At 41.1% G+C, this 72,089-nt stretch overlaps 1 protein-coding gene across 1 annotated transcript; it reads right to left on the bottom strand.

Annotated features, from left to right (window-relative positions):
* Window positions 1–42,817: 42,817 nt before the first annotated feature.
* On the bottom strand, window positions 42,818–68,749 carry IFT57 (intraflagellar transport 57). The gene is made up of 11 exons (XM_060234538.1): window positions 68,422–68,749; window positions 62,536–62,698; window positions 61,095–61,213; window positions 59,173–59,263; window positions 57,143–57,211; window positions 54,874–54,993; window positions 49,871–49,942; window positions 48,709–48,840; window positions 48,139–48,201; window positions 44,012–44,078; window positions 42,818–43,207 (listed from the first exon to the last, which is right to left on the bottom strand). The coding sequence occupies exons 1-11, from the start codon at window positions 68,586–68,588 to the stop codon at window positions 43,026–43,028; spliced, it is 1,245 nt and encodes a 414-aa protein (XP_060090521.1). The 5' UTR covers window positions 68,589–68,749; the 3' UTR covers window positions 42,818–43,025.
* Window positions 68,750–72,089: the final 3,340 nt, after the last annotated feature.

Here is a 72,089-nt window from a genome sequence, read left to right as displayed (position 1 = left end):
TTTTCGCATATTTTCAGTTAAGGGCTCTATTTTTATCTTTTGTAAATACTCATCCATCTTCTCTTTCTTTATTTTAATACCTTTAAACAATTTGGCATAGTACTTAAAATATTCTCTTTTTATTCCCTCTTGAGTAACCACTTCTCTTCCATCTACCACAATTCTGTTAATAATTCTATTTTCTCTCTTTTTCTTCAATTGCCAAGCCAAATACTTTCCCGGTTTATTTGCTCCCTCAAAAGATTTCTGCTGAAGTCTTTTCAAACTCCATTCCACTTCTTTATTTAACAAATGTCTCAATTGAATTTGTAATATTGTAGTCTCCCTTAAAATTTTCTTTTTCTCAACTCCCCTTCCTTTTTTTAATTTTATTTTGAATGTCCAACAACTGTTTTTCTTTTACTCTCTTATCTTTATTATTCAAAGTAATCAATATTCCTCTCATTACTGCTTTATAGGCATCCCAGACTGTCTGAAAGTCAATATCCTCTTTGTCATTCACTTGGAAAAAAGCTTTAGTTTCATTTTCTAGGTATGTCACTGTTTCTTTATTCTGTAGCAAATCTTCATTCAATCTCCATCTTCTCACCTTCTTTGACAATTTTGTAATCCACATTATTGGGTTATGATCAGCACCAATTTTAGGTAAGATATCTATTTTCCTTGTTATAAGACCTAAATATTTAGTTCCCCACAACATATCAATTCTAGAAAAAGTTTTGTGTCTTGCAGAAAAAAAAGTATAGTCCCGAACTTCAGGGTTAAATTTCCTCCAAATATCTTCCAGATTTTCTTGTTTAACCAGTTCAAAAAAAGACTTTGGCAATGTTCCTTCTTTACTATTTTTTTTCCCTCCCAACCTGTCCAATGAGTTCTTAATTTTTCCATTAAAATCTCCCATTATCAAAACTTGGTCATAGGTCAATTCATCAAGCTGTTGTATAATGTCTTTAAAAAAAACATCCTTTGCACCATTAAGCGCATAAAGTCCCAATAACGTTTTTTTTCCCCATCTAATATTGTCTCTACTGCTACAAATCTTCCATCTTTATCTTTAAATACTAATTTTGCCTCCAATTCTAGTTTAATATAAAAAAACCAGTCCCCTTTTCTTCTGTTCAGCCAATGAAAAAAATTCCACTCCCATTTGTTTATTCCATAAAAAAATTATAATCCTTTTGTTTGATATGCACTTCTTGCAAACAAATTATATTACAGTTTTGTTTCTTAATCCAATGAAATGTTGCCCTTCTTTTATGTGGAGAATTTAGTCCATTTACATTCCAAGACAATAATTTGTAATCCATCATGGTGCAAATTCTTTATTTTCTTCAAAAAAATCTACGCATATCCTGTACATTTGTAATTGTGATTCTTTTCCCCTGGAGTTCAAAGCTCAAGCCTTCAGGTATTATCCATCTAAACCTCATTCCATTATCTCTCAATTTTTCTGTCAACTTTTTATATGTTCTTCTATCATTTATCACTTGCCTTGGCAGCTCCTTCATGATTCTCACTCTACTGCCTCCCACTATCAATGTCTTTTCAAAAATTTTACTCATGATCCTTCCCACCATTTCCTTTGTCATATATCTTACGACAACATCTCTTGGTAAGTTATTTTTCTTGGCATAAAGTGAGTTCACTCTATACATATAGTCATACATGTTTTTAGACTCTTCAGGGTCTTCCTCTAAAAATTCTGCAATTATTTTTATTATATATTCTTTTAAATCACCATCCTCCTTCTCAGGTACTCCTCTCAGACGTATCTGAGTCTCCATCAATTTGCAGTCATGGATTGTCACTTTTTCTTGCATTTTCGACAAGGTGGAATCATATACTTTCATTCTGCCTTCTACTTCCTGCACTTTCTTAGATGTTTCCTCAGTTTCCTTTCTGAGATCTTCCATATCTTTTTAAATCTCTGCAATAATTTTTTTTCCCCAATTCATTTATCATCTCTCTTACCCCTTTCATCATTCTGGCCTCCATTGCCTCTAATTGGTCCTGCATTTTTTCCAATGAAGTAGCCCTTGTACGGGGCTGCTTGTGTTCAGACATTTAAAAAACAACGGAAATTTGGACCTCACCAATTTCCAATTCGACTATCAGATTCAAAAGAGTAGGACTTGCCTTTTATAACAAGCCCAATTTCGCTGTCCTCAGAGCTCCCAAAGTCAAGATATTTATTTTTAAAGTTTTTAAATCTTCCAAAATGGCGGTCGAAACTTTTTACTGCTCCTTACATTTTTCCCCCTTTTAAAAACATCCGAGGTCCACACAAATAATATGACCAATAGTATTTAACTTCTTATCCTCTTCTCAGTTAACTCCAATAATTTTTAATGTCCCAAATTATTTAAAAATATTGTTTTTATTCTGACCTCCCAGCAATGGCCACCGATGTTTCTCAATGGTAGTAAATTCCTAGAGTAGGTTTTCCTTCTGCTACTTCCTGCTTTTGTTGCTATGAAGTCTCATTCACACTGGTAAGGAGATCTCACAATACATGACGTACTTCCTGTCTTGCTTGAATGTGCTGCAGGTCTGTGATGATGGTGCTCTTTTTTCAAAACCGCAAGTAGACTAAACAATAAATTCCTTTCCACTTTTTAGCACTGTCTTTTATATTTATAAAGTCCAAATTTCACCTCTTCCTCCCCTCTTCTTCCAGACCTAGAGTAGGTTTTCCTTCTGCTACTTCCTGCTTTTGTTGCTACGAAGTCTCATTCTCACTGGTAAGGAGATCTCACAATACATGACATACTTCCTGTCTTGCTTGAATGTGCTGCAGGTCTGTGATGATGGTGCTCTTTTTTCAAAATCGCAAGTAGACTAAACAATAAATTCCTTTCCACTTTTTAGCAATTTTTAACACTGTCTTTTATATTTATAAAGTCCAAATTTCACCTCTTCTTTCAGACTTTCTAGATTTTCCCTTCCCACCTTTTAAATTTATTCCATTAAGATGAAAGATAGTAATTTGTATCTTCTCTTCCAATTATCCAAGTTCCCACCGGTCTTGCAAAGCTTTAGATGTTTAGCAATGTCCAAGAAGGTTAGGATCCTGTCGAGCTTATATCAAATAAATGACTCTGAAAACTTCTGCAGATGATGAAAATGCAACTCTTCCCGGAGACCCCTCAAAGCCTCAAAGGAGCCCCCCCCCTCCCAGGACTCCCTGGGAATCTCCTCAAAGTTTCCTGTGCATATCTTGGACTAATCTCTGACTGAGAAAAGTAGGCAGTAAGCATTAAATTGCCTTCCACTACCCCGAACAGAAGTTCCAGCCTGCTCCCATTATGAGAAGCAACTCAGCTCGACATTTTCCTCCCCCGGAAGCCACTAAAGGTTATTCTGGAATAAACATTGTTAATCTTTAAGGTGCCACTGAACTTCTGTTTTAGTGTAGCTGTGCCTCTGATAGCAATTTGATGTGCAAACATTTGCAGGTTTCATGCTTTAGGTGGGTTCACTTGTTGATTTCTGCACATCAGCTACTGTTAACTGTCTTAAACAGTGGAGCAACTGAGGCAGCTGCTCCATTCGGGGTGGTTGACCACCTTACAGCTGCTGCCCTGCCCCAGTACAGGGCAAGGAGCAGAGGGAGAAAGGGTACTGCATAATACCCACTTGATTGTCCACCAATCCTGCCGCTTTGACTGCTGAGACAAGGTAGAAGGTAGACTGGAACACAGGGAGATGGGGTGCTGTGCTATGGTGGTTCTTGTTCATCTGTCAAGCCAGCCATCCCTAGCCAGGCAGTTGGGAGAAGCTTGGCAGGAGCTGAGTGGCTGGTGGGCAAGTGCATGAGCAGGCAACTCACAGCATGTCATCTCCTAATCCAGCATGGAGGACCCACCATGCTTGCCCAGTCAGCTACTCTCCACTGTCAGGCCAGCTGACACAGGCTGCAGCAACTGCATGGGACAAAGACAGCAAGTGTTACATGCTCCTTCTTCACCCTGATGGTCTGTGCAAGATGCATGCTGCCACCATCACGGCAAATGCAAACGAAACAGCTCACTGGTAGCTTCTGCAGTTGCTAACAGTGTTGACTAATAAATATATATTCTCCTTAATTTTCTACTCAGTGGGAATCCACTGAAAGATTGGCAGGGGAAGATTAAATTATAATTATATTCTGTGTGGTATGGATATCCAAAACTAATTCCCCCCCCCTCACTTAAGTATCTGGATTTTACTCAGTAAAATACGCAAAGCACAAGCCTGTTTAGGGGTGCCAGCTCCAATTCAAGAAATATCTGGGGACTTTGGGGGTGGAGCCAGCAGACTTTGGGGGTGGAGCCAGAAGCAAGGTTGTGACAAGCATAATTGAACTCCAAAGGAAGTTCTGGCCGTCACATTTAAAGAGACTGCACACCTTTTAAATGCCTTCCCTCTGTTGAAAATAATGAAAGATAGCGGCACCTTCTTTTGAGTTTCAAGCACTAAAAATAGCAACATGCTGGTACTGTACCCCTGTTGTGTATTGCATTTGCATTGACTTCTAGGTACAGTCCTGTCCATGTCAGGTGACTCGCGGTTTCCCATGGTTCCTCCAAGCGTACGAAGCCACACAGAGCTGTAAATACAACACATCAAATGCATTACAAAACAGGGGTATAGTACCAGCATGTTGCCATTTTTAGTGCTAGAAACCTGACATTGAAAACTTTAGAGGTGAAACAAGCGGTATCCCAAATCACATTTCGCAGAGATGCTTTATCATACAGCCTTTTGTAAATTGTAAGAAGTCTTAGCTTGAAGTCAATTGATTGATATTGTGGAATGGCTCTATGATAAAGCATCTCTGTGAAACGTGATCCATAAAGTCGACAGGCACGTAAATGAAAAGACTGGAGCCTTTGGAGCCTTTACCTTAGGGGAACTGGACTTGCCACAACAATGAGGAGGACTATGATTATAAGTTCCAAATGAAAGCTTCTATAAGAAATTTCTCTGCAAATACATTTGGAACTCTTCTGAAAGAATTGGACAGAAATTTGTGTTGTGGTACCCATCCCCTATAAGAAGTTTTTGTACTGTGTATCAGGTATCTTTGAGAAATAACAATAAGAGATTTTTGAATTTTGATTTATAAACTCTTTATTGTTTGTATACACAGTTGTGATTGCTTTTGCCCACCTGGCGATTGGCAACCTTCAGCATGCTAATTGTATATTGGGAGATTGTATATTGGATCTCTAGGTAAGGAGATAGGTGGGGATATAGGAAGCAAGTGGGGGGTATCCTTGATATTTGCCCAGAACACCAGAATCATGGCTTTCTCCAAGAGCAGGCCAGGCCCATTTTCCCTAGTCAACTTTCAGTGTTACTATACATTTGCCAATTGGATAGGGGAAAGTGTCCTGCCTCCAGAAGATTAATGAGTGGAAATGGGCAGTTGAACTTTTCATGGCCTAAAGGGTGTCAGATAACATTACGTGATAATTGCTTGCACATCAGATGAGTATTAAAGAAACCGAAGGGTTAGTTTAAAAGCTGACAGCCATATGTTACAGTGGAAAGCTACACCAATCGTATTTCAGTCATCACACGCTTGTCAAATTGAACAGGACAAAAGAAAAGTTACTGCAAGGATATACTCAGTCAGCTGAACAAACTTGCAGCAAGTCATAAAATAATCCCGTCTCCCCTTCTCTGGTTCCATTTTTGCTCCAAGTTATGTTGTCCCTTTCCAGATCAAGGCCAGTACATTGTGCCTCAGGTTGAAAACTGACTCTGAAGGACTGCAACAGGTGGAGACTGAGTGGAAAAATCATTACCTCTGGTGGCTAGCCACCTGGGCAGCTGAGATGCCTGGAGGAGTTTTAAGGATGAAAGGATCTGGTGAAATATAAATGTGTGTGTGTGTGTATCTGACTCATGAATGATTTGTGATTGTGCAATATCTTGGAATGCTGAGGGCTGATCCCACCCTAGTTTGCATGTGTGTATGTCAGTATGGTTAAGTGCTTCCTCTAATGTCTTCCATTAGCCCTAGGCTGTAATTCTAAGCCACTTACTTTGAGGTAAGTCCTATTAAAATCAATCACACATATTTCTAAGCCAGAGTGATTAGGATCAGGCTACTAAATAATGTATCCGTGTTTATTTTAGTTGTTCTCAAGATCAGAGGATTTTGTGTTCTCACCATGCTATTTGTTGAGTATTTTTAGAGCAATCAGCAAATAACAAAAAATAAATAAAAATACATAGCTAGCTGCACGTTTGATCAATCTGGTGAACCTACTGACATTCTGCAGCAACCTCTTGCCAGGAAATTAACTGAGCTGCTGTTGTAGATACAATTTCGGTAACTAAAATACTAGTGATGAGAGACATGCCTTTGGGAAATGTAACTTTGGGTGCAGGGCATTGACAGCATAATGCTTCACTGCTGCCAGTGCACAAGCATATCTGCTGACAATGGAACAGTAGCAGGGTGTATGATGCATGTTCTCTTTGTGGGGAGGGGAGGAGTACACATGCATGACTATGCAGTGAAGAGACAGTAAGCCTTTGACATTCTCAGAAAGTAAGGCAGCAGCCAGAATTTAAGCAAACAGCATCTTGCTTGCTTTTTTAAAAAAATATACCATTTGTGAAATCTGGCAAAGGAAACCATTAGCACAGATTTCAGCCTATTTGAGAAATAGAGACCCAAATATACCTTATATTCTAATGGTGAAGCTTGGATATCTTTGGATACTTAAGTCCAGTGATGAGAGCTCTGAACGGGCAAGACAAATCTTTCTACAAACCTGAAAAGGCTCCTAAGTTTCCAGAAAAAAAAGTGAAAACTTTTTTAAAAAATGCTAGGCGGGGGGGGGGTTAAATCCAAAAAATATAAAAGGGGTGCCTGTAGCTTTAAGCAACAGATGTCCTCAGTGGCTGTTGCTGGGCAACCACAGTATTCCAGGCTCAGATTTTGTGAGTAAAAAAGCAGAGGGTGGGGGCAGGGCCCTTTCTAGACCTATTTTGGCCTTTAAGGGGAGAATTCATCAGGCTAGGCCTAGATTTGGGGATAGAGTCTGAGGAGGGAAGGGTTTGGGGAGGGGAGAGGCCTCAGCCAAATATAATGCCATAGAGTCCACCAGCCAAAGCATTTTCTCCAGGGGCAGATCTCCGTTGTCTGGAGTTCAGTTGTAATTCTGGGATATTTCCAGGTCCCATTTGGAGGTAGGTAGGCTTCCCAACCCTCCCGCCCTGGCGGGGGACCCCCGAATTTTCAGCCTCCTCCCCCGCTCTTAAAAAATCTGGGGGCAGGGGGAGAGAGAACATACCTGTAGGCATCATGTTGTTTTACAGATTGGGATCCGTTTTTAAAATGTGTCCCTTTAAGGCTGCACAGGAAACAGGAACGGCCCCTCCCTTTCTTTTCCTGTGCAGCCTTGCTTTCGTTTTCACAGCAAGCAAATTCTGCTGGAAGAAGACCAAGTACAGTAAGTATTTGTGTGTGTGAGAGAGAGAGAGGGAAGGGGCAGGGAGGGGGGATTCCCTGGTATGGAGGTCCTCACCCCCCTTTAGAAAGCGTGGTGGGGAGGGAAATGTCTACTAGGCACTCTATTATTCCCTATGGAGAACGATTCCCATAGAGAATAATAGGGAATTGATCCATGGGTATTGGGGGCTCGGGGGGGGGCTATTTTTTGAGGTAGAGGCACCAGATTTTTAGTATAGCAGCTAGTGCCTCTCCCCAAAATACCCCCCAAGTTTCAAAAATATTGGACCAGAGGGTCCAATTCTATGAGCCCCAAAAGATGGTGCCCCTATCCTTAATTATTTCCTATGGAAGAAAGGCATTTAAAAAGGCGTGCTGTCCCTTTAAATATGATGGCCAGAACTCCCTTGGAGTTCAATTATGCTTGTCACATCCTTGTTCCTGGCTCCACCCCCAATGTCTCCTGGCTCCACCCCCCAAATCCCCAGATTTTTCTTTAATTGGACTTGGCAACCCTAGAGGTAGGCAACTCTAGGCCTGGCAGCAACCTGTGGGTGACTTGAGACTTCCTGACTTGCATGACTCAGCTAGGCCTGGCTGTCTGCTACTGCAACAGCAGCTACCTTATAATAGCCAGTGTGCTGTAGCAATTAGAGCTTCAGAATAGTATCTAGGAGACACAGGTTTCAATCCCCATCTTGCTTAGGGTTGCCAGGTCTGTTAGGAAATACCTGGAGACTTTGGGGGTGGATATGGGAGAGGGCGGGGCTTGGGGAGGGAAGGGGCCTCAGCATGATACAATGCTATAAAGTCCACCCTTCAAATCAGTCATTTACTCTAGGGAATCTGATCTCTGCCAGCTGGAGATAAGTTGTAAAAATGGAAGATCTCCAGGTCCTACTTGGGACTGGCAACCCTAATTACTGTGGAAGCTAACTTGGTGATTTTGAACCAGTCATATACTTTCAATCTAACCTACCTCAAGGGTTGTTGAGTGGATAAAAAGGGAAGATAAGAGAATAATGTAAATTACTTTGTTCCCCCCTGTAGAGAAAAGTGGGGTCTAAATGAGTAAATAAAGAATAAATATAGCTGAAGATGGGACACAAATAAAAGGTAGGTTGGTGAATAGCTGAACAGGAGAGAATGAGGCAGGGGAAAGGGAGAGGATGGGGGATTGAGCATGGGAAGGAAAGAAGAAATAGTGTGAGGAGAGGGATACAGGGGAAAGTGAGGTGCCATCCCAGACGTCTGTGAGGGTTCCTACAATGCAAATGACTTCCACCCCCCCTGCTGGTAGCTGGCAATGGAACTCATTAGCACCTTAGCCTGGCCTAGAATTGCCAGGTCCAATTCAAGAAATATCTGGGGGCTTTGGGGATGGAGACAGGAGACTTTGGGGGTGGAGTCAGGAGTCATTGGGAGTGGAACCAGGAGCAAGATTGTGATAAGCATAATTGAATGCCAAAGGGAGTTTTGGCCACCACATTTAAAGGGACAGCATACGGGATGTTTTTTGAGGTAGAGGCACCAAATTTGCAGTGCCTCTCCCCAAAGTATCAGGTTTCAAAAGGATTAGGCCAGAGGGTCCAATTCTTTGAGCCCCAAAAGAAGGTATCCCTATCCTTTATTATTTCCAGTGGAGGGAAGGCATTTAAAAGGTGTGTGGTCCCTTTAAATTTGCACACATCATGCTTTCAGGACTTTCCATGCCAGTTTGTTTCTATTTATTGTTGCTCCACAATTTACTAATCTTTTTTATGAGTCTTGAGAGCCAGTTTGGTGTAGTGGTTAAGTGTGTGGACTCTTACCTGGAAGAAGCGGGTTTGATTCCCCACTCCTCCACTTGCACCTGCTGGAATGGCCTTGGGTTAGCCATAGCTATTGCAGAGGTTGTCCTTGGAAGGGCAGCTGCTGTGAGAGCCCTCTCAGCCCCACCCACCTCACAAGATGTCTGTTGTGGGGGGAGAAGATAAAGGAGATTGTAAGCCTCTCTGATTCAGAGAGAAGGAAAAGGAAAGAAACGGTTCCCTGTGCAAGCACCAGTCATTTCCGACTCTGGGGTGACGCTGCTTTCACAACGTTTTCACAGCAGACCTTTTTATGGGGTGGTTTGCCATTGCCTTCCCCGGTCATTACACTTCCCCCCCCCAGCAAGCTGGGTACTCATTTTACCAACCTTGGAAGGATGGAAGGCTGAGTCAACCTCGAGCTGGCTACCTGAACCAGCTTCTGCTGGAATCGAACTCAGGTCGTGAGCAGAGGGCTCCAACTGCAGTACTGCAGCTTTACCACTCTGCGCCACGGGGCTCTTTTATGTAACAATCTTTGTGTTTAGTGCAACAATCTTCCAGGGGCACAGAGAGAAGGGCGAGGTATAAATCTGCTCTTCTTCTAAATGTGATGGCCAGAACTCCTTTTGGAGTTCAATTATGCTTGTCACAACTTGGCTCCTGGCTCCACCCCCAAAGTCTCCTGGCTCCACTCTCAAAGGCCCCAGATATTTCTTGAATTGGACTTGGCAACCCTATAATCATAACATTAAAATACAGAAAGAACCTGATACCCGCAAAGAGAACATTCACATCAGATCATGACTTTCATACCAAAGGTGAGTTTATAGGAGAGTAAACTGATTCCTGGGTTATGATCCCTTCAGAGAAAAGTAGCATTTAGACTGACACAGGTACAAGCTAAGTGAACCAGCAGGACTCATAAAAAAAGATTAGTAAATTGTGGAACAACAATAAATAGAAACAAACTGGCATGGAAAGTCCTGAAAGCATGATGTGTGCAAAGTCCATAAAACTTTATTTATTTATTTATTGAATTCTAAACTGCCCTTCCCTGGAGCAGGGCTCAGGGCAGTGTATAACAGAAAGAGAGATATAATAAATAACAGAAATCAAATTGACATCAAGGTCCTTAAAAATAACAGCAATAAATCTGTACAGTAGCCAAGATGGTGAATAAAATTTCCAGTGCCCACAGGGCACAGGGTGGAGGGGATGTGGAAGCGTGAGGGTGGGGTATGTGAGAGCGCCATACAGTCATTGTCATCAGCCAAATGCCTGGTGGAACATCTCTGCCTTGCATGCCCTGCAAGAGTTCCACCAGGTGGGGAACCTTTTTGGCCCTGACCCTAGTTGAGGACTCTTTCAGGCCAGGGACCACCAGGAGATTTCTGTTCCCAGAGTGCAACAATCTTCCAGGGGCACAGGCAGTCCCAAAGATATGTGGATCCCTGGCCAGATCAGAACCAGCACTTTGGACAGGAGCTGGTGGTCCACTGGAAGCCATTGCAGCTCATTCAGCACAGGATGGATATGTGCTATCCATGGGATCCCCATTAGGATCCAGGAGCTTCTGGATTAAATGCAAGTATAAGCCCACATAGAGTGAATTACAGTAGTCCAGGGGTGGCCAATGGTAGCAATCCAGATTTTTTTGCCTACAACTTCCATGGGTTGTAGGCAAAAACCCATACTGGCTGGGACTGATGGGAGTTGTAGGCAAAAAACATCTGGAGAGCTACCCGTTAGCCACCCCTGTATTGATACTGTTACAACAAACAAGTGTATTCGAACCTATCCAAATCAAAAGCCATGGATGACTGGCACTGTTAGGTTTCTCTTGCGTAGGAGATATAAGGCTTTTAAGTCTGGGGATGCCTCACTTTACAGTGTGGCCAGAGCAAATTTGAAGCGGGGTATTAAACAGGCCAAAGCTGCATATAAGGGCAGGATAGAAGAATGGCTTTCTCAGAATAATTTGAGACAAGCCTGGCAGGGGATTCAGCAGTTAACTAATTTCAAGGCGCTAAAGGCTAGTACGAATGGAAAGCAGGAGCTGGCAGAGGAGTTAAATACTTTTTATGCCCGGTTTGAAGTGGATCAAAAGGAAGCGGAATTACTAGTAACATCATCATTGGGGACCGAGCAAGGTGCTCCTTTCGTTGTGAGGGAGCACGATGTTAGGTGTATAATGAAGGCAGTAAATTCTAGAAAGGCTGCAGGTCCCGATAATATCCCTGGTTGTGTGGTAAAGGAATGTGCAGGGCAGTTAGCCGGGGTGTGGACTGAGATTTTCAATCGTTCTTTGTCACAATCCATTGTTCCCACTTGTTTGAAGGCTTCCCTTATTGTCCCAATACCAAAGAGGACGCCAGCAAAGGTTTTAAATGACTATAGGCCAGTGGCCTTGACTTCTGTGATAATGAAGTGTTTTGAACAATTAGTTCGAAAATATATTATTTCCTGCCTTCCTGTTATTTTTGATGAATATCAGTTTGCTTACAGGAAAAATAGATCTACTGAGGATGCTGTTAATACTGTTCTTTATACTGCTTTATCGCATTTGGATAAAAAGGGGACGTATGTTAGAATGTTGTTTGCAGATTTTAGTTCTGCTTTTAATACAATATCACCCCATAGATTGTTGTCTAAGCTTAAAGATTTGAAGCTGTCGGACTCTATATGTGAGTGGATTTTGAATTTTTTGTCAGGTCGTTCACAAAGGGTTAAAATGGATGGATATATTTCCTCCGTGAAGATCTTAAATACTGGCACCCCTCAGGGATGTGTCTTGAGTCCACTTCTTTTCACTATTTACACGTCTGATTGTGTTTCCAGCAGTCTGAGTAACAAAATCATTAAGTATGCAGATGATACAACGTTGGTAGGGCTCATCTCTGAGGATGATGAGTCTGCGTACAGGAGGGAAGTTCAACAGCTGTCCCTTTGGTGTAAAGTAAATAATCTTATTTTAAATATAAATAAGATGAAGGAAATTATAGTGGATTACAGGAAGAGTAGTTTGGACACCCAGCCGTTGTTTATTGATGGTGTTATGGTAGAACAGGTGACAGAATGGAAGTTTCTGGGAATTACCATGAAACAGGATCTAACATGGGGGGCAAATACTTTAGCTCTAGAGAAAAAGGCCCAGCAACGACTATACTACTTAAGACTCTTAAGATCACTACAACTGTCAGGGAGTCTGCTGGTTGCCTTTTATCGTAGTTCCATTGAGAGCATTTTATCTTATTGCCTCTGCGCGTGGTTTGGGAGCTGCACGGAAGCAGAGAGAAGGGTGCTCCAAAGAGTGACGAGAAGAGCACAAAAGATTTGTGGATGTTCTCTCCCCTCATTGGTGGATCTGTATAATATGGCATGTAAAAGGAAGATACAAATGATCCTAAGGGACCATACACATCTGGGCCATTTGCTTTTTGAGATCTTACCGTCAGGTAGACGATATAGAGTGTTGAAGGCTAGGACAAACAGATTTAAGGACAGTTTCTATCCAAGTGCTGTGGTTAGGTTAAATGCAGGGTTATGAAGGATTATCTGTTTTAGATGTATTTAATGGTTTTAATGGTTTTATGAATGTTTAATGGTTTTATGAATGTTTATTTAATGGTTTAAATGGTTTTAATGGTTTTATGAATGTTTATCCGTTTTAGATGTATTTAAATGGTTTTAATGGTTTAAATGGTTTAATGGTTTCAGATGTATTTAAATGGTTTATGAATATGTGTGTTTGATGTGTTGGTATGTTTGTGGAAGAGCACCTCATTTCGTTGCTCTCTTTTTGTTGAGAACAATGACAATAAATTCATCTATCTATCTATCTATCTATCTATCTATCTATCTATCTATCTATCTATCTATCTATCTATCTATCTATCTATCTATCTATCTATCTATCTATCTATCTAATCTGTCCTGGTGGTGATTGTAGCATGGAAGGAAAAGCACACCTGCAACAAAGCACATACTAGTGCATCAGCTCCTACAAGTTCTGGCTTCTAAGTTGTGCCTTGGTCCCTTAGGACAGTTTGAGTACTACTGCCATGAGAATCACATTGACTGGCTCTTGCCTCCTGTGCATGTTTCATGGGTACATTGTATGTTTTCAACATGCTCACCTTATGATTTTATCAGAACTATCACAGTACACAATATCTCAGTCCCATTTCCTGGGACTTTCTAATCTTTTGGAATCCAGGGAAGAAGAAAAACCTCTCTTCTGTGCTTGATCTAGCATTGCAGTGAAAGACTAAACCCCAGAAAACCTTCCAAACCCAGAAGAATCACTGAAAGTTTCCTTCCATTTGCTTGTGAGCAAATTGAGAAGCTACAGGTGGTAGCATTAATCTTGGATACCATATTGCAAGATTGCTCTGAAGGAAGTCATTAGAACCTTTTCCTTGCCTACCCTGCTGATTCTAATTCCATTTCAAAAATAATCAAATTTCAGCAAATGTATGAGGTCAGCATATGTTGTATACAGCTGTGTTCTTTAGGGAACTTGCAGACTGGGGAAATGAAGTGACATTGGTTGTGCTGGGTCCTAACCACAGCTATTTCTGATTCCCACCATAAAAATACTATCATTTAGAGACTGCAAGGTCTGCAGTTGGGCTGACTCCCAAAACAGCAGATTGGACAACTACATGGCTCTAATCCATGCAGCATCAGCAGCAGTGGGGCAAATCAGAAGCTGTCATTAGTAGGGCAAAGCAGATATGAAAGATGCATTTTTGCTATTTAATCCAGCAATAGAGTAGCTGCTACATAGAAGTAGCGTATTATCAGTAGAAAGATGCTAGAGCTCCAGCATGCCTGAAATCAGTGTTCTATTGGTTTAAAGTATTTTCCCTAAATTGAGTCGGGTGAGAGCAGGCTGGCTGCTCAGTAAGGTTAAAGGGACTCTCATGACAAGCAACTTTGTGTGTACACAAAGCCCAAGCTAATCAGAAATGGTGGATTCCAGTTCTAAAGTGGTGAGTATCTGCTACATAATCAGGATTGAGGAGAGCCAACATTTCCTCCAGAGCCCTCTTGGAGACAGAAGACTAGAGAGGGAAGGGGTTAACAGCAGCACCATAGGTCTTCCTCCTCTCTGTCTTCTCCCCTCCCCTGCAGCCAGGTAGCTAGCAGGAGGGCTAATTTCCTTCCAGGCCTGAGACCTTTGCCTTTATGAGGAAGACTCCCTTGGGAATGCCTACCGTCTCCTGCCTTCCTGGGGGTTGCCCCACTCCCCTGGTTTGACTGGCAAGTTCAATAGCCAATCGGGTGTTACTGGTCCAGGATGACCTCCACCCCCCCCCCCATCCCAGACAGCTGGTGCTGGTACAATAAGGCTCAGAGTGACCTCACTCAGCAGCTGTTTTCCCCTCCCCCCATTTTCTGACCTTTGAAGCATAGACAGCTTCAAGAGGGGATTGGATAAACATATGGAGCAGCAGTCCATCAGTGGCTATTAGCCACAGTGCATTGTTGGAAATCTCTGTCTGGGGCAGTGATGCTCTGTATTCTTGGTGCTTGGGAGGGACAACAGTGGGAGGGCTTCAATTTTTCTGGCCGCACTGATTGACCTCCTGATGGTGCCTGGTGTTTTTTTGGCCACTGTGTGACAGAGTGTTGGACTGGATGGGTCATTGGCCTGATCCAATATGGCTTCTCTTATGTTCTTATGACCCTACCGGCCTACCACCTGAACAGCAGCAGACTGTCCTGCTTTTTTGACCAATGGGGGTGGGGTCTGCTATATGCAGGTCATTGCCAGGCAGGCTGCTGTTCCAGCTGGGCTACTCCTCTTCATCTCTAGTAAGTATTGTGTTTGAGGCTACTTCTGAACAAAAGTTAACGCTGAATTCTGAATCAGACTGAAACCCAAGAACAATGAAATTCTGCTGAACTCAGATACTGAAACTGAGTTCTAGTCATGAAAATTAGTTGAACACATCTTTGTCTTGGATTATATACATAACCTTGAGGCTATACTATCATTCTATAGAATGTGTATGTAAAGTGTTGTCAAGTCAAAGCCAACTAATGGCAACCCCATAGCGTTTTCAAGGCAAGTGTGGAGGAAGAGAGATTGGATTTATACCCTGCCATTCACTCGGAGCCTCACAGTGCTTTACAATCTCCTTTCTCTTCCCCTCCCCACAACAGACACTCTGTGAGGTAAGGGGGCTTAGAGAACTCTGACAGAAACTGGAACAGCTCTGAAAGAAACTGCTCTTGAGAGGAACAGCTCTGAGAGAGTGGTGGTTGACCCAATGTCATACTGGCAGCTGCATGTGAAGGAGTGGGGAATCATACCTCGTTATTCCAGAGTAGAATCCACACACTTAACCGCTACACCAAACTGCCTTTCTTGGTTTGCCACTGCATTTTTCCTTGTCAGTCTCACTTCCGAGAACCAACCCTGCTTAGCTTCTGAGATCAGGCTATACCATGCTGCCTTCCCTCCCTCCATTCTATAGGATAGGCAGTTTCTAATTCTTATTCTGATAATATCTTGGTAGAATAGGAACAGCAGTAGAAAACATCTTCTCATGAGCTGAAAAATTGCCTTCTTTAGAAGGCATTAATATTCCTTCACAAAGACTTGAAGGCAAGCATTGAAATCTGCTTTTAGGACAGAATCTTGGTTTCAGTGAAACCTGACATTTAATGCCCTCACAATCCCTGAATATGGTAGCCATGGTGGAAAACTGGTCCAGCATGCTAAATAAAATACTTTTACATGCCACAGTTCAGCAAGTAATCCAGAGATTGCCTACTGTGATCTAGACACTACTGCACAACTTGAATGGAAAAAGAAATCAGATTTGAGATTGTGAATTGATTTTTGATATCTTCTATAGGGACTGCCTATCATAGGGATGGGAGTAAAAAACCTGTCTGTATTCACTGCAGTCCTGCTGGCCACCAGTGTGCACAAACAAAACTTTTGTCTCTTGCCACTGCTGGCTTCCCATCACAGAAGGACAGGAAAATAACTATTGCCTGAACCTTTGCCTTTATGCACCCCCTATCTTACATTACCATGTAAGCAAGAAATGTTTTTGCCCATGCATAGCAGGCAAGGTACTAGAGCAGGGGTGGCCAAACTGTGGCTCGGGAGCCACATGTGGCTCTTTCACACACATTGTGTGGCTCTTGAAACCCCCACTAACCTGTTGGCCAGCTTGGAGAAAGCATTTGACTCTTTAAATCACTTCCAAACCAAACCAGCTGGCAGATTGGAGAATACATTGAAAGTTAAAGTTGCTTTCTTTCTACTTTTCCTTCCCCTCCTTCCACTTCCATTTGCCTTTTTTTCTTCTTTCCATCCCGCTTTCACCCTCCCTCCCTTGCTTCATTGCGGCTTGCAAACATCTGATATTCATGTTTTGCGGCTCTCAGACATCTGATGTTTATTCTATGTGGCTCTTACATTGAGCAAGTTTGGCCAGCTCTGTACTAGAGCATGAGACCACTCATATAAGCAGTACTTGCAGGGGGGGTTTTGTAGAGAAAACCCAGCCGGAACTTATTTGCATATTAGGCAATACCCCCTGACATCATCATTTCAAACAGGGCTTATCTTTAGAAAAAGCCCAGCAGGAACTCATTTGCATATTAGGCCACACCCTCTGGTGTCACTATTGTCTCACACAGGGCTTTTCTGTAGAAAAAGCCCAGCAGGAACTCATTTGCATGTTAGGCCATATACCCCAACACCAAGCCAGCCAGAACTGCATTCCTGCTAAAAAAAAAAAAAAAAAAAGCCCCGAGTACTGATGGTATGATGATTGGTAGAAAGTTATGCACAGAAACACTAATGAAGTCTACTCTGTTTTGTGGGAAGAAGACCTAACTGTTTTGGCTGATGTATCGCCCTGTCATACACATCATCTGTCATGCCATTATCTCCCCTTTTCTGCCTTCTGCTGTCCTGGAAGAACAGCCCATCCTATTTATTTTTATTCAGAAGGAAATTCACTGAGTTCAGTGGGACCTTCTCCCAAGCAGTAGGTATTGAATTCCAATCTCACACCAACTATCCTATGCATATTAGAGGCCCCTCAGAAATAGCATGGAAAAGGAGTTGAACGGTTGCCACCACAATGGAGGGGGGAAACAGCCTTTCCATTTGTGCCGGCAGACCTTTCCCACAGAATCCAACCCCAATTATGCATAGGATTTTAACCTGATAATGCTAGTTTTGTTTGCTTGGGCAATCTGAGCTGACTGATCACCCTACAATGAAACACTGAGGCTCATAGAACATTTCATTATAGCAGAGTGACAAAAATAGTCCTTAATTGTATGGATTGAATCCCTTGCATGAGACACAACCACTGGTCCTGGACTTAATCTGAAGTGACTGATTTAGCTTTAATGCTGCTGTGGCTTCCTGCATTGATCCATCAGTAAAATAAATGACATGGATAACTGCTTTTGCAGATCAGGCTTTCACACTGCCGATGGCTGAGCCCATTGTTAAGCTTGTGTTTTTAAAGACGGGCACTATGGCTATTGGTTGGCTCTGTTTTTAAAAAGTACCTTCTGTGTGCCATTCTACTGTCTAATTTTTTTTTTCCTGCAAGTGTGGAAAGCAAATTCACAAATGTCAGATAATAATTTGGAGTCATATAGAGGCCTAGATGAAGCAGTAGTAAATTTTATATGTGGATCAAAAGCAAAACAAGTTCAGATGTTTTATGGGGCCTGGAAATTACAAGTCTTGATAACCGTAATAAGCACTGAGGGAATTCTTCACCACCAGCAAAAACTGGTGGTCCAAGCTGAAAATTTCTCCACTGGATGCTTGCAGAAACTCTAGACCACCCTCATTTGCTGTATACCAAACACCCCTCAGTTCTAATAAACAGGAGTTAAACCTTACTACAGTGGTGAAACTCTAAAGATGCCTTTTGGACTATTTTTTTCATTCATGGACTCATCTCAGCTGGACTTTACTATACCATGAAATCTATCCCAGATTGGTTTTACACAAGATATCTTGACTCACATTGATGTTCACAGCTGTGATTGGATGTGAGGCAGACAGTGAAGGGCTGCTTCTTCATTATCAAAAGTGTATAAGTCTCTGGCTGGAAAATGACACAAGACTCCTGTTGACAGCTAATGCATAGTTCAGAATCAGAACAAAAGGACCTCAGAACAAGAAAGCTCCTGTTTCAAATCTTACTTTGTCATGAACTTACTCAATTGTCTCAGAAAATCTTACCCACTCTTCACTCCTGACTCACTGTTTATCTAAGAGTAAACTGGTGGACAGTGTGGATAACAAAAGCCATATTGCTAGGTAGTTGTTTCCACATACTTGGGGGATTCCCTAGGGTTGAAGAAAAATATGACTTTATAAATTAACTAAAAGAAAACAATAGTCCAATGAAGTCTAAGAATGCTCCAGAAAGGGGGGCGGGGTGTCAGCCTGCTTAAGAGTTTATTTATTTTACCTATGCTCCCTTTGAATTGGATTAGAACTTGTATTGATTTCATTTTTTCATTGTGCTCCTGAACCCCTCTTATTTCTTTGGTTTTTCTCTGTAAAATCCTTTATGAATTCAATAAACAAAAGAAAAAATTCAATAAACAAAAGAATCCAGGAAGGAGATTTGTGGTGGGTAAGTGAGATTCCAAATAGATTATTCACACACAGACACACAGAGATACTGTGGTTCCACACACAGAGATACTGTGGGGTTGTCAAGTCTGTGTTGGAAAATACCTGGAGACTTTGGGGGTGGATCCAAGAGAGGGCAGAGTTTGTGGAGGGGAGGGGCCTCAGCATGGTACAATGCAATAGAGTCCACCCTTCAGAGCAGCCATTTTCTCCAGGGGAGCTAATCTCTGGAGATCAGTTGTAAAAGTGGAGATCTCCAGGCCCCACCTGGAGGCTGGCAATCTCACCCCAGGTCTATCATTATATCGTACAGTTAAATTACTAGCCTTCATTACTATAATGGAAGTAACAAAACTGGCCCACCCACAAATATGAATGAGGTCTCTGAGGACTCAGGGGACCTTCCATGTAGGCAGGGGGAAATTACTGCAATTACCAAAGACACATGGTCCCTTTGAAAATCTGATCAAAATGAAGTTTGAGCAGTTCAAGCTAAGTTAAAGGTAGGGTTGCCAAGTCCAATTCAAGAAATATCTGGAGACTTTGGGGATGGAGCCAGGAGACTTTGGGGGGTGGAGCCAGGAGACGTTGGGGTGGAGCCAGGAACAAGGGTGTGACGAGCATAATTGAACTCCAAGGAAGTTCTGGCCATCACATTTAAACGGAAGGACACCTTTTTAAATCCTACTCACCCCTGCTGGTCCCCACTTCCTTCCCCTTTGTCTTTTCTGTTCCCCACTAGGGGTGTGCATTCGGTTCGGCCGAATCAAAGAAACCCCCGAATCACCCCTGATTCGGAAGTATACGGCGCCATATACTTCCAAATTCATTTTGAAGCCATTATACGGCTCCCCATATACTTCCAAATAGATATTCGGAAGTATACGGAAGTCTATGGAAAAGGCGGGAAAGGAGCTTCTGCAGCCTCAGGGGGGCTGCTTGCCTCCTTTCCCACCTTTGGAAGCCTTTTCCCGCCTCTCCCATAGCCTCCCTGGGTTCAGGGAGGGAGAGGCAGAGGAGCCCCAGCAGCCAATCCAAAGCATGCATTTGCAAAATGCAGTGCGAATGCATGCTTTGTAGGGTTGTTGTGTAGCTGATGGCTGGGCTAATCCCCCAGCCATCAGTAACATTGTTGTTCTTTGCTTTACTTTCGTATCCAAGTAAACAGTGTTCTCTGGCCAATCACAGAGCAGTGGTATTTTTTGAAACTGCTCTGTGTAGGGCCAGAGAACCATTTTAAGGAGTCTGCCCAGCTGGATTCCATTCCATTGTTGCTGTGTTGGTGTGTGAGAGAGATTGTGCTGCGCTGGCCCTTGGCCTCAGCTGCTGCTGCTCTCTCGCAGACTTGCCTGACCTGGAGAAGAGAAGACGTCTAAGATAAGACAGTCTTGGGGTTCTTGTTTTTTATTTTAGTTAGTAAAAGGACTTTTTAAGACTCAGAGTCCCTTTACTTATCCAGATTTGGGTGGGTGAGTACTGGGTAGCTTATTTGGGGTCAGGGTTAGGGGGTTCTGCTGGGGGTGGGGGCCTGCGGTGGGGGGGTTGCCAATTTGCCCATATCTTACTTTAGTGAGAGGACTTTTAAAAGTGCAGTGTCCTTTTACTTTTCCTGATTTGGGTGGCTTGGATTTCTTGGGGTTAGGGTGAAGGGTTTTTTGGGGGGAGGGGTTGGTAAAGTTCCTGTATTGTTAAAAGGCAAGTTTTTTTCTGTTTTAAAAGGATTCTGTGTTTGATTGGTTGCTGCTGTGTTGTGCTGCTGTTGTTCCTTTTCTCTTCTGGTTCTTGGGGGTGGGGCTGTTTGGCCTAATTTTCATTGTTAAAAAGGTCACTTTTTTAACAGTTGAGTTTGTTGGCCTTTTCTCAGCGATTTGGATCTGTTGCTGTTTCTTGGATCTGTCCACCACTTCTCTTGTTTGAGAGTTGTGTTGTTTGGGGCAGGGCTGGAGAGCTGGCATCTGGGTTTACTGCAGCCAGGTCCTTGAGCAGATTGTGTTTTGTTGGCAGTGATGTTGGCAACTGGGTTTATATTGGTTCCAGGCCAGCAGGGTTCATAGAGTAGATAGATGGATGTAGTGCATTTGGGTCCTATAGAAATTCTGTGGTGTGAAGTTAGGTTTGGCTTTGGGTGCCCCAGGAATTGGACCCCCTGGCCCAATCCTTTTGGGACTTGAGGGTTTTGTAGGGGAGAGTCCCCTGCGGGTTCCCTGCAGTTTTGGGGGCTCCCCCGCAAACCCCCTGACCCCCAGTAGCCTCTAATTATGCCCTATGTTGCCATTGATTTCAATGGCCCATAGTGTATAATGGCGGGATAGGGGCACCCTCTTTGGGTGCCCCTGGAATGGGACCCCCTGGCTCAATCTTTTTGGGACTTGGGGGGTTTGTAGGGGAGAGTCTCCTGCAAGTTCCCTGAAAATTTGGGGGCTCTCCCTCAAACTCCCTCCCCTCCAGGCAGCTTCTAATATACCCTATTTTGCCATTGATTTCAATGGTCATAGGGTATAATGGGGCCGTATATTTGGAAATAGCCATGCATCTACTGTATATGTGGCTATTCCGAATACCCGTATTCAGAAATATACAGTATTCCAAATTTTTAGGCCCCTTATATTTCCGAATCCAATTAATTCCATTTTTTTTGCATACCCCTATTCCCCACTCCTGCCTCTGCTGCCACCACGTCCTCCTATTTCCTTGGTCGTTCATGTTCTAACCCCCACCATTGCCATTGCTTCTCTCCTCTTCCCCCTTTCTACTACTTCTCATTCACTGGGTCTCTTGCTTACTTACCATTTATTCTTCCCTCCCTCTTTTGGTTGTTCATCTGATTCCCACTTCTACTGTTTCTTTCTCATTCTGTCCCTCATTCACCTGCTCCTGCCCTTATGCTACTGCCTTAATCCCACTTCTCCCAGTAGCTGCAGCTATAGGCCTGATTCAGCATGGTTTAATGAGGTTGCTAAGCAACCCCCAAAATGATTGCTAAGGTCCCATGATGTAGTATCACAAGTCATCAGGTTTTTTTTACTTCAAATTATAATTTGGGATGTTGAAAAATATCCTTGCTTTCTTTATGGTTGTTGATTTCTTCAAACCTGAGGGTGCCTCCAGAATGTTTTAAAAATGTTGTAATAGTGTTTATTGTTTGAAGTTTGATTGTTTAATTGTATTTATTGTCTGAAATTTGGAACTGACTGTTAACCGCTCTGAGTCCACGTGCAGAGAGGGCGGAGTATAAATTAAAGGTAATAATAATAATAATAATATGAAAGGAAATGGGGTTATATGAACATATGAAGCTGCCTTATACTGAATCAGACCCTTGGTCCATCAAAGTCAGTATTGTCTACTCAGACTGGCAGCTGCTCTCCAGGGTCTCAAGCTGAGGTTTTTAACACCTTTTTGCCTGGACCCTTTTTTGGAGATGCCAGGGATTGAACCTGGGACCTTCTGCTTACCAAGCAGATGCTCTACCACTGAGCCACTGTCCCTCCCCTTTCTTAGAGCCCCTCGGGGCTCTTTTCAACAATGACCTATTCTGTGGATCTTTTGATCCAAACTCTGGGGCCATGTTCAGAATTGAAATAAGATGACTAAAATAAGCTATCTGAGAGTCTGAATGCTATATAGCACTATATATGTTTACTTCTTTTTACAGCAATTATAGACCACTTTTCTCCCCAAAGTGGCTCACAGAACAAAAGCAACATAAATCCATATATTTAAGCAAATAATACAATTAAATGAACAACACAAACATATTCTGAGCTGATCCCAATCAATGCCTAATACAAGTACCTAGGCCAAGAGCCCTCTGGCACCCACCCAAGTTTTTAATACCTGCAAGAAGAGGAGAAGGTTTTTAATACCTGGAAGAAGAGGAGAAGAAAACTTAGACCAGATGTAATGCAGCTCCTGCTAACTGTTTGCTGCCAGTAGTATTCTCTTCATGCCCACCAGATTAACATTAAAAAGGTCGGGGGGGCGTGGCGTCGCACGCATAGGGAATGGACGCCTGAAAACAGAGCTCCATACTTACCCCTGCCAAATCCACTTAAGCAAGCGCCCAGCGTTGTTGTTTGTTTTCTTTTTTTCCTTTAATTAGTATGGGAACAGTAGATGGTCAAAAGCCCAGATCAAAAAGAAATTCAAGGAACTCTGTTAAAGACTATTTTCCAAAAAAGCCCAAGGCTAAGGCCTCAGGAAAAGCAAGCAGCCCTGCAAGCAAGATGGCGTCGGGAGGAGGGGAAAACACAGCAGCAGACCTAGCTTCATTTCGTTCTGAGGTAATGGAGGCTTTTCAAAAACTGGAACAAAATATGACTGACAAAATATCTGCCATGATCCAGCCCCTTTCTGCCCAAATGGAGCATTTCAAAACGTCCTTAGAGAAGGTGGCAGAGGGCAGATTCTGCTTTTAACATGGCTAGTGCGGTGCAGGAGGACACTCAATATTTTTATAAAAGAGATGAATGGGCCACTGATAAAATTATTGCACTTGAGAACCAACTGAAAATGGGGAATGTTAAAATTCGCAGGCTCCCCGAGAATTCTGCCTCCCCCTCTGACCTAAAATCTCTTATAGCCTCCTGGCTATTGAGGACATTGGGTTTTTCTGAATCTGATCTTTATGCCCTGGAGGCAGTATATAGAATTGGCCCATTGCGCAGACAGAAAACTTCGTTGCCTAGGGACATTTTAGTCCGTTTTTCTTCTGCCTCAGTTAAATCCAAGCTGCTGCAAAAAGCCCGGGCTATAAATCCACTTCTGCTAGGAGATTACAACGTCCAAATTCTACAGGATTTGTCTTCTGAAACCTTGCAAAGGCGGAAAATTTTGAAGCCAATTATAGAAATCCTGAACAGGGAAAACATCAGGTATCGATGGGTTGCTTCGTACAAGCTGCAAGTTACAGTACCGGTCAGTCATTTGTGGCTGGAGACCTTGACTCAGGCCTAAGCTTGCTGCGCAATCTGAATCTTCCTGTTCCCAACGGCCTTATGGAAGCAGCCTCCCATGCTCACTCAATAACTTCGGACACTAGGTGGCGTTGTGTGCCTATGAACCGTCCTGATCGGCCTGTTTCTCCTAGAAGCTAAACGCTGGAACTGTTGCTATGCAGAAATCTTCCTTCTTTTTTTGTGGATTCTTGACGTTCTTTTTTTTCCTGACATATAAGCTTTGCCTACTGAACTGCTGACTTATAAGCTTTGCCTACGTGTAACTCTGTCACGGCTTAGAAATATGCTGATGATTGTTTCGTGCCTATGAAGCAGTGTTTATATACGAAATTGGCGGGTTCCCCCCCCTTTTTTTTGGTTATTTATATCTTTTGAACGCAATGTTATGAATGTGAGGGAGTTATTAATTCAAATCAACTCATTAAAGGAAATCTTCTTGGTTGATTGGGTATGTATGATTGGAAGAATGGGGTGACTTGGAATATATGGTTTAAAAAGTAGGTGGGAGTAGGAGCTGGAATGGGGAGGCTGGGTGACGAGAGAGGGAGTGGGAGAGAGTGAGTGAGAGAGAGAGATTGAGGGGGGGTAGATCAGAGTGAGAAACTTGAATAGTATGATTAGGGTTTTATATCAATATATTTCTTTCTACTGTGAGTTAATGAATTGTCAGGACCTTTTTCCTTCCTTTGTGAATTGTTGAATGGAAATGAGTGTGTGAGACAGAGGGTGGGTAGGGAATGTATGTGTGTGTCAGTTTGTGCCTTATGCTATTATGAAGGTTTGGAAACTTTTCCCTCACCATAATATCTCCCTACATAGGATTATAAGTGGCTGAAGGATAGTTGGTGGGGAGTGTTTGGGGAGATCAGTATTTAATAGTGTTCATAGTTCTGTTTAAAGTTTCATTGTATTTTTATCATAGTGTCTTATGTCTTATAATAACTTTGTGATCGAGATCTGATGCTGTTACACATGGTATATTAGTTTGCCTGTAATTATCTTTAATTCACTAATCTGAGTTGGTAAAAGGCACAGGTTTTATTATATGTGGCTTTCTAGGCATTTTAGCCTTGACTTGATCAGCTTGGTTTGGCCTTTCATTATAAAACTTTCTATACATTCGGCTCTGTTATTTTGTTTATAAATTTTAATTTTGCTGGGTTGATATTGTTAAATATAAGCATTTTTGGCAGTGAGGGAGAATGGAGAACTTCGGGTTTTTTTAAATAGCTCCATTTGGTAGTTGTTGCTTGTTGTGTGGTGTCTTCAGTAACGAAGACTTCCGCTTCAAATTTATCCTTTTAAGTAAATAGTTGTTGTTTTCCCAACTTTGGGTTAACAGAGTTGGAGGGTGAGTTAGTGGCTAGTGTCTGTTAATGCTAGACCACTGGTGTTGGTTATGGTTTTTTGTTTGTGTTATGGGCAGCATAACTGTATTGAATTATTATGGTTTTAGTTGGAAGTTTTTTAAAGCCTTTGATCTGAAATCTGTCCTCATACCTTTGAAATTTGATCTACAGGATTCACCTCTAGCTATCCTGGTGCCACTTGGGTTCAAAGCTATGAATTGAAATAATTTTGATAACCTTGGTTATTTCCTCTTTCAATTATGGCAGAGTGCCACTTGAAATTTCTATCTCTAAACTGTAATGGGCTAAATAATTTAATTAAGAAAAAACGGGTTGCCTCTGCCATCTCTCGTCAGAAACCAGATATAGTTTTTTTGCAAGAAACTCACCTTAAGGGTAACCAGCCCAGGGTCTTCCAGTCAAAATTTTTTGCTCATCAATTTCAAGCTTACGGGTCTTCCAAAGCAAGAGGTGTGGCCATCTTAATAGGTAAATCAGTCCAATTCACTTTTGAAAATTCCTCAATTGACCCTAGGGGTCGGTATATTTTTATCAATGGGGTCTTTAATGGTAGCCCTTATACTCTGGCATCGGTGTATGCTCCAAATGATGGGCAAATTGCATTTATTAAAGATACGTTGTCACAACTTCAAACTTTTCATACAGGGCCCATTATTTTGGGAGGAAATCTCAACTATGTTGTCAATCCTTCTTTAGATAAATCTCAAAAAAGCCTGCTACCTTTATCTGCCAATAAATGGTCTCAATCAAAAGATTTGAATGGCCAAAACGATTTGGCTCAAATTTTTCAATCCTATAATCTGTCAGACATTTGGAGAAGCAGGCATCCAAAAGAAAGAGACTATACCTTCTTTTCTTCTCGTCATCAAACTTATTCCAGAATAGATTTTCTTTTCGTTTCGGATTCTATTTCTAACCTTTTTTTTTAAAGTAGACATTGGCCCAATGATTTGGTCTGATCATGCATGGTTGGAAGGCTATATGTCAGGAATTACTGGCAGATCTTTATCTTTTAATTGAAGATTGGATAGTAAACTTCTGTCTATGAAATCGGTTACAGATTCCATTGAAAAAGACATTAAAGAATTTTTTCAATTCAATACTGAGTGTGGAGTACCTCAGCATATAGTTTGGGACTCTTTTAAAGCTGTAATTCGTGGCAGATTTTTGGCTATTGCCTCTTCGTATAAAAAAGAAAAAGACAAAATTAGATCTGACTTGGTTGCCAACATTACCAAATTGGAAGAGAAATTTAAAAAATTTGGTAGCAAAAAAACTTATTCAAAACTTCTTATAGAAAGGAAAAAATTAGAATCTTTTGACGTCTCCAAGATTCAAAAACAAATGGCTTTTATAAAGCAAAAATATTGGTTTCGAACTCCTCAATCCCTTAAACTCCTATCATGGAAGGTTAAAAAGAGAATATACTCAATGGCTATTTCTTCCATTTGTTCTAAATCTGGTACCTTGAAACATTCCACTAAGGATATTGTAGGAGTTTTTAAAAAGTACTATTCATCTCTATATTCCTCCCAGCATCCAGCATCAGACCTTATTTCATCTTTTTTAGACACTCACTCAGTTATTAAGCCTGTCTCTCCTGAGGTTAAATCCCTTTTGGACAAACCTTTTACTGCACTTGAAATACAGGAGACTATCAAGTCTATGAAATCCAATAAATCTCCAGGCCGAAATGGCTTTATTCCAGAATTTTATAAATTTTTTAATGTTTTGTTGGCTCCCATCTTGGCGGACGCTTGTAATCAGTTTGTACAGTCTGGTTCTTTTCCAGATACTTGGTCACAGGCAAAAATCATTCTTCTTCCAAAGAAAGACAAAGACTTGCTAGACCCTAGTTCCTACAGGCCGATATCGCTCCTTAATTGTGATTACAAGATTTTTACAGCAGCTCTGGTGGCTAGGCTTAATACTTTTATAGGGAACTACATCCATCCTGACCAATCGGGCTTTATCCCACACCGTGAGTTAACGGATAATACTAGAATGGTCCTTGATGTTATTCAATACTGCCGGAAATTTAATATTGAGTCTTCTTTTATCTTGTCTATTGATTTTGAAAAAGCCTTTGATTCCGTTGAAGTTCCTTATCTTACAACCTTACTGCAGAAAATGAATTTTGGCCCGAATTTTCTGAAGATAATCCATTCTTTATATAAGTCACCTTCTGCTATTCTTTCTATTAATAATTTGGATTCTGAAGAATTTAATCTTTTCAGAGGGACGAGGCAAGGTTGCCCCTTGTCTCCTCTGCTTTTTGCAATCGCAATTGAACCTCTTGCTAGCTATCCGTAATACCAATATTATTGCCAGTATCCCTATTAGAAAGAAACAAATTAAGGTGTCTTTGTTTGCAGATGACCTAGTGCTTTTTGTTACAAAACCTAAGTCTTCTTTACCGGCTGTCTTTGATTTATTATCTGTATTTTCTTCTATATCGGGTCTTCGAGTAAACCCATCCAAAACCATTCTTTATCCCATCACAATTTTAGATGCTCTCCAAGATTCCATCTACTCTAATTATCACTTCAAAAAAATGGATAGATATTGGACGTATTTGGGGATCAATATACCTTTAAAATTTGGAGATATTTTTAAAGTTAATCATCATTTATTGATTAAGGACATTCTTACTATGCAAAAGAATAAAAATTCTTCACTCATTCCCTGGAATGAAAAAATTCAGATTATTAAATCTTTTATTTTTCCCAAATTTCTGTTTTTATTTCGAGCCATTCCTATTCTTATTCCTGAGGATTTATTTGTGGGTTGGCGTTGTTCGTTCTTAAGATATATATGGAACAAGGGCTTACCTAGAATAGGGTATGCAACTCTTATTCGTTCTAAATCCTCAGGTGGTCTGGCTCTTCCGGATCTGCATAAATTTTATGAAGCTGCCATTTTAGGTGGCCTTATCAGATACCATGATGCTGATTTAAATTCAGGCTGGAAGGTCCTAGAAGATACCTATCTAAATAACAAATCGTTTCAATCTACAATATGGGAATTTCCGAAGAATAGACCTCCTAATATTTCCTCCAACCTTTTCCTTAAAGCTATTTTTCAGATTTGGGACAAACATCGCTTCTCTTAGCCCCTCCAATGGGACAAACATCGCTTAGCCCCTCCAATGTCTCCACTATCTCATTTTATGGATGTTTCTTGTTTTTTTACAAGTCTTTTCCAATTTGGAAAAAGTATAATCTTTATAGGTTTGTGGATATTTTGTCCAATGGAAAAATGCTCGACAAAAAATCTTTAGAAGAGAAAACTGGTGGGACAAAAATCCCATGGTTTGAATACTTGCAAACTAACAACTTAGTGACATCACTCTCAAAGAAATACAATTTCAATCGACCTCTTACTTTCTTTGAATACTTGCTATATTCTCCTTTTTTAAAGCGGAAGGGACTGATTTCATTTATCTATAAGGGTTTGCTAGACATTGATGCTGTTGATTTGTTATCCTATCAAGAAATTTGGCAAAGGAATAGTTCAATTAATTTTCAGGAGGATGTTTGGCAACAAATCTGGTCATCTCCTTCGTTTGTTTCAAAATCATTGAATATACAATTACAAACTCAAAAAAAATTGTTTCAGTGGTATTTAACACCTCAGAGATTAAGCCATATGGCGATAAATCAATCCTCCAAATGTTGGAAAAATTGTGGAGAGGTGGGCACATTTATACACTGCTGGTGGTCTTGCCCGAGGGTGCAGTCGTTTTGGGCAGTAATTGTGGCAAAAATCAAGGATATCACGGGCTATAGTTTACCCTTAAGATTGGAACTCATTTTGCTTGATTGTTGGAAAGGTATTTCTATTACCTCTCTCAATAAATCCCTGATATCCCTTTTACTAGCTGCTGCTAAAATAGTGTTAGCCCAATTTTGGAAATCTCCCAATATTCCTTCAGTTAAAGCCTGGTATGCTAAAATCTGGGAGGTCTATGCTATGGACAAGATAGCAGATAGTTTATACAATATAAACAATTCAGAAGGTAATGATTCTCTGATGTACAAGTGGCTTCCATTTCTTAAATTTTCTTTTGGTCCTGTAGATCAGATACGTACATGTATACCTGGTAGATATTATGACATTATTAATTTGATGTAATTAATATATAGACAGAGTACTTATTTTTTAATTCAATTATGTATGTGTGTGTATATATATAGTGTTTTTTTGTTTTGTTTGTATTTTGTGTATATATATATATTTTGTTTTCTGCTGGTATGCTATGCTTATACACAAAGAATGATTGCAGATACAGTCATTGATTGCTTTATTTGTATGTTTATTAAATTCAATAAAAAAGTTTTTGGACTAAAAAAAAAAAAAAAAAAGGTCAGACCAAAAGATCAGTTGGGAATGGCTGAGAAGCTTTGTTGGTGGTCTGTTGATGGAGCCAAACCAGAAATAATGCTGGGAGTTTTGTAAAAGAGCCACCAAGTGGATTTCTTTTTCTTTACAGACCTGATACAAATCAGGATTGCAGCATAACAACAAAAACTGGTTTAAACACTCCTCCTGGGTCATTTTACTATTTGAAATGACCCATGTGACTAATATTTGTTCTGTGGAGCAAACATACAAGTATTTCTGTCATTTCTATGAATAGCAAATAGCAGCTAAGGGGGCATCTCAACACAGGTGGGGGAGGCATACATCTTCCGTTTTCACTGCTGTTTTGATCAGGATTGGGGCTACATGCTTTTAAAAAAAAATGCTAGTTTATTTTACAGATTTCCCAGTGTTGTGTCTGGTTTGGTCCTTATACTGTTGTTTGACTCTTTCATCAGCCCTTTTGCTAGATAACTTTAAAACATGAGCTAAGTTCACATAACATTTGCAGTGGCTTTGCATCATCACCATCATCTTGCTGTTTGTTCCCTGCTTCTAGTGAATTGACTTTAAGTATCTAGCATGTTGAGCACACCTAAGAGATAGTGAAAGGACACATGTTCCAATGAGAATCTCACATATCAATCAGTTTTGAACCATAAACTTACAGAAACACTGAACTGCTGTCATGGAGTTGTGAAGAGCAGCTGCCAAGTACTACAATTCAACTGCTTGAGGCTTCCCAGATGTGACGTACAGCTGTATGCTAGAGAGCCAATTCAGCTGTTGGGCTGAATAGTTACACTTGTGACTATAATGTTAAGATAATTTAATCTTCTGAAAGCTTATTTGTAAAATTACTTGGACTTCATTTTCTCATCAACTACAGTAGTGTATTTCCTAAAACATTGAAAACAACATAATTGCAAATGGAAAATGCAGTTAGCAGAAGTGATACTGTCAGCTTGGAAATAAATCTCATTTGTTTTAAGACATTCAGTCATACAGTTGTGCAACACAAACTTAAGCGTGTTCATTCTGATAGCAAATTCCTCCTTCAATGGAACCTGCTCTCTAGAAGAAGTGCTTTGGGTTACAGTTGTCTACAGGGCTTTTTTTGGTAGAAAAAGCCCAGCAGGAACTCATTTGCACATTAGGCCACACCCCCTGATACCAAGCCAGCCAGAACTGCATTCCTGTGCATTCCTGCTCAAAAAAGCCCTGTGTATATTTACAGTCTGTGAGACTCTGGTGAAACATTAGGGTTGCCAAGTCTAATTCAGAAAATATCTGGGGACTTTGGGGGTGGAGCCAGGAGACTTTGGGGGCGAAGCCAGACTTTCCAATTTCCAAAATAGATACATAAAATACAGCAGTGCAGTTCATCTGAATAGAAGAAGAGAAGAAGACAACATTGGATTTATATTCTGCCCTCCTCTCAGAGCGGCTCACAATCTCCTTTAACTTCCTCCCCCACAACAAACACCCTGCGAGGTGGGTGGGACTGAGAGGACTCTCACAGCAGGTGCCCTTTCAAGGACAACCTCTGCCAGAGCTATGGCTGACCCAAGGCCATTGCAGCAGGTGCAAGTGGAGGAGTGGGGAATCAAACCCGGTTCTCCCAGATAAGGGTCCATGCACTTAACCACTACACCAAACTGGTTCTCATCATTTCCTCATCCCCTAATAGCTGCAGTTCTAGTAGATGGAAGTGTAAACACACAAAAAGCAGCCAAAATGCACAGAATTTGCAAGCTCATATTTTTGCAAGCTCACATTTTTGCAAGAGTTTGCAAGCTCACATCTCACTGGGGTTTTAGTCACAGGAACTGATGTTCTTCAGGCAAACACTAGCAAATAAAAAGAGAGGTGGAGTTTTCCTCCATCCCATAAACAGGCTCCTATACAAAGACTCTGAAAACAATGCAAAACAAGTACAGAGACAGACACACACTCTTACCCTACAAAGACTTCTGAAAAGTACAGGGGTTGTGCTGCGCTCTCCCTCACACACACACTTTCTGGGTCTGGTTCCTCCACAACGATATCTGAAGAGTACAGGGGCTACGCTGCTCTCTCTCACTCTCTCACACACACTCACTCTTATTTGCTCTGAAACAAAAGCAAAACAAATGGAGGCACTGTGCTCTGATGAGGCTCTGCTGCTGACCCTTATCCATGAAGTATTTCCTGCTTTCTGCTCAAATTTTTAAAGGCACACACATACATTTTAAAACTGGACCTGTTTGCAGGTTTTAAACCTGCTGAAGATCCAGAGGTACATGGTGGCTGTGGGGGCGGGGCTTCCCCCCGCTGGCCAGCTGGGTGCAGGTGGGGGGATCCTGTAAAACCGGGGGATCCCCCGCTGGGACCTGTGTATTGGGAAGCCTAGAAAACAGAATAACTCAATGTGACCACGTTGAAGGTTCTTCACTCAATACAAAAGCAGAACTTGTACCAGTATGGGGGACAGACAGATCCAATTCCTTCTGTAGAAATAGTTATCAACTCAAGTCCTATCTTAGGTGGTGTGCATGTTACACAAAATAGCTTGTGTGTCTCCCTAAGGAGTCACCTTAGCAATGGCTCTAGAGCATCTTAAGCCCCATTTCCAGTACTCTGTGTCAGGACCCCGACTCAAGGAACAACTCAGGTCAACAGTTCAATAGTTTATTCCGGGTATCGTAAGGCAGTACACCAGATCCCTGCTAAGACTGACGTCCTAACCCAATGCCTCTCTATTTAACTCCTCGCCCTAACGGTTACAATTCAAGTGCAAAGCACAGCAAAGCAACAGCGGCTTTTGGCAGTACCCATTCCCCCCAAGTCTTGGAGTCCAGGTGGTTATCTGTACTTTTTTAGCGACTGACCTTGGTCGGTAGAAGCAGTTTCAATAATAAGTTCCTCAGATAAGCATGCAGAAAGCAAGATGAGCTAAGCAGAAATGCATTCAAGCCAAATAGTACTGTTACAGCAGAACTATGGCAAGAGGGATACAGAGAGGATAACTCTTGACATTCTGCCCCCCCTAAACTCCCTCCCCCCCTGGTTTCCCCGGGTACTTCTGGTAAAAGTCATTAATGAGCTTCCAACAGTTAGTATTGGCTGTGTGGACCTATTCTGCTTGACTGCTTGGGAAATGAGTCCATTTGATGAGATAGAACACTTCCCAACACTTCATCTTGGCATCGAGGATCTCCTGCACTTCATGATGAATTTGACCACGAATCAGAGTCAGAGCTGGAGGTTGTTGCTGGGGGTGCCAGGCAGAGAGGTTCCAGGGTCACTCTTGAGATAGATAGCATGAAAACAAGGATGCACATGTTTTAAGTTCTTAGGCAAGTCAAGTTCAACAGTTACAGCATGTATTATTCTCTTTATATTTCATGCCCAACTTCTTACAGTTCTGTGCATTGAGAAGTTGCTTTGTGGAAATGTATACCATGTCCCCCACCTTGAGGTTCCATAACTTAGAGTGTTTTTTATCATAATGTTTTTGTATGATTCTTGAACTCTGATCAACTGCTTTTGTATAGCCTCCCAGCCCTTGGATATTCATGTCCACCAGTCTGTAAAGTCTACTGGGGCAGTGGGAGACGATGGCAGCTCCGGGAAAGTCGTCCCCTCATAACTGTTTACCACCAGGAAAGGGCTAGCATTCGTCACACTGTGGATGCTGTTATTATAAGCTATTCTGCAAAAGGCAGGAGGGACACCCAATTGTCTTGTTCGAAGGAGGTGTAACATCTTAAGAACTGTTCGAGGACCGCATTAGTGCATTCCATTTGTCTGTCTGTCTGTGGATGGTAGGCAGAACTAAGCCCCCACTCCATTCCTGTCAAGGTGCAGAGGTGTGCCCAGAAGTTGGCAACGAATTGTGGGCTGTGGTTGGAAATTATATTATCTGGAAAAGCATGTAGCCAAAAGACATGCTGTATAAACAGTTGAGCTAACTTTTTTGCCATCAGTAACTGTTTACACAGGACAAAGTGGGCTTGCTTTTAAAACGTGTCCACGACTACCCACACCACTGTCTTCCCATGCGATGGGGGAAGATTGGTTATAAAATCCATGGAAATACATTCCCAGGGTTGTGAAGCTGGATGTAGGTGCCGGGGGGGGGGGGTAGGCCCCCTCTTTTCTTGGCCATGACGCAGGTCGGGCAACTAGAAAATATTGCACTATATCTTTGTGGAGCCCCAGTCACCAAAACTGCCGTTGGACAAGGTGGATGGTTTTTACAAATCCAAAATGCCCCCTTAATTTCGAATCGTGGGCTCTTTGAATGACCCCTGCTTGTAGCGGCTCGGGGATGAACAGTTTATTGTTTTTGTACCATAGTCCCTCCAGAGAGGGCTTGAGTTATAATCCAGCGTCAGATGGTTCACCTGCAAGGGCTTCTTTAAGTGACGTAAAAAATGAGTCATTTTGCTCCACCCTCTTGTGTTGAGCACGGGTGCTAACAAGTGCACTGAGTTGGGCGGGGGTGAATAATGAGTCTATCACCACCTCCCATTTGCTTGGTGTAGTGGTTAAGTGTGTGGACTCTTATCTGGGAGAACCGGGTTGGATTCCCCACTCCTCCGCTTGCAGCTGCTGGAATGGCCTTGGGTTAGCCATAGCTCTGGCAGAGGTTGTCCTTGAAAGGGCAGCTGCTGTGAGAGCCCTCTCAGCTCCACCCACCTCACAGGGTGTCTGTTGTGTGGGGAGAAGATATTGGAGATTTTAAGCCGCTCTGAGTCTCTGATTCAGAGAGAAGGGTGGGGTATAAATCTGCAATTCTTCTTCTTCTTCATGTTGGGGAAGGCGGGACAACACGTCAGCAAGGAAGTTCAACCTCCCCGGGATATGTCCCAGCATGAATTTGAATCTGTGGAAAACCTCCGCCCACCTTACTTGTTTATCAGTAAGCTTCCAGGTGGCAATTAAGGACGTTAGGTTTTTATTATCGGTCCATAGTTTGAACGGTTCTCTCGCCCCCTCAAGATAGTGCCGCCATTTTTCTAAAGCCAGTTTAACGATGGCAGCTTCTTTATCCCGCACTGACCAATTTTGCTCCGTGGTGGTGAATTTTTTTGATAGGTAAGCACACGGGTGGAGTTTCCCATCCCCTTCCTTTTGGCACAACACAGCTGCTTGGGCCACATCGCTTACATCACATTGCACCACACACCTTTTGTTCTCGTCAGGGTGGATAAGGCAGGGTTCTGAAATAAATTTATTTTTTAGTTCCTCGAACTTTTTTGGCACTCCGGGCCCCAGTTCAAGCTGGCGTTTGCTTTTGCAGCCTGTGTGCCTTTTCCCTTGGTTTTTAACAAGTCAATTAGGGGTAGGGTGACTTCTACAAAATTGTTTATAAATCCTCTGTAAAAATTTGCAAAACGGAGGAAGCTTTGGAGTTGTTTACACATCTTAGGGGCTTCCCAGTTGACCACTGCTTGCACCTTAGGGGGGGTCCATCACCAACCCCCTCCCCCCCGCACTGGGAGCCTTGGACTTTCGTAATAGTGCCCTCCGCCAAATACCAGGCAGTGCTCAGCTTGGAGTGCAATGCATTCAAGTCAAATAGTACTGTTATAGAAAAACTATGGCAAGAGGGATACAGAGAGGATATCTCTTGTGATTCTGGAGTCAGTTCACTAGCACCATTTCTTAAATAAAAGAGTTTTAATAAATATTTCAGAAAAAAACTTGATTGTCTGCATCACCGTATCATGCATAAGCTGTGTGACATCACTGGCACTTAATTGAAAGCAGGTTTGTTTTGGGGTTGGGGTTTTTTTGCATCTATCAGTCCCCATTCTTCAAAGTGTCGCAGGAGTATTCACTGACTTTGTGTATGCCATTTCTCCACCCACATGCTCACAAATATGCAGATACATGTATGACACTGATGACCTAAAACAGGAGAGGCACATCTCCTCTCTTCAGATCTCCTATAAATACTCCCCACCCCACCCCTGCTTAACACTAATATTTTTTTGTTAAGGAAAGTCATGTCTCTCCAGTCTATTGCAAATTGTCATAATTTTCCCAGAATGTTGTTTACAGCCCTGCTATAGCTGCTGATGGTAGCCTGGCTGACAGTCACGTCACAGGAGCAAGTTGTCGCTCATTTTCAACATATGTTATGGGAGAAAGTACAGAAGTAAACAATAGCATGACTATATGGAGTTTTTAGGGAAGCTATATTTGCATAATCACTATGACTGGGAAACTAGCACTGAGCCAAAACAGCCACACCTTATTGCATCACTTCACTGCATGACAGGAATGGAGCTGACTTCTTTGCAAATGAGGTAACCATGATACCATTTCTATTTAAAATACACAGGGCATGCTGGACGCACAGTAGAAACCAGAATGCACATAGATCAGGGCTACTTACCTGTAAATAATTTCCATCAAGTAATCATCTGTGCAGTACTGTGGCAGCCATGCTTCACAGACCTTAAGAAAACCCCATTTTTAACAGAGACAGGCTTATTCTGCTTGATGAACTTGGTCCACATTCTTGAGCACAGATATATGTGCAGTATTTGAGGTTGGGATGCCCCCTTAAGAGTCGACCTTGTTCTGCTGGATCTGTTTACAAGAATCCTATAGGGCTGAAAATTTAAACATTGATGGGTCGTTATGCAAACCTTCACTGGCTTTTGCTTATAAACAGGATATACTGAAATGTGACAGGCAGAGAGCCTGAGAATGATACCATAGAGACTGCTTTGGCTTTATTTAGAAAATTTAGGAAAAGGACATGTTGCATTGAGCCTATTTTTATTTTCTGTTGCAGAGTTAATTTGTTTTAGAAATCTCCCCTTTTCAGGTGGACAAAGACTGGCCTGTTTAGGTAACTGGGCAACCAGCATCAATTGGCGGTCCTTGCTCCTAACTGCCATGTCTTCCATAAAGGGTAGACTGTAACAGTCAGCAGCTGGGGAAACTGCATTTTTTGCAGACAAACACATCAGAACTTTATAGAGCTTAGCTAAGAATGATGGTCCAGTCACACTCCCTTTGGTCTTGCTTTAAGGTGCTTTCTCCAAGTGCAGGGAATGCACAAAGACCACAAAAAAACAACCAGCATGTCTTCCCAGGTCCTGGTTAGACCACATGATGGTCAGTGATAAATGATACGTTAAAATCAGACTCATGAAAGCAATAGCCCCCATAGTATAGTCATTTGTCATGGAAGAAAACCAGTAAGAAAAGTACAAAGCTATTTGAGAACAGGAATGTCCATGGAGAAATGGAAACAAACAAAGAAACAAAGTCAATGATTTACCAATGCCCCATTTACATTATCCATTTGTACTTTTGAGATCTAGGCAGCACAAGTCTCCATTGCTACAGCAGAATCCACATCTCCAGTGTAGAATGGGGAGAAATCCAAGCTGTCACAGTGGATTAGGAAAGACAATCATCATCATGTATATTTCAGATTATTTATGATGTACTTCACTTTGCACTTATCAACAATGAAATTCTGTGCATGCTGGATTCTAAATTAACGATTAAAGCTGAAGCTGTTTCATGCTAAAATGGTCTGTCCACGTGAGTTGTCCAGACAGCTTTGAATATACCCTCACATGACAAACATGAATAAACCAGACAAGCACAACCACCTAATCTACAATTCCTACTATTTGGGTGGTGCCTTCTCTAGCTACCATAAAGTGTTGCCACAGTAACAGGAATTCCTGCAAACTCTATACCAGAATCTTTTGGAGCACTCTATACATTGCAATTAGCTGAGCTGATGTGGCTAAAAAGGTAGACAGTCCATCCATACACTTTGAAAGATTTTTATGCTTAAATGTGGGTCTTTCATGGTATAGAATAATCTGTTATTTTGATAAAGTACACTTTCATTTAAGGCAAAAGAAAGTTCCCAGACTGCATGGTCCTGAAGAAAGCTTGAGAATCTTTGGACAGTAAGTCTCAGGCACCAGCTGAGAAGTCAGGAAGTCAGTCACAGTTCAGGAGGGAGGGACTGTGACTCAGTGGTAGAGCATCTGTTTGGCCTAAAGAAGGTCCCAGGATTAATATCCCTGGCATCTCCAGCTAGGGTCAAGAAGCATAGGTGATGTGAAAGATGCTGGTCAGTCACTGCCAGTCTGAGTAGACAGTACTGACCTTGATACATCGATTATCTGATTCCATATAAGGCAGCTTGAAGTATTCATGTGTTCAAGAGGAGAGGACCTTTAGGACATTGCACAATCATCGTACCCTTGATATAGAAGCTAATTCTAATCTCCCTGTTCTTCATCCCATCATTCCCCCTTTCATTCCAGTTCTTGTCCCAAAAGACTTTTTGAATGTTTGAAACAGAGTATCTTACACTTAAGCAAATGGAGGCGGTTGTTCAATTTGCATAACTTATTCTAATTGCAAAATTGGGATTTCCATACAGAATACAGATGGCTCTACAAACTGAAATTGTAAAAAGGCACCAAAAAGAGCAACAAAAACCACCTGCTATAGAGATTGTTTTCCAAAATCAGACTGGAAACGATATATCAGGGGTACATTTTTGTATATTCTGTGATTATAGGAAATTGCTTGGAAACATGCCCTAAGTATTTACTAAAGATTCTAAAGCTAGAAGAAAAAAAATAAAGAATTTTATGTTTGTTATTGATATGAAATGTCACTATTCTCATGTTCACTTCATGTTTTTTTTCCCCTCCAAAGCTGATGCATAATTTTGGATATTTGGGACTTGCAATATTAGAGTTTAGCTTTGGTTGGTACAGCTGGTAGAAGGCTCAGCTGCTGAAATTGGCCTTGCATGTCAACGTCCGTAATTCTTTCTTGACAATGGCATCTCCCTGTGTGGCAGCATGTATGCCTGGGGAAGATTTTCCTTAACAAGTGACCACTGAGATCACTTTAACAAATTTCCCATTAAACAACCTAGCAACTGCTATTTCCAGAGCACATTTTGAACTAGTTACTTCTATATATCCCTGCTCCATCTCAAGGATTTAAGGTGGAATACGATATTATGCATCTAAAGAAATCTCTCAGATCCAAAGCCTTGCACAGTTTGATAGTGCAATCCTGAACACAGTTATACCCTTGTAAATCCAGTGAAGTCAAGGGCTTAGAAGGTTGTAACTCTGCTTAGGATGGCATTGTCAATTATTATAAGCTCCCTACCCTTACAGTACAATCATCTTGATATTTTCTCAAAAAAGCATTCACCAGTTCTGCTTTAATGTTGGCTTGGAGCACAACAGCCTTAATGCCTAGCAAAAGAATATAGGGATAAAAGGAGAAGCACGCAGACAAGGGAATCTTTACATCAAAAGATTCCACATTCTTCATCGCTAATCCTCTTTTTCACCACTGAAATAACTCCAGGTTGGATGCTCGTGTGTGGCAGCAGAACTAGTCTAATACAACAATGGAGCTCGAGTGAAAACAATGAACAGGTTTGTGAAAGGAAGGTGGGAGGATTAAGTAGACAGCAAAAATGATTGAACATTAATTCCCTTTCTAAAATCAGGTATCTAAAATCAGGCACCTAATACATATTGTAGACTAATCCATGCATTTTTTTAAAAAAAACCACACATTTATTAAAACTGGAAATGAAGTACAACTGGGAGCGACAAGCCAAGCAGCAGTTGCAGGGTTTATGTTTTTTGCTACAGCCCTTTGTGTCACTGTAGAAACAACAAAAGATGTTTTAGCATCTGAGGAAAAAAATCAAAATAGCACCTTGGGAGAGAAAAAAAATGCTGAGCATAACACCTAAACTGCTGAAAATTTGCTACTTTGTAAGGACATTCTAAGATCTGATGCAAACTGCCTCATCATAGTGAATGTTTGTGATCAGGCCAGCAACAGCTGTTGGTGATGGAATCTGCAGCCCAGCCCAGTACTAAACAGCTGACATCAGTGGGGCCTCAGCTTCCAGCCTTCCGCTCATTACTATCTCCCAATTGATGAGAAGGGGTGGAAGTGAGAAAACCACAACTCTGCAGTTGTACAGTCAACTTATTGTAGGAAATTTTCTTCAGATACAGCTTTTGATTGTGTCTTATCTGTCAACAAGTAAGAAAACCTGTATGCAAAAACAACCCCTTAGCATTTAATGAATGCCATGAAACTAACCATGTAGATTCGGCCTTATAACCATCTCCGACTCAGTCTTGACACCATTTATGCTCCACTGAAGTTAACTGAGTTGTGTTCAGGATATATTTGACCCAAGCATAAGAGGAAAGGATTGTTTGTACTTTGGAAACTGTGTCTTTTAGGATCACCATTCTGTGAGGGGGAGAGGGCTTGGGGGGGGGGGAGTGAAACTTTCAGGAGAAAAACATTAACTCTTATTCTCAGTCCCTGACAAGGAAGAACAGCAGGATGGAGTCAGTGGAACTGGAAACCCCCTGCTGTAAACTCCAGGAAGTCCAAGGCTTCTGGGGCTTTCCTCCTGAGTCACCAAGCAATAAAGGTCAATTCATTAAAGGCACTATGACACATTTCTTACAGATTTGGTATTCATTTGACTGTTGCGCAAGGGACTTGATTTACAGGTTAAGTAGCAAGAGGCATTTTTGTTCTGAATATACTGCAACCTAGCTGACATTTTTGTCTATATCCTGACCAGAATGTCCTGAGTGATGAAGAACAGCTTCCAAACATCACTTTGTTTTTAAAAAGTGACAGGTAGGCAAGGTTCCCTGTAATTTTCTCAACCTCATGGAACAACCATGTCCCCCCGAGGGCGAATACAAAGTATATTATAGTGGTTATTTTTAAATTATTATACAGTTATTCTGGAAGCCAGAACAACATCCTTTCACAAATCCATTCTTAGCAGGCCAAAAAAAGATTTGATGCTATAATTTATATACTGATATTCAATAGTAAATTCAATTTTCTACATTAAGAATGCCTGTAAAGTTGCTTTTAAAGCTATGAGCCACCTATTGATACTAGAGAAATGCAAACCCTTCTCTGATTCTCCAGATGCAAAATCCCAGGAAATTTAGGCTTGCTTATAACCCAATAAAACTAACGTGGTTATGCATGATGAACATAGGGTATGACAGAGTTAGTTTAAGCATTTGAAGTCCCATGGATTTCAATATGAGAAATTTAACTGAAACTAATAAAAGTTTAACATGCTTGGCTGGAAAGTAACACTATAGCACAATTGTGTCAAGTGATCATCCTAATTCCAGAGAAAATGCAGAATGAATGTATGTGAATTTATAGATGCTGAAATAAAAAGAGACCAGTTCCAGATTGCATAGATTCAGTAAGATTTTCAAAATTCAAGTTGCTGATCTACCCATAAAAATATGCAACATTACTCAGCCTTGGGAGATTAGAACAAAGGAGCATGGTACTAATTTTTAAAAGAAATCTGGAGAATAGAGGAGTAGGAAGTCATAAAGCAGTTGTATGTATATTTGTCCTAGGGAAACTGGTGCAATGTTATTGAAAACAGACATTACACATATAGGAGAACAAATCTTAAAACAAAGCATTGATGGCTTCTGAAAAGGGAAGTCCTGCCTCATCAATCATCTAGAGCTGAAAAGGTCAACAAACACACACAAAAAGTCATCAAGTAGACATTATATTACTTGGACTTACAAAAGTATCACACAAGCTTAAAACACTTGAGTAAGCTTGGCAGTCATGATAAAAAGGATGGTCAATTTATGAATTGGTACTGGGTTAAACATCAGTGCAGAAGGTGGAAATTAATTACCATAATACAGGGAACTAAGCAGAGAGATTCTCCAGGCAAATATATTCAAATGCTTGCTATTTATTAATAAACAATATAGAGCAAGGGTAAGCAATGCAGTGTTCAGGTTTCAAGAGGATTCCAAATTCTTCAGGAAATAATTCAGGAAGGTTCTGAAAAGAGTCTCTCAAACAAGGAGAGAAAAGGGTTTGGATCACCTAAGATCTCCTTCTCCTCATCCCCTTTCTCCTTTCTTTGACCATCAGGAGCCTCACAGCCTGATATTTCTTTCTTAGCTCCTGAGAGTGAGGATCCATTTAAGACCTCGACAGCCTTCATCAGCTCTGTCCATCGTCCCTTGGTTCCATGAGACTTCATGGTCTCACAATACATTGGCAACCAGGCCAGCTTCAGGTTCCATCTTCCATTGCTCACTGGAGATCCCTATCCTTTCCCCAGGCATCTTCAAATCACCTGGACTAAACTCAGTGTCCCTTCCCCAGGTTCCATCTCCTCCTATGCCTCCACTCCGCCAGAGAACCCCCACTGCTTCGTTGTTGGCAATTATATTGTGAGGTCCAGGCTCAGAAACAACTGCAGTTGCCAAAAGCAACCCTAGACAGATGTAGTTGTATTTGCATCCAGGCTGGAGCTCTCTTCAAATGAATCTGAGGCTGGTTCTGCAGTGGGAACCTGCACTCTCAAATATGGTGAGATTGATAGCATTTAAACTCTGCAGAATGCTAAACAGAGTGCAGGATCCAGATTGGCAGAAACTCTGTTGTACTATGCACTGTGAAAGCTTGAAACTGTCAGTTTTATGAGCTAAGAAAAATAAAGTGCTCTATGTAATCTATGCTATCATTCTGTGATTTCCCCCTCCAAGATCTGAGCATTAGCATCTTTACTATACGTTCCAAATGTCCTATCCATCTACTTGTGTCTCGCATACACATCAGTTCCAACAATGATACCAATGCTTCTCCTAGTCATAAGATAAATTCCTACATTACAAGACAGAGCATCCTCTTCAGCTCCTCAAACCCCTCTTCACATGTCAAATCTGCTCCCCTTCCTGACCTTGCCAAACATCCTTATTACTGAAATCTCTTCCTACCCACTGGCTACCATACGTGGCAAATCCCATTCTCTGACTCAGCTAAATCCAGCATCCTGCTCAGCACTCTCCTGTATTCTCCACACTGATGATGCCTAAACTGCTAATTTATAAAGCATATGAAGAGAAGGCAATGCTGAGGTATGCAGCAGTCATCATTGTCGAAACAGTTCCTATATCCCAAATAAAAGCATTATCTCCATAGCACACATGATGATTTAGGAATTTGTGTAGACTTTGTAGTGGCAATGCAAGCCCTGTTGGTTGTCCCAAGCAGTCCAATAAGGCCCCTGGGACTTATTTTGGCAGGCTTGTGAAAGGGAAGGAATGCTAATCTCACTGGTATCTGTACTGATGGTTAGGAGAGATTTTCCTCCCAAGCCAAATACTTTGAATAACCATACCAAAAGCTTGTTAATGGTATTTTATTAACTTTTTTAAAAAAAAGAAATGTATAATAAATCCTCAGAGACAACAAAACGTAACATCACCCCAGCTATACAAACAGAATTAACGTTCAACATTTTGCTTAATATAATATATATACTGTAAATATATATATATATATATATTATATACAAAATTTTGATTAGCCTAACAAAAATGGTGTCAAGTAAATTCAATAGGTTCCAACAATTGAGGAATCTGGAATTACAGTAGCATGCATATCTCTAGTCATATTTGATTTTTCTTTCAGCTTTGACTGAAGTAACGTGTGTTCCACTACGCCAATCCTTATGTCCATCTGAATGGTTTCTTGCTTCAGTTTGGTTAAAGCTTGTTTAATCTTTACTAAAGGAGCTGTTCAAAAAAGAAAAATGCAAAACAGTACATTTTTTCTGTCAGTCTGCCACACAAAGAAACATTCCCCCCCCCCTTGTAATTCACTCCCTCTGCTAATCAGGGAAGCTAAATGAACAAAAGAATGACAATACTCTGGAGACATAATGGATTCATCATTTCACATGCAAGATATTTTAAAATCAGAAGATAATTCTACCACTTTCTTGACATTTGGTATCTGAAGATGTGCATAAAAACGTACATATGCTCTCAGTACTCAAGTCAGAATATTACATTAAATATTGGCAAAAAATCATTGCAAAAAAAATCCTCTAGATTTGTTCTTTAATATATACTAGCAGAAGTTCGATCAATCTCTCCACGTACTCAAAGTTATAGCAGCCACACAAATCTCAAAGCATTACAGACAAGACCATAGCTGCACACAGGGAAGCTTTATATTTTCTTTTTCTTTTTTGAGAGTCTGACTCACAAAGTCTAGGAAAGGATTACATTTATAGGAATGTTAGAATGGATTGAATAACACTAGACATTTGCCAAGTGTTTATCTTTTCAACAACACCAGTCTAATTCAGTCTGCATTAGTTATCTCAGTGAACCTTTGACCATTTTAAAAAGTTCAAATTGTAGAGAGGGAGCAAAGGGTTCCATGTCCAAACAAGATACAGAACCAATTACATCTCAGCTACTGCTTCTGCTTTAGGATTTGGATATTTTCCCCTTAACCCACAAACACATGGTAACTAAGTAACACAGAAGATGGGCGCTTTGTCTATGGAAAGAGGTGGCTGATGGACTTACCTCCATCAGTCATACTGCTTCCTTTCTCTTCCATATCCTGTTTTACTTTCTCCAGTTCTTCAGTAATCTAAGAGAAATAAACTGAATTATTCTTTAAACCAAAAACACCTTTTAAAAAACCTTCTGTGCTGTTCTTACAAGTAACAATGAACCTTCATTTAAACAACGACACTGGTTAGAAAGGGTTTCCTGTAGTGGCATTGCCCTGTCTTTATAATAAACAAAATCAAAACATATCCTCCCACCCAGATTTTACACTACAATATCCAAAATAACTACAAAATAACAGTTACTTCATGATATTCCGAAGGCCCTTTCTTACCTCTCTTAAGCTTTCAATGTGCATTATAGGGACCATGCCTAAACAGGGGACCAGAATCATTTCCCACTGAAAGAGCAAACATGCATCTTTTACACAAGGCATTTAAATAGGGTGGAAGGGACTTTCTACCTGCCAGGACAGAATCATGCTCCAACAGAGGCTGACTGTTGGAGACTGCTCAGCTCTACTTGACATTTGCTCACCTCCCTTGCTGCTCAAGCCTACACAGGGAGATGCTGTCTGGAAGGATAGTTTTCATATTAAACATTCTGGAGGACAGACAGCATGAAACTGTACCTGGGTGGGGTGACAAATCTGGCAGTTTTTCCCCTTAGGCTGCCAAACAAATTATACCACTTGCCACACGGAACCTATAATAGTGTCTAGGGGAGAAGCTCTCTGACCATGTTCTATTTCAGGGGTGGCCAATGGTAGCTCTCCAGATGTTTTTTGCCTAAAACTACCATCAGCCCCAGTCAGCATGGCAAATGGCTAGGGCTGATGGGAGTTGTAGGCAAAAAACATCTGGAGAGCTACCGTTGGCCACCTCTGTTATTTGGTTTCCCTAGGATAAAGTTTGAGTCCAGTGGCACCTTTAAGACCAATAAAGTTTTATTTAAAGTATAAGCTTTCTTGTGCAAGCACACTTCTTCAGATACAGTGAACCTCAACCATTACAGAGAGAGAGAGAGAGAAGGGGATGTTGCCAGGAAGGGCTAGTTAGAGTAAAGATGCATAAGTACTGGGTGATTATAGATGAGATTGGGTTAAGGCAGTTGGTGAAATCTGTAAATGGCAGTAAATTAGCATACAAATACAAGAGTTAACAAACAGGTGAGAATGACATTTGAGTACAGAGGCACCTTCATGACCAACAAAGGTCCATTCTGGGTATAAGTGAGAACAGAGACTTAGGCACACTTTTTCAGAGACACTGAAACAGATTTCCTCAAGAATTACATATAGATAGAGGGAGTTTAGTTGCCCGGAAAAGCTAATCAGAGTCAAGATGTATACATAACTGAGCAATAAATACAACTAAGATTGGAATAACACATTTGATAAGACATATAAATAGCAGTAAATTGGCATAGAGACAATAAAGGAGTTAACAACAGATGTGAGAACTAAGTTTGAGTCCAGTGAGAACTAACTTTGAGTCAAACAGAGTTTGATTTCTGGGTATGTGAGAACTGTATGACTTAACATGTGTAGTGAGATAAGAAGCCAATATCGCTGTTAAGCCTCAGGAGTTCCATTATCATGAGTGTTGTAACAACATATAATTCAGCAGTCTCCCATTCCAGTCTGTTTCTGAAATTCCTTTGCGATAAAACATCAACTTTGAGTTCCCACATTGAGTGCCCTGAGAAGATGAAATGTTCTTATATAGGCTTCTCAGTTTTGTGACTCCAGATGTCAGATTTGTGTCCATTTATCCTTTTGTGTACCGTATGACCTGTTTGTTCTATGTATTATTTAATTATTAATATGATTTGATTTATATCCTGCCCTCCCCGCCGAAGCAGGCTCAGGGCGGCTCACAACATAAAATCCCTCAAACAATTAAATTAATGAATATTAAAATTACACATTCAATAATAAAATAGATATACGATGACTAAAATAGTTAGAATAAAACAGAATACTGAGTTGGTGCTATTCTGGTGGCGACGGCCTTCTTCCACTTCTCTTAAATACCAGTACCGAGTCAATTGAATGCCAGCTGGAAGAGGACAGTCTTACAGGCCCTATAGAACTGCACAAGGTTCCGCAAGGCCCTCACTTCATCTGGTAGTTGGTTCCACCAGCAGGGGGCTAAAATTGAAAAGGCCCTGTCTCTGGTTGATTTCAATCGGACCTCCTTCAGCCCGGGGATTACTAATACATTTTGTGATCCCGATCTAAATACTCTCTGGGGAACATGTAGGGAGAGACGGTCCCTAAGGTAGGCAGGTCCTAGGCCATATAGGGCTTTAAAGGTAATACCCAGCACATTGCAACAAATCAGGTATACTACTGGCAGCCAGTGCAGTTCCCGCAGTCCCGGCTGAATGTGCTCCACCTGGGGAGTCCCTGTAGCGGACTGAAGGGCATTGTTGGCATATACAATGTTAGAAGATGAGCACGTGAATGAGCCTGAGATGATGTAGTTGATGTTATGTTCAGTGATTGTGTTGTCTGGGTCTAAGTGGCAGCAAAGTTGGCATCTGGGTTTATAGCAAGCTCTGGTACCTGTGTCCATGTTCAAATGAGATGCTGCATTATTGTGGGCAAGGAGTTGTTTCACATTGGGGGGCTGTCTGTGCACCAGAAAAAGTTTGCCCTCCAGTACTTGTGAAAGACTTCTCCTTATCCAGTAGACATTGTAAGTAGCTGATGTGTTGAACTGTTTTGAGTTAAGAGCTGCAAGTGACCACTAGTAGTGTTCTGGCATTATCTCTTTTGGGCATACGTATTATTTCAATTGCTCAGCCACAACTAGATCTGCTGAACACCACATACTGATTAGGCTGATCCAAGCTAGGTTTCTGATGTGTGCAACTCAGTGTGCAGCTGAGTTGCATAATAGAGGGCACAAGGAGATGCAAAGAGCACAGCAAGGATTCAGAAGTCTAATAACTGCTTTTAATAGAAGAGAGAGAAGTTCAGAAAAATAAAGATGCATTTTCCATCCTCACATTTGTGGAACAGAGCTTTAAAATGCCTGAAGTTTCAAAATATGCTATAATCCACTAGAATTGAAAATGTTGTATACTTTAATTTCTAAAAAAAATGCTCACTTTACTCCAAAGTTGATCACTTTTTAGGTATCTGGATCACTTGAAAAAATATGTTGTTGACAACAGCAACACACTGACTCAGCAGTAACTTGGAAGCATTCGTTTCACAGAAGAGCCAAGTTCTTTCACCACCCATTCCATGATGTTCAAGCGTAAATGACTCATTAAAGCAAGCTCAGACAAGAAAATATGAAAATCCAGAAGTCAGTGCAGAATGACTACTGAATGGCAACCAAAGTGCTTTCACACCCTGCAGCTTACATAAAACATGGATGGGAAGTCCCAGCAAGGATGTCAATGCATTAAAAGCCTGTCCCTGCAAAGGCCCAGGTCTTTAAAAATTGGTTCACACACCCTATTTCCTCATTCTATCTCAGCTTCTGTACAGCCAAGGCAAATGTGCACCCTTATTTATTTCCCAAGAATACAGACTAGATTAAGGGAACATATTCCATTCACTATGGCTTGGTGCCAATAGCACACTCATCAGTGGTCCTTCTAGGTGCATGAAGTTATATACTCCTGTCATTCTATATTAATTCTTGTAAATCATCTCATAAAAATAAATAAAGCTTAATGCTTATAAAAAGTACTATGAAAATTAAAAGCAATAACTCACTCATTCTGAATAACTTATTCACAGAAGCAGGCATTAACGTAGTAAGAAATTAAGTGAGTTGCCCCCCCCCCCCAAAAGAAGAAACTGGCAGAAGAACTACTTTGCATAAGTTTTCTCTCCTGAATCCTGTCCAGGATTTCAAGCATAAAACACTAAGAGCAATCCTAAACCAATTCAGAGTCCCACCCAGGCCTATTCAGTAGAGATTATTACAAGGGAAGTATTGTTAGGACTGCACTGTAAGAAAGATAACTGCATTTCAAATACACCAACTTAGCAAGTGATATACAAATAAAATCTGAAATACTTGACTTGACACAGAAATTCTGAAAATCTTAATATAAGCAATACTACATATGCAAATAACAGGAATTTGAAAACATCACACTTTAAAAAAGAATACCTCTGAGAGAACTCTGGTCCTCTCTGTTACTCCTCCACTTCCTTGTTGATATTTTTCTTTGGCCTATGAGGAAAAAAATATTGTATAATATAAAATGCACAGCCCCTGCAAAACCACCTTTTCCCATGAACAATCCTGAGTGTGAATGCACATATAAGAGGTTTGTATGATATGATCTAGCAGCCTGAATAGCCCTGCCTAGCCCATCAGAGCTTGGAAGCTATGCAAGTTAGGCCACAGTTAGTACTTGCATGGGAAACAGTCAAGGAAATCCAAGGTTGCTACACAGAGGAAGGCAATGGCAAACCACCTCTGCTCATCTCTTGCCTTGAAAATCCCATGGTTCTGGAGTTGCTGAGAGTCAGTCACGACTTAACAGCACACAATCATTATTATTATGATACAATCTATAATTGGTGCCTCAAAAGCAAGTAATAAGAGACACATTTTTAAAACAAGAGAAAACACTGTACATTGAGATTACACAGCCAAAACCTTTGCTGAATTATTAAACAGCACCTATGAAGTCTTAACAGAAATCAACTCTGTACAACTGAAGACTGAAGTTACCTCACTCAAAAGGGCCTGGGCAGAACGATATTCTTGAACTAAATGCTCCAGCTGGTTGTTGATGTATTTTTCCCGGCTGCTGACCTTTTCCAGGGTTCTGCTGATTTCATTATGAAGTTTGTCATGGTAGCCCTATAATGGTTTAACATGAGTCAGATCCAAAGGGTGATGAGCCCATGAGGTTCAGCATACACTGTGGAATTTGTTTTTTTATTCATTTCCTTTGAAGACTTCCCTTCTCCACACTGCCAAGTGCTTTTGATATTGTGAAGGGCTGAGATGTTTGAAGTCTGTTTCAAAGGCAACTTGGTATGTAACAGGTACGAGTGTGTGCATGTGCACACATTACTGTTCAAGAAACACAAATTCAAAGACCCCTTGGGCATGTAGTAGTAAGCTGTGTGGATCTTTGTATCCTTGTCAATATATAACTGAAACAAGCAAAATTATTTCAATTGTTCAGCCACAAGCAGACCTAAGCTTCTTAGGTAACAGTGCTTCTGCAGTTTTTTGACTGTTTCGCTTATACAAGTCACTAAGAAAATAAGTCTCAACACCAGGGGAAAAAATAGATAAGCCATTTCATTCTTTAAAAATTCACATGTATTTGAAAAAAAAAATTAAGAAAGCTTGCATGGATTGTTAATAAACAAAATAGCAAGTATTTAGTGTTGGAGCTTATTTTTTGTAACTGTGAGCATCCATCAATTCCTAAGTATCCATCAGCTATCAAATGGCCTCATCCATATTTATCTACTACAGCTCATCTGGACAACAAAGCCTCCAAGTAATGTTCTGCTTCTCACAACTAGTTATATCTAGGGGCTTTCCAGATTTTCTTTATACAAAAAGGAGTGGTTAAGCTCAGAAGCAAACCAGAAAAGGAGTGGCTAGCTCAGAAGCAAACCAGATAACTGGCAAAAGCAGCTCCTTTTGGTTTCACTGAAAGGCTTGCTGAGGAAAACCCACACCACAGCACATGGAAAACTACAGAAGACCATGATGCTTCCTGAGAAAAACCACAAATAACTTACATGCGGAGGGATTTGACAAAAGCAAAACCACACAAAGGAAGGGAAAGTTCTCCTGTCAGAAATCTATGACATGCTAGCAAGTAATCAAAAAGCCACATTTGAATTATTTGAATATATCAGAAACGTACTTTGGTCTCTTTTAAAGCAAATTCAATTCCATCTTTGTGCTGATGCATCTGATCTACATGGATTCTCCAATCCTACAATTGAAGTAAAAAGACACAACACAATTTATTTCATGCCTGACTTATCATAACTCTGCAAAGTTGGCTGCACAGCTGGAAAGGGTGGATAATTTCAACCCCAAGACAGTCATGTTGGAATGGTATCATCTGAGACACCTCTGTTACCCAAAAGAAAATTGCCAATGTATCTGAGGCGATAGATCTGACTAAATACTCTCTTATGAATCTAACAACCACTACAGTCACCTTTCTACAGGCTCTTCTTTAGGTACTCCCACCTTTTGAGATTAGGTAGGTGGTGACCTGGGAGAGGGCCTTCTTGGTCACAGTACCAAAACTCTGAAAACTCTCTCCCCGGGAAGACTCGTCTATCCCTTTCTGTTGCCATCTTCCACCAGTTGGAGAAGACTTTTTTGTCTACAGTGATCCCTCCTTCCTCCCCCATGTTTTAATTTGTTGCCTTTACATGAATATATAGATTGGTTTTAATGGTTTTTGTTTAGTTTCTAATGATTTTTAGATGTGCTTTTATTATATATGTTTTTAATCTGTTAGCTGCCTTGGCAGCCCTGATGAGGGCAGAAATGCAGAGTATAAATTTTGTAGGTTTTGTAAATAAAGTAACATTTGCAAGCAAGTTTGTTGCTTATGAATATTTTTGTTTCAGAAACCATTTTAAAAGAATGCCCCAGGCTATCCTATTGATTTCAGCCTTTCAACTTCACAGTGTGACGAGATGCTGGTTCTTCAAGTAACTAAACCTTTGTACTTGTTACTTATTAGAGGATGGTGTGGAATTGTTTTCTGTGGCCCCAGAAGGTAGGACCAGAACCAATGGGTTGAAATTAAATCAAAAGAGTTTCCGGCTCAACATTAGGAAGAACTTCCTGACCATTAGACTGGTTCCTCGGTGGAACAGGCTTCCTCAGGAGGTGGTGGGCTCTCTTTCCTTGGAGGTTTTTAAACAGAGGCTAGATGGTCATCTGACAGCAATGAGGATTCTGTGAATTTAGGGGGAGGTATTTGTGAGTTCCCTGCATTGTGCAGGGGGTTGGACTAGATGATTCTATGAAATAGTTCAAGACACAGTACAACAGTGACACAGGCAAAGGCTAGGTTCAAATATTACTCTGTTAGTTTGTGGAACTTGGCCATGGCTCGCAGAACAAGATTCAAGGTTTGTCTAAGTCTCTTTCCCCTACCACTTCTGTACAAACCCAACTGATACCTCAGCCTGCACTGCAGCACCTGACAAAGGGTAAAGCTCTGCCCTGCCACGTTGCCATTGGCCACTGGCAATGTGAGGGAATGGAAGATTTCCTTTCTCAGGAATCTCCAGCTGCTCTTGGTGTGGTAAGATGCCCATAATGCAACCCTCCCCCCTTCCTCAGACATGTGCAAAAAAACTTGCCTGGCTTTATTTTTATTTATTTATTTTTATTTTATTGGATTTATATCCCGCCCTCCCTGCCAAAGCAGGCTCAGGGCAGTTAACAACAATAAAAACATGTACAGATATTAAACATTAACTAATTAAAACCTTAAACATTTTAAAAACAATTTGGTAATACATTCCAATAATTTCAGTTTCAGTCTTCTTGAGTATCCTCATATGTAGCTATCAATTAAAAGCAAGTTGAAATAAATGATTAACCCTTTCTCTCCACCATATTAACCCTTTCTCTCCACCAAGCCCAAAGAAACCAACCTCCAACTGCTGATTTATGTGAACTCTCCAAACCTACCCGAACACCCAAGGGGTCAATAGTGAATCCCTCCTGATGTACCATCCTACCACCGGCAACTTTATTCCACCCAAAACGACCTGCATAAAGTCTGCTCCTGGCCTTGCTTACAACAGATTCTGTGTACTTCTCATCCCACCCCATCTCCAACAGTATTCCTCATATATCATACAAAGTGACACATTCTCCCTACAAACACCACTCATAGACTACATTCTTGCAGAGTCCAAAGCGACCATCAAAGTTGCAGGAACATCTGCCACATGTTTCCACTCACTCAGTGTAAATGAACTGCATTTTATAAACTTCACTAAGCTGAACAAGCAAGATAATCAAGAACAGCTGGGAATCCTGACTTCAATAGGTTGAAAATAAAAAGGGAGGAAGATTTGTGGACTAGTGTGGACTTTCAGGGGCTTCTGGAAGCATAAGCATAGCTATCCCAGATGCTAAACAAAGTTCAAAAGACTGGGAATATGAACATCAATGAAAAACTGTTGTTAGGGCCCAAGAGCCTCAGGTCTAGTTCTCAGTACTTCAGATGAGGTGAACTTGCATCTCAATTATACCACCACTTCAGAATAAATGATCCTCAGCACCAGAAAACTCTTCATCTTTTAAAATATTACCAAAAGTAACTCTAATTTAGCCTTCTCCCAGGTTTTAATATGCTAGAATTTTTTTCAGTTGAATCATGGACCTGCCTTCCCTCATTGTCTGAAGTGATACTGTCCAGACATGGTTACACCTAATTTACCATTGTTGAGAGCCAAAGCTGAAATGATTAAAGAAAACCTATTGAGATTTACAAACACCAGCACAATTTTAACAGAAAGGAAGAAGGCATTTTCATCCACCAGTCTTGGTACCCAGCTCTGCAAAACACCCTACAGACTATAAATTGCAGAAAGTCACAGAACAACCAGCACATTACACAGAACAATCAGCAGAGTCAACAACCATCTTTCTTATCTTCACACCCCTTCCAACCCTCCCAGCAATTAACACGGAACAATGGTCACATTCAACAGCCAGTTTCCTTATCACTACCCTTCCAGGAACCCCCACCAAACAATGGGCACATCCACAAACCAATTGCCCTTTCATCACACCCCCTCCAGCCTATAAATAGCAGCTCTCCAGCAGCCCTGGCCCCACTCAATGCACAGCAGCCAAGAAGGACAGAGCGCCTACTCCGGCTGCAACGCCACTGAGGATGTTCTCCGCAGCTGAGAACGAAACGTCTGGAAGGAAAACTTTCTCCAGTAGAACACGGCACTTGAGCCCGAAAGATTCTACAAACCCTAATGATGTTACCAGCCGTGAAAACCTGAAATCTTTGATAATGATTAAAGACCTTACAGAATGGAGGAGAGCACAACAAGAAAGAAATTGCATTATTTGAGGTAGTTTGTTTAAAATAATAATACCCCACTTTTCTCCTCAAAGTTTTTGGGGACCCAAAGTTGCTTAAAAAGTTCTCCCCTCCTCCATTTTATCTTCACAAAAACTCTGAGGGGAAGGTTAGGCTGAGAGTGTGTGATTGGCCTGAAGTCACCAAACAAATTTCCATGACTGAGTGCGAATTCAAATCCTGGGTCTCCCAAATTATGGACTAGGCCCTGTCTCTCTTCCTCTAAACCTGCTCCTGCAACTCTATTCCATTGAGTTTTCTTCAAACAAGAAAAACCCTTCCATCAACAAAGCAAAACTTTTCTTAATCATTGTAAAGAGCTTTTTGCCACTGGAGGAAGACTTAGTCACAGAATCATAGAGCCAAACCCTATGAGTTTTACGGCACAATAGCACTATGCCATATTGAGCATACTCAAGCATAAGTCCATTTGATTACCATCAAATCCATAAGTCCATTTGATTACCCTAGTGACATCAAGCATAAGTCCATTTGATTACCCTAGTGACGGCTTTGACCTATGAAGACTTCAAACTCAGTCTAACAGCAAAGGTGAAGTAATTCTTTTGTGCTGATAGCACTAGTTAAAATTGTGTATGTTTTGTCTATATTTCTTCTCTGTGTTCAAACACATTTGCATTACTTTAGCTACTGAAGATAGGGTCAAAGTTTCAACGGCTCACCAGCAAAAGAGATACAGCGCTGCTGTCACAAGAGAGGAAGATTTAATGGGAGGAAGGAGAGTTCCATCTTCAACATGTTCAACTAGAGACAACAGCAAGAACTCCAGGAATATCAAAAATACATACAAAACATTTTTTAAAAACCTTAGACAGACAAGATAGAGGGATTAATTTGAATCAATGTGCTGGAAGTGATTATGATTATGAATGAGAGACACCCAGAACAATTCTGAGGGAACTAGAACAAGAACAGGGAACCAAGACAGTATACCAGAAGACCCCAACAAAGAATCATACAAACAAGCAGAAGAATACAGCCTGTCTGTGTTGCGCAAAGTGTCTGCCCAAGAAAGCAGAGTTCAAAAGCAAGAAAAGATTCTCTTAGATTTGACTATATTAAATAGAATTGGAATTTCTTTTATGATATTTTTCAGCAGAAAGAATGGTGATTTAGTAAAAACTAAGTTAGGGACAGCATGGGAAGGAGGGAATACATAGGGTAGCATCCCATAAGGAAAAGATGCAGAAGGTAAGAGCTAAGGGGTGCAAAACTTATTTAATGCCAAACTGATACCTATTGTGTTTCTAACATTTACTTTTTCCTCAAGGGAAATTATTCAGCAATTCAACTGATAGGAAAGCCCTGTTCCACTCCCATTTACTACTCAGAAAGTAAAGTAATCTCGAAGGTTAGGCACAGTAATCAATAAAGTTGAAGAGTCCAAGTCTTCCAAGTCATACATCTCAAAGATCTATCTATTTACTTACATATTTGGTCTGCTGCTCAGAAAAACCCTTAAATTTAAAAACATGTTTATGCTGGAAAACAAGTACTTAATTTATAAATGCTAATCTATTTTTAAATGCTGTACCATCAAGTTGATTTTATCACACTTCACATTTAAGTGTGATTTTTTTTTCTGCATAGGAAAGGCAACAGAGATGAAACTCAAATTAAGCATATTTGGAATTCTAGCTCATTATAAAGTACTATGTGTTGATTACAGACTGGAGGTTCTTTAACCTGGAAGTATTAAAAACAAAATAAAACTGAAGCGACTGCAAAAAAAGCACACGGGGAGAGGTGCTGGCAAGACTACCTACCTTATTATCCGTTCTTATTGTTACTTTCAATTGAGGAAGGACTCGTTCTACTTCAAGGTTCCACTCAGCAGCATCTACTGTGGATTCTAAAATCTCTTCTTGTTTTGATTCATTCATATCCTATCAAAAAATGGCAAGTGATTCAATTACTGGAATAGGCATGGACCGGAAAAATGGAGGTCTGTGGAGGTTTGTAGTTTGTGAACAAATTCCTGAACAAATCTATGAACATTTGATTTGTAGGAAAGAGCCGCCCTGAGCCCGCTTTGGTGGGGTAGGGCGGGATATAAATCAAATAAAATGAAATGAAAATGAAATGAAGAAAGTAAAAAGAATCAGTAATTGAGTTAGTGTGAGTTAGCTCACAGTTTTTTAGCTTCCAGCTCACACATTTCTGTCTTAGCTCAAGAAAAATAGCCCCAGAGCAAACTAATTTATGCACAACTTTAATGCCAGTAGCTCACGAAGTAGAATATTTTGCTCACAAGACTCCACAGCTTAGAGGGAGTATTGGTAACTGGCTAATTTAGAGGTCCCCAATATTTTTCAGTCTGTGGGCACTTTTAGAATTCTGCCAAGGGTTCTGGGTGCAATCACAAACTGGCTGCTATGGGAGATAGAGTCAGCCACAAAAAATGCCAGAGCATGATATTATGTATAACTCTAATGCTAAATCTTACATTTCAGGGGAAGTTCTGTTTTCCCTTTTAAAATGAGCATATTGTTTAAAAATATTTTCTTGCATATACATCTTCAGCTACCTTCAGGTACGCAGTAAGGATCCTCGTGGTGGCAGCTGCTGTCAAAGCAATGGTTTTTAAAAAAAAAATCTGTACAGCCAAACAGATCTCCAATGGCCAGTCAGAAGGCTTGTTGGGCAAAAACACTGCCTACTTCCTAAAACTACTCTCCAAGGAAAGGTGTCAGCAAGTGCCAGGGTGCCCACTGGCACCACACTGGGAACTCCTGGGCTAACTGATATCATTTTGAGATGACCTCTCTTGGCATGTCACTCAAAGAGCATTACACTTGAGAAAAATCTTCTGGTGATCCCTGGCCCAAAAAAATGTCCAGGTGTCCTCAACCTACCTGGTGGAACTCTCTGCCTTAGTACAGTTCCACACAGTGCTGTAGCCAGGATTTAGAAAATTGAGGGGCTTTTAGTTTCTTTCAGGGGCACTTAGCCATTTCTGCCACCACCAGCCACCCCACAGCCTCCCCTCCACCACCCTACGGCCTTGTTTTGCTTTTATGCAGCTCTCCCCACTGCTGTGGCAACTGCCTCCCTCCCCCCCTCCCACGTCCTCCCTTTCCCACCACAATCCTGACCACTCTCCCAGCTGCTGTGGCCACCACCTCCCCCCATCCTCCTGCTGATCAGCTGATGGTGCAGGAGGCAGCTGCTCCTGATCCCTCTGGTGCAATTATAATTGAGGGGAGGGAGGGAGGGAGGGAGGGAGGGAGGGAGGGAGGGAGGGAAGGAAGGAAGGGTGGGTTATGGCCCTCAAGCGGGCTCTCTTTGTGATTAAAACTGCACGGGAGGGGTGGTGGGAGTAGCCACTGGTCTCCTGGGCTATTTAAAGAGCCTGTCAATCAGCTGATGGGTGGGGCCTTTAATTGGCATGAGGGAGGCTGGCAGTTGTTCCTGCTGCCCATCTGGTATGTTTTTAATTGTGGGAAAGGTGGTGGCAGCAGTGGTGACAGAAGGTCGAGGGCCCTGAGTCAAGGCCCCAGAGTGGAAGACAGGGGCAGGGCCTCCACAGCCCCCCCTCCCCCGGTGGCTATGGATCTGGTTCTTCAGGGCTTGTAAGGTGGAGATGATTGCCCAGGTTTATGGCTGAGGACAGCAATGATTTTTTACTCAGTCTGGCTCCTCCTTGCTTTTTTCATCTATGGGGCAAGGACTATAATTCTAGCCCAATCTGGAATGGTTACTTAATTTGTTTTACTATTTTAAATTTGTTTTAAACTTGATTTGAATATATGTTCATTAAATGTTGTACATTGCCCTGAGCCCCAAATATGAGGGGTTTTTTTTAAAAAAAACAATTTACAAATACATAATTTTCACATGTTTAAAAGAAATGTTATCAAATATTACTCATACTTCAATGTGCATTCTGAAATGCTGAAGCTACAACTTAAATGAACTTCAGTTTGCATTTTAACATGGTTAACTTATATCCAATAGTTGTTTTGAATATTTTGCGTGTGTTTCAATGCACAAATACCACACTTCACACCACTAGCTAAAGAGGAAAATGCTTACTGATTTGTAAGTTTGTGCCTTTAAAACATTCAGATCAATGTAGTTATCTTCATTGTCTGTCTCTTCTTCCTTAAAAATATATAAAACATATTATCTACAATACATAAAGCAATGCAAAACTGTATTTTAAAAATGTTTCCTGAAATGCATCATAAAACCATGATTGAAGGAGAACATAATGTGTTAATGCTACAATATCCGGCTCTTTATGAACACTATGCCTTTAGCAATCACCAAGGTAATTGCTTTGCCCTTCCTTGCATTTAAATATCACTTATGGCCACTTCCTGAGATGTTTATTTCACACACCAGCCTGACTGCACCCTGGGTACATATTTGTGCTTACAAATATTACAATATGAAATAACAATCCTAGATACAGCCAGCTGAAATTCCTGAAGTTGTGACAGTTGGAGAATTGCTGCCAGATGCATCCAGGATTGCCATTTCATGCAATTATGTGCCTGTGGCCAGTTGGGACAGCTGTCATATATATCTTATGAACCAGCTGTCACATACACCTTGTGAACATCTTTTCTTTCTCTAACATAACAGGTGCCTAACCAAGCGTCAGTTTGAAGTCAATAGGACTTGACTGGTTGATCTCTGTCCTCTGACTAAGGACACATGCAACAGGAGGGAGTCATAGAGCGGGCTGCACCTCTCCAGGTTGTTGGGGGAAGGAGTAAGAAATTACATTTCTGAAGGTCTCCCACTTTTTAATAATAATAGCACTCTATAGAAGTAAAAATGTATCAAATCAAATAGAAAGATTCTTGTACAGCTGACTCCTTGGTTTACTACTTCTTATCAGTATTCCCTCTAAGCGGAGTTAGTGTGAGCTAGCTCACATTTTAGCCTCCAGCTCACATTTTTGTCTTAGCTCAGGAAGGATGATCCCAAAGCACAATAATTTATGCAGTATCTCACAACTTTAATGCCAGTAGCTCACAAGACTCTGAATCTTAGAGGAAACATTGCTTCCCATTTGTATATAAATCCAAGTGGGCAGCCGCGTTGGTCTGAAGTAGTTGAACAAAGCAGAAGTCAAGTTTTACCTTTAAGACCAACCAAGTTTTATTTAGAGCGTAAGCTTTCATGTGCTCTCTTCATCAGACGAGGGGATCAGGTATTGTGGGCATATTTTTTTACCTGAAAGCATGCTTTAAAAAAATGATACTCTGTTTGAAGTCATACAGCCCATTCTACTATATCAGGATGCCAGCTATTCTGCTGCATGAGTAGACCAAGCCTATGTTTCTACTTAACAGTACAACTGCATGACTTTTTCACCAATAAGTTGTACATAGAGATGGGTATGAACTGGGGAAATGGTAGCTCATGCTTAATTTGGTTTAAGAGATGTACAACTCACTGGGAGTCTTCAGCAGGGTGTCTTCCACCTACCCCCCAAGTTTGGTGAAGATTGGATTTGGAATGTCCAAGTTATAGCCCCCCAAAGCAGATGCCCTCAAGAAAGCTCAGCTTCAACTCCAACAACAGCTAACTCTTCTCTCTTCATGCTGCAGAATGGGAGCTTCATGACTGGTTCCCAGAGCTGCCAATCAAGTTACTGACAACTGCTATGGGTGCTTCTAGGGCTCCCAGAAGTCCACCCCTAGCCTTACCTAGGAATTGATTAAATCAGCACCAGGCTATCTGGAAAAACTAACTGCAAAAATGAGCCAAACATATCACCAAGGGCTGAACCCATTCAGAACAAACCACAGTTTGGCACGATTAATGTATGAATCACAATTTATGGATTGGTTTGTGACCATCTCTAATTGTATGTACTAGAAGGTCATTTTTTCCAGTTTCATATCCTGACACTCCTAATATCACTGTGTGTGCAACTCACTATTTTCAGGCATGGGAGAAGCTCACAAAAGCTCTCACACGCCCAACTCAGGGTGTGTTTGGTCCAATGAATACAATAATTTCTTTATCATGTTCCCTCTGTCCTGTTTAATACTGGTTTCCCTTAAATTATTTAACAATAACCTTAACACTAGAATAGGCATACCTACCGCAATTTCTTCTTCAACTTTATTAAGGGTCAGTTCAGCATCATCTTCCGTTATTGCTTCTTCTTCTAGCTCTTCCGTTGGATATAGTGGCCTGAAATCAACACAATCCTGAAATGCAGCGTTTTTTGAGGCACTACTAGGCTTATAGCTTAACTACAGATCTTTTACAACATAGCCTGGTAGTAATTAACTTTTGTGCTTCTGACAGGAAAGGGAACAATGCAGGCTGCACTAAGGTACAGTACACAAAACCATTTCCTATGCCATACCTCCTACTGTGCCACCCCTTAATAGCTTCCATTATTTTGAGAGCTGAAGGAGTTACTTGTGTAATAATCCCATATACAGAAGCTGATGAACTAGTGAAGGACTCTGTCAGTCTCATTTTCACTCTAAACCTCACCAAATTCAAGCATAAGTCACTAAAAACAGTAATATTGTCAGCCATCCTGAAATTTGCCTGTAAGCTCAATAATAAAGAAATAGAACGTGTTTCCTGAACATACATATGTATAGCATTATTCATTAGGATCTCTGTCAAAATATAAAGCAAATGTATTGAAGCCATTGGCTACAAAAAGTAATGGAAATATGAACCAATATCAGCTTTCATTGCTTTTAAAAATGTGTAGCACTCATGGTTGTCAAGAAAATATATGATTCAAGCAATTGCGTCTTTAAAGTTCTGTGCTCTCAGTTCTGCATTTTTCTGTAAATATGCAGGAGGAGCAAGACAATTCTGGATTTCTTCTTCAGTGATGTGCATGCCTCTTTCATGGTCTCTTTGAATGTGAATATAACTCAAACCCTCTAAGGCAGCTGGAGTTATCATTCCCGTATTACACCTCAGGAAGTGGGGGCATCTTCATCATACCAAAAGCCATCATGTAAGCTCATGGCCAAGCTGGGAACTGAAATAAACATACAGTTTGTTTTCTTAACCACTATGCTACACCAGCAGGATTAATGCCAAGGCTCTGCCCAAAAATGGAGGGCAAGATATAGGCCCGGGACATGGGAAACCAAAGCAAAAGTCACCAGGTATGTAAGTATCATCAAGTCACTTCCAACATGATGACCCTATGAATTAATAACCTCCAAAACATTCTATGGTTAACAGCCTTGCTCAGGTCTTGCAAACTGAGGGCTGTGGCTTCCTTGATTCAGCCAATCCATCTCCTGTTGGGTCTTCCTCTCTTTCTGCTTCCTTCAATATTTCCTAGCATTATTGTCTTTTCCAGTGACTCTTGCCTTCTCATAACATGACTGAAGTATGATAACCTCAATCTAGTCATTTTTGCTTTGATTTGATCTACAACTTACTTATGTGTCTTTTTGGTGGTCCATGGTATATATAAAACTTTCCTGCAACACCACATTTCAAATGAATCAACCGTCTTCCTGTCAGGTTTCTTAATCAGAAAACCACTAATCATAAAGAAAATTCCCAAGGTGGCTTTGGGCAAGTCATTGTCTCTCAGCTTAACCTAATTTTACAGGATTGTTGAAAATACAAAGAGGGATAACCTACATGTATCACTCTAATCTCCCAGGACAAATGACAGGATATAACTGTGACTGACAGAAGAACAAAAACACATGGGCCTGCAATATTTCCACTACAACTTTCCCTGCGGCAGAAAAACAGCAAGGTTCTTTGGCGAAAACATTCCAGTTCCTGGGAAAGTGGGACATATAACCAAAAGAGACTCTACCTTGAAGAAAATCACTGATTCTCATGTAGGAATACTTAGAAATGACTATTGGGGAACAAGAAAAAGAACACACACACCCCAGTTTTGTGAAACCTAAGACACAACGGTAACAGGAGGTAAGCATTTTGATATGATCTCCTCACATTGGTCAATTTTTCTTATTTTGTACCATCAGCACCTGACTCCTATTTTCTTAAAGAATCATACCTTTTCCAGTTATAGGAGGTGTGTTTTAAAGCTTCTTCAGCTAAACAATCAAGAACATAACATGCCTGTTCTCCGTAACCTGCCTTTAGCTTTGAAGGAGGAAAATCCACAGGTCTCCCCTGGAAGTAAAAGGACATACCATTAATGACTATTTTCTTCCTTCACCAAAGGCTGCTTCATGTGTTCATGTTGCTCATTCAAGGACTACATCTGCTTGTATGAATGTAAAATCACAGATGAAATGCCACTAACAGAATTAATGTATAATGACATCACCTCAAAAACACTTCTGGTCAATTAAGCCGATTCACACATCCTTCTGTAAGTTTTCAAGTAATAAAAAACAAGAGACATACATGCATGAACAAACCATAACCACAACATTCATAACCCATCCATGTAGATTCACATTTTAATTTTCTATATGAATGTGCTGTTCAAATGCACATCAAACAGAAACAGGCAAAACACATCTTCATTTCTCCTTAGCCTTTATCTGGCAACAATGCATCATCATAGGATGCGTTCTCTGAACATCCCTTTTTCTTGAATCAGAGATAATTTCTTCAGAAAAAAGCTTAATTCTGGTTTGGTGTGATGTCTGAGCTGACAAATAATGGTGTGACAGCAGCTACAAAGCCAAAAATGAAAGGCATAGTCTGAAGTGAATTTGCAAACCATGTGATTTAAATAATCTATTTGAATAAACAACCCATGGTCCATAGGATTCTGCATCAGGGAATTAAAGCTAGCAAAATGAATGGTGAGAACACAGAAAACAAAAGGTGGCAAACCATCCTAAACAATTATTTGCCTATTATGCATCTGTGATCTCAGAACCACAGTTTGAGATCTATGCTATGGGCTAGTGCAAACTATAGTTTACCATTATGCCAAAATTGAGCTATAGTCACTTAGAGATGCATTGTGTGTACTATATTTCTAACAATACATGAATTGTTGTTAGTCCTATTTAATTTAACAATCTTGTACACCTCCAGCAGACAGTGATATAAATTCCCTGCGATGTAATCTTGCTACTCTGTTAAATATTGTCCCTGTAAATGGAGGTTTTACATTTGCAGATTTAATCTTTTCAGAAAGCCATTTATACTAGGGGCAGTCACAACATTTTTATGGCAATGAGTCCACAATTAAGTAGGTGTTCTTGGAAGAACTTCTCTTTACTTGTCTTACACCCTACTGACTTTTAGCATTCCGTACTCATTTACATTACTCATGATCTTAAATATCCCCAAGCATTTCTGCCTGAAACTAACAACTTCCTATTTATCAAGCCTCCACAAAGTGTGAGGCCCTTAACAGAAGAGACACATCCATAATGCACTATAAGTCTTGAACTCACAAAAACACGAATAATGTTGTAAGAATCCAAACATTAATTCAGAACCATTGCTTTTTCTTAAAAGTAAAAGCTTACAAAGGAACGTAGCTCTGAGAGTATGTTGGATATGGTTGCATTTGGATCATCATATTCTTGTGGCTGTTCAAAGGGATGTCCTGCTTTATTAATCAGCCAAGCTGCCAGAGTGCAGAACATATAGAACTGTTCACCTGGATTAGTGGGCAATGCAAAGTAGTGCCTGTTTTAAAATAAAAAGAAGCAAGGATTAGTCTGCTTAGACTAGGGGGAAATATTCTTATTTTTCTAGTTAACACAGTGCTGCTGTATGTCTCTTCCCTCCCCCAAATTGCTTTCTCCAAGGATGACATTCTAGGGTGACATTTCACTGACAGATGTGCTCATTTCTTTGCAGTATTTTCAGGATCTTATGTCACCATTGGTTATGCCTTCTACTACGTATGTAAACCCTACTGAAAATGAGTGTCAGTCAAAGGCTAAAAATGCAATTCCCAAGAATCTTCCAGCCAAACGCTTGACAGACAAAAAGGGATTTTATTATCTGATAGTTCATAAATCTCTTTAGTGTTTAACCTTCTGTGGAAGCATACTATACAGATTCACACTGTTTTGTATCTTTTAAAAAACAGACTTTTCACAACAGAAAAATAAACTAATAGAAAAAAGCAATACAACTTAAAATGGCATCTACTTACCTATACCGCTATCCAGTCTCTAAATATATATTTGGCCAAAAATACTCTCTCAACTACACCTGTCATGATCAAACAGCAATGCCTGAAATATTTTAGAACTACTCTATGTGAGATGGATTTGGGGAACCGAGGCTTTTCTGATGGATAATTGGTAGCGCACAGTTTCATTTCTATATCACCACTGGCTGTTAACAGCCCCTTACAAAGTATTTTCATAGATGGTGTTTTGACTCCTTTGTACAGCTAAAGTTACATAGGAAGTGAAGCCAGGATTCTTAAAAACAGGTTCTTGACCTTAAACTTGCAATACTGACACAAGTTGAGCCAAAAAGCTTGCATAATGATATTATTAACACAAGAGCACTCCACATTTTTCATTCCATACTAAAATACACTCCTTATCTCTATAAAGACATACAACTGTTCAATGAAACTATGTCTTTTGGAGAAAGTCTGAAATCTTTTGTCACCCTTGTTAGCAAGATGAAAAATTCACAGTGAGATTTTTATCAATAAAATGCATTACCGTTTGCCTCCTTAGGCCACAGGAAAGGCTAAAACCTATTTATGTTTCAAGTGCTAACCGCACTCTCACAGGAAAGGAAGTTACTATTTCATAAGTAGCCTTTCCAAATTCTCACAATATTGCCAGATAATGACACAGTAGCACTGTGTTACCTTGGGGCTACTAACTGGTGAGCCTAGTGCTTTGTGGCTCCAACAGGAACATTTGTGTATATGTTTGTGTCAAAGTCAGTTACTCCCCATGGTCAACTGCTTCATACCCCTCCCCCCCACTCATGTGAGCAGTTTAATTTGCATGAGCAATGTAACAACATAGCTTACAATAGAATAGATCATGGTACTATTTTTGTGAATCAGAAAACTGCAAGTTGCAAAAAGAAGAGGTAACATTTATGAGCTAAGTCAGTCCAGTGTTAAAGAACCCACAAAAGGAGACCAGGCATGAGAAAAAGAAAGTGTATGGGTTGGGTGTTTTTTGTTGTGTTTTGTTTTTTTAAAAAAAGCTTGGCAGTATACTACTAAAACAAACAGCTGGATACCCTAAAACAGTGGTCCCCAACCTTTTTGGCAACAGGGATCGGTTTTGTGGAAGACAATTTTCCACAGACCAGTGGGGGTGGGTGGGTGGGGAGGTTTTGGGATGATACAATTATGCACTTTGTTTTGGTGTGGTGGTTAAGTGTGCAGACTCTTATCTGGGAAAACTGGGTTTGATTCCCCACTCCTCCACTTGCACTTGCTGGAATGGCCTTGGGTCAGCCATAGCTCCTGCAAAGCTATCCTTGAAAGGGCAGCTTCTGGGAGAGCTCTCTCAACCCCACCCACCTCACAGGGTGTCTGTTGTGGAGGAGGAGGATAAAGGAGATTGTGAGTCACTCTGAGATTCAGAGTGCAGGACAGGATATACATCCAATTATTATTATTATTACTACTACTACACTGTAATATATAATGAAATAATTCTACAACTCACAGCCCAGTTGCTAACAGGCCACAGAGCGGTACTGGTCCACGGCCCAGGGGTTGGGGACCCCTGCCCTAAAATACACAGGTGCCAGAACATCCCATTTTTCATTCTTCTTAACAACATATAAAGAAGCCAGCACACTACATTTTGGAACTCATACTGCATACAGTGATGTTTGCACAATAAGTTCTGTATCAGTGTACATAAATGAGAATAGTATAAGGGGGACACTGTAAGCACTTGCAGAAGGCATTTCATTTCCCTCTCTCCCATACTTTCCCTTCCTTGAAAGCCACCAGCCTCTCCCCTTTACTGGATTTCCTTCTCACCTTCCTATCCACAACCAACTAACCTACATTAATCTGCCCCTTCGCTGTGTTTATTTATAAACTGGTTTTATAAATCACTCAATCCCTAAGTATTCAGGGTTCTAAACAATGTACAACAGTCAAAACATCATTTTAAAACATTCCAATAGTTAAATAAACTAATTAAAATAAGTTCACAAACAGCATCATTCAGATGGAGTTAATACATTAAATTACAAACGGTGTCTCTGGCTCATAGATGGGCAGGGTGGAAGTGTAGCTGAGGAGGGGGGAGGAGGAGGGAGTGCCAGCCAAGATGGTGCCCAACACTGTCTCAAATAAAGGCCTGGGGGAACATCTATGCCTTTGCCTTGCAAGCCCTGTGGAATTACATAAGGTCCCATATGGCGTGGATGTCATTTGGCAGAGAGTTCCACCAGGCTAGAGCCAGGGCTTAGGACAGCTGGATGTCTTTGGGGCTGGAGATCACTAATAAGTTGTTCTCAGTGGAGTGTAATGCTCTTCAGGGGACATACCACTTAAGCCCTTGAAGGTCAGTACCAAAACCTTGAACTTGATCTGGCACGCTACCAAAAGCCAGTGCAGCTGATGCAGCACAGGTTGAATAGTTTAGCTTTCCCTCCCAGATCCTACTTTGAACCTCTATAATGGCTTTAAGCTGGTGACTGCTGTTAAATAGTCATGAGATGCTAGGCCTGGATAAGTCATGGAAGTCACATGACACAATTTTTCCATGATTATTGCCAGGCCTAACCCAAAGAGTTAAAGAGACTGTTGCCAGGCCTAACGCAAAGGTCAAAATATCCTTGGAAAGGGCCTTGCCTCTTACTCTTAAGGCTTCAGCTGGCAAAACTTCTGCGATAGTCTTGCAACAGCCATAGAATGTACTTATTTTTTAAAGCTACAGGTGCTGTTTCTGTTCTTTTGAGGGTATTAAACTCCGCAGCGTGTGTGCGTATGCACATATACTTTAGATTTCAATTTTTCTACAAACATGGAGCTTTTCCTCAGGTTTCCAGAAAGATCTGTTTTGTCTGTTCATGGCTCCAATCTTGGTTAAATGCACAGATTTGGCCATGCTGAGAATTAGAAATATTGATGATACAACTCACTTTTATTGTATTTCGGCATCCATTCAACTAAAATATTGGCATGGATGACACCGGTGAAGGGGATTAGAAGGATTATAAAACACACGTATCAAGGAATGACTGATGTAAGGTTGTGTTATGAAAAGATGTTCAGTGGTTCATCTCATGGCTCTGAAGCTTCATGCATACTTTTTCGCTTCAGAGACTTGTAGATACCCTCTCCCTCAAGTACAAGATCTAGAAATCTTTTTAAAAAGTGGAAGCTCAAACAGTCGGGAATCCATACCCCATGCTGTGCAGCATATGAATAATACACACTGTTCTTTGAATATTGCTTCCATTTGAACCACAAGAGGATTGATGTTAAGTTGGCAGACAGCATGACTGGCCATACTTTAATTATTCCATGTTTAGTAGCATGATGACAGAATTACAAGCAGAACTGAAGAAATGAGCAGTGACTCACAAAAGTTCATACCCTCTCTCAAATTTTGTTTGTCCTTAAGGTGTTACTGGACTCTTGACTGTATTCTACAAGAAGGACTATATGATCAAAATAGGTTAATTAATATAATGAATATTTGGGGGAGGGGGTTAGCCTCCAAATGGAAGACTGCTAGTGACAAGGAAAAATAAAAGCTTTATAATAAAAATTTCTGTATTATTTCAAATACTTAGTTGCAATGGACTGTCATTCAAGCTTCAAGAAGAAAGTTTCAAACTGCAGACAACTTCAGTTTTAAGGCATTTAGTGCAAATAACTTTGAGACATTTACACTCTTGGCATACACAGCAAAAGTTAGCAATAAAACACAATCCTTGGCAGATTTTTCTTTGGGACCTAGAACTTACAGCTTCTCTCAGTGGTTTTATGGAGCTCCACTAGAACTTAAGGTGTATTACACAGTGGAACTAGGAACAGAACCAATATTAAATACTCTTTTGTTGTTGTTTTCACAAGCCAATCTTGACTCCACAGAACCTCACAGTGCCACTCTAACCACAGTTACACCATTTTAAGCTCACTGAAGTCAGTGAATTTCGAAGGATGTAAATCTGCTTAGGATGTCACTCAGCCATCCAGAGGGACAATCATTCTGTCATGAAAATCATACATAAGCAGGTGTTCAAACATTTAGGTCACAAACACTGCCACAGAAATGGGACAATACACAGAATACCACCCAGATTTTTTTTAAAAAAAATACTCTTATTTGTCCTCAAAAAACTGATATTATTTTCCACTCTACACTGAAGATGAGCTGTAGGTCTCATGATCTCTAATGGGCACCCTAGTTAAACCACACAATATCTATCTAGATCAGGGGTGTCCAATGGTAGCTCTCCAGATGTTTTTTGCCTACAACTCCAATCACCCCCAGCCAGCATGGCCAATGGCTGATGGGAGTTGTAGGCAAAAGAACATCTGGAGAGCTACCGCTGGCCACCCCATAGATGTTTACAAAGAAAGTAAAAGACCAGTGCTCTGCATGTTGATCCACAGTAATCCTCCTCTGCCAAAACAGAACGCTGTTGCACACAGCTGCCCTATGAAAGAATACTTTTCTGCTACCAGCAGTATCAAGACCACTCCAAAATACATAACTTCAACTTGTTCGATACTAGATACAAATTCATAGCACAATCATTAACGCATATTTTAGAAAGCCAGCTGACTTAACAGAACTTTCTTTCAAGTGCATGTGTGCTACACTGCAGTTCTACTCTAACTCATGCAAGTCTTCCTTATCCAGAAGTAAAGAATACAGAAGCCAAAAGCACACATGAAATACACGTGCAATGCATACCCTATTCATATTTCAGGCTACAACCCTAAACACTCTTAGAAGGTAGAACTTAACTAGACTTGTCAGAAATATACTTAGAATTGGCTGTACACAGCAACTTTCAACGGTTAAAGGAGCAGTGTAATGTATGAGTATGCCCTAAATTTAAACCCCTACTCAGCCATGATGCCTATAAGTAATTCTGAACCAGTGCACCCTTCTCAGTCTACCCACTCAGCATTGGGGGAGGGGGGCACACTAAAAAACCTCAAAAGACATCAGATGAACCATCACAAAACTCTCCTATCCCGACACAGTCTCAGGCACAAGATTTTGGAAGCGAGTTAGCTGACAGGTTCACCCTTCTAACCCTCAAAAGTGCACGAAGCCGTACGGAACAAGCAAATGATCTACCAGTGATACACTAGTTATTCGTGGACTCAGCCCATCCTCAATGCCTACAGAAAGCAGACGGATCAAATGGGCCTTCCTCTATATCTCCTTTGAGAAGAGGCTAGGTAGACAGCGAGGCCTATTTTCTTGCCTCACCTGGAAGGCGGTCTCATGTTATGGCTCCGCAACGCCGACTCCTCCTCGTAATTGAGCAGCTTTAACTTCTCTAGCAAATCCTCCATCATGACGAACATATGATAAACCGCGCCGGGGCCACGCTCGACCACAGCGTCCCCCTCCTCGGCAGCGGCCGCCATAACCATCCCGCAAACCCTCCAGTCCCAACCCGGCAGCCTCCTCCGTTTCCAAGTTGCCAAGCACAACACTCATGCAGAAACGTCCGCTCTGCCGTAACCGGGGAAACAAACCCCGCCCATCTCAATAGTCGCTCGCCAATCTCGTCTTTCATCAGCGCCTCCCTCATGGGGCGGCAGATCATTGACGACCTGGAGTGATTATTGGTGGCGCATGCGTGGAATAGGAAAACAATTATCTTCGTTTGCCATCTGGCGTGTTGTTTTCGGCTCAGACTGAAATAACGTTGGGAACCAACGAAGCTTCTGTACTCAAAATAAAAGACAACTTCCAATGAAAAAACAACGGCATAAAAAGAAAAATGAAGACAACTATCATTCCGCTCAGGAAGTTACTCAACAGAACTGAAACAGAGTACCTGGCACGTTAGAAAAGCCCCCCCCCCCCCCATTCCACCTTCAGCTGCAGTATTAGTGTTTGTTTACTCAGTAACATTTCGTTTACAGTCCTTTCAGGGTGTTTTTTTTTTTATACTCGTGGTACTACCGTCACTTTCTTGTGCACATCCCTTTGCGAACATAGAAGCAACCGTGTATCAAATCTGCAGTTTGTGCAGAAAAGCCCTAGCATACACGTTAGATCCATTCCACACAAAATCTTAACAAATCTCATATCCTGCAGTTTACACGCACCTTCTTAACATCTAGCCTAATGTCACAGACGAAAATAGCGAGTGCTCAATTGACACTTCTTTTTTCATAATAATCGCTGGTGAGAGCCAATTAACATTTTACAAAGTGCACTGCGCAGGGTGGACGTGACTAAGTGGGGAGGGACATGATAAGAGGGAATGCAGGGAATGGAGCTTTTTATCTCCCACAATATTGGGGGATACCCAGCAAAGAAGTTCAGAACTGACAAAAGGAAATACTTCTTTACTCAACGTGGGATGATGGCAGTGAGTGTAGATGGCATTAAAAGAGGGTTAGATTCATGGAGGATAAGTCATCAATGATATTAGCCATGATGAATTTAAGTGGGTAGCAGTGTTGGTCTGAAGCAGCTAGGATTGCCAGATCTGTGATGGAAAATACCTGGAGACTTTGGGGGTGGATCCAGGAGAGGGTGGGGTTTCAGGAGGGGAGGGGCCTCCATCTGGTACAATGCCATAGAGTGTCCACCCTTCAAACATTTTCTCCCAGGGAGCTGATTTGACAGCTGGAGATCAGTTGTAAAAGCAGGAGATCTCCAGGCTCATCTGGAGGGTGGCAGCTGGCAACCCTAGGGGCAGCAGAACAAAGTTTGAGTCCAGTGGCACCTTTAGGACCAAAAAAGTTTTATTCAGTTTGGTATAATGGTTAACTGCACGGACTTTTATCTGGGAGAACCGTGTTTGATTTTCCGCTTCTCCACTTGCAGCTGCTGGAATGGCCTGGGTCAGCCATAGCTCTCGCAGAGTTGTCCTTGAAAGGGCAGCTTCTGTAAGAACACTCTCAGCCCCACCCACCTCACAGATTGTCTGTTGTGGGGGAGGAAGGTAAAGAAGATTTGTGAGCCGCTCTGAGATTCAGAGTGGAGAGTGGAATATAAATCCAATATCATCATCTTCTTCTAGTAGCCATGATAAGTTAAGAGAATTTTCAAATTTCTGAATACCAGTGCTGGGAGTCACAATTTGTTGTAGGGCTGCAACTCTGAGTTGGGAAATTCCTGAAGAATTGGAGGTGAAGTTTGTGGAAAGTGGGGTTTGTTTGAGATTGTATCCAATTACTGCCTTCCTCACTCTCTTGTTAACTATAAAGGCCACACCATTTCTTCTATGGGACTCTTGCCCACAATAATAGATGTAGCGATCCTCTGAGTTAAATTCACCCATTCCCGTCCATTTTAGTTCACTAATTCCCAAGATGTCGATGTTCAGTCTTGCCATCTCTTGTTTGACTACATCCAGCTTACCTGGATTCATAGATCTTCCATGTTCCAATGCAGGACTGTTCTTTGCAGCATCGGACTTTCCTTTCACTATCAGACACATCCACAGCTGAGCATCCTTTCGGCTTTGGCCCAGCCACTTTACTCTTTCTGTGGTTACTTGGACTTGCCCTCTGCTCTTCCCCATAGACATAAAAATATAAAAACACATAATAAAAGCATAAAACAATATCAAATACTATTACGATCTTGAAAAAGAATATATTAATGTGTTGGTAATGGCAGCTAGCTGTCAATTCAATCCATGGTAGGTGTTATTTGGCTGTTACTACTGGATGTCCTATTGAGAGAAAGGTCCTAAGGTCACGATTGTGCATTTGAGGTGGGTCAGATAGTGTCTTGTTATGGACCAGATGATATGTATGTAGCCAGTAGTACATGTTAAGTTTCCCCAATGGGCAAATAAGATTCTGTTTTAGATAAGACAACTGGTGTTTGTGTGTGGGGGCGGGGGGGAGAGAATCAGACCTACCTTTGTTTGGAAACTGTTCCCCATGGGAAATTTGCAGAACGCATTTATCAAAAATCCTTGAGGATGGCATGTGAACTTTGTCATGTGTGAATTGGCCTTCTTGTCTTCCCTCCATAAGGCATGCAGTTCTAGCTCAGTTGTAGATCATCTGTTTTGCATGCAGAAGGTTCCACATTCAGTCCCTAACATCTCTCATTAAAAGGATCAGGTAGCAAGTAATCTGAAAGACCTTTGAAACTCTAGAAAGCAGCAGAAAATCAGATCTACTTACATTATGCAATATCCCAACTGAAAAACTCTAGGAAAGGAATTACAAGAGACTGTTTTGGCAATATATAATTTATATCCTGCCTGTCTCCTCAACAGGGATACAAAGTGGCTTACAGCATTATTCTCCCCTCCTCCATAAACAGTTTGGCATAATAAAGAACGAAACATTGGAGCCTACCTGAAGGTTTCTTCCAAGCAAAGTTATCCAAGCTTATTGAGTCATGCCTCCTCTCACTCCATGCAGGGCTATGCAAATTTGTGTAGACTGTATCAGCTCAGAGTGAGGCTGACCCTCTAGTCTTAAAATAGCCCAGCCCCATAACAGTCTCTTCATCCAACAATTGTATTTATTTATTTATTTTGTGATGGGATGTGGATGACTTCACCCCCACAGAAGAGAAGAAACCTTTAGGTTGGTTCCAGTGTTTTGTTCTCCATCAGTGGGAGAAGTCATAGAATCAGAGAATCATTGAGTCAAAGGACCTCCAGGGTCATTTAGTCCAACCCCCTGCACAATGCAGGAAATTCACAAATATCCCCCACACCACCAGTGACACCTGCTCCATGCCCAGAAGATGGCAAAAAAAAAAAAACCCTCCAGGATCCCTGGCCAAACTGGCCTGGAGAAAAATTGCTGCCTGACCCCAAAATAATGAACAGAATTCCTTGGGCATGTAAGAAAGGGCCATGAGAACAAAGCACAGATGAAGAAGATGATGAAGATATTGAATTTATATCCCGCCTTCCACTCCGAATCTCAGAGTGTCAGAGCAGC

This window comes from Heteronotia binoei, chromosome 3 (genome assembly GCF_032191835.1).
Source record: "Heteronotia binoei isolate CCM8104 ecotype False Entrance Well chromosome 3, APGP_CSIRO_Hbin_v1, whole genome shotgun sequence".
In the NCBI taxonomy this organism is placed as follows: domain Eukaryota; kingdom Metazoa; phylum Chordata; class Lepidosauria; order Squamata; family Gekkonidae; genus Heteronotia; species Heteronotia binoei.
Note: the sequence above shows the minus strand (reverse complement) of the source record. Positions and strands in the feature narration are given on the sequence as shown.

Coding starts and splice junctions, on each gene's coding strand:
- IFT57 (XM_060234538.1), bottom strand. CDS start 68,588: ATGGTTATGGCGGCCGCTGCCGAGGAGGGGGACGCTGTGGTCGAGCGT. Junction 57,212..59,172: donor AAGTTGAAGAAGAAATTGCG/GTAGGTATGCCT, acceptor TATATTTTTAAG/GAAGAAGAGACAGACAATGA. Junction 49,943..54,873: donor CAATAAGAACGGATAATAAG/GTAGGTAGTCTT, acceptor CTTCAATTGTAG/GATTGGAGAATCCATGTAGA.